This window comes from Acipenser ruthenus, chromosome 26 (assembly GCF_902713425.1).
Source record: "Acipenser ruthenus chromosome 26, fAciRut3.2 maternal haplotype, whole genome shotgun sequence".
Classification (NCBI taxonomy): Eukaryota; Metazoa; Chordata; class Actinopteri; order Acipenseriformes; family Acipenseridae; genus Acipenser; species Acipenser ruthenus.
Genome location: NC_081214.1, coordinates 12,371,455 through 12,443,543, shown reverse-complemented (window position 1 = coordinate 12,443,543; position 72,089 = coordinate 12,371,455). Strand labels below are relative to the sequence as shown.

The 72,089-nt window shown below is 40.5% G+C and overlaps 1 protein-coding gene across 1 annotated transcript; it reads right to left on the bottom strand.

Annotated features, from left to right (window-relative positions):
- Positions 1-18,721: 18,721 nt before the first annotated feature.
- Positions 18,722-71,306, bottom strand: LOC117430473 (interleukin-13 receptor subunit alpha-2-like). The gene is made up of 10 exons (XM_034903716.2): positions 71,143-71,306; positions 54,788-54,904; positions 51,825-51,976; positions 38,734-38,887; positions 37,455-37,563; positions 33,674-33,858; positions 32,847-32,992; positions 24,633-24,780; positions 23,680-23,779; positions 18,722-23,266 (listed from the first exon to the last, which is right to left on the bottom strand). The coding sequence occupies exons 2-10, from the start codon at positions 54,867-54,869 to the stop codon at positions 23,227-23,229; spliced, it is 1,116 nt and encodes a 371-aa protein (XP_034759607.2). The 5' UTR covers positions 54,870-54,904; positions 71,143-71,306; the 3' UTR covers positions 18,722-23,226.
- Positions 71,307-72,089: the final 783 nt, after the last annotated feature.

The following is a 72,089-nucleotide window of genomic DNA, read 5'->3' as shown; positions in this document are numbered from 1 at the left end:
ATTGATTTGGGGGTCATCTTCGAATTGAAAGGGAACGATAGGTTAGGTATGTAACCCCTGTTCCCTGAAAGAGAAGATGACCGCCAACCTTGTGAGATTGCATCACTCGCTTTCGTGGGATCAATGCGCGTTATGACTATTTATTACCTCGGTGAGGCGGGACCGAGGACGTCACTCCCGCGGAGGGGCCTATCGGCAGCTTTAATATAAAATGTTCAGCAAATTCCCGACAAGCATATCCCAAAAGTATTGATTTGGCGGTCATCTTCTCTTTCAGGGAACCGGGGTTACATCGTTTCCCGCTTTATGAAAGATACTAATAATGTATGTGTTTAAAATATAATAATAATACTGGTATTATGCGTTCACTCAGGGTCGGTCATATAAACTGCAGCGTGGCATCAGAAAAATGCTAGTAGCAAATTAAGAGTTTGGGTTGCAAAATGCTACCAAATATACGCTAACTTCGAGCCTTGGTGCCTGTCAAGTTTTCTACCAGGTCTTGACTGAGGGGACGGCACCTTTAGCTGAATAAGAGCAATACACATGTGGTTAGCTGGCTGGTGTGAGCAAGAAGGTATTGACTTCAGAAACAACTGGGACTGTTTTTTGGGAAAACCAGGATTCTTTTCAAAAGACGGCCTAAATAAGCTGGGGGCAAGTAGGTTTTCAGAACATATTGAAAATCCTCTGGTTAATCATTTTTAAACTTGTAGTGGGGGAGAGATAGGAAAATGAGGTCTTGACTAGCTTGTTTATGAAAAACATTTAGTTATTGAATCAAACTACCTCCAAAGCCCTCCTTGACTACCTCGATGGCCAAGAGTGGTGCCTGGGCTGTGGAGAGCTTGGGCACAATCTGGTGTGGTGCCCCCTGCAGGATGAAGAGGAGGTGCCAGTATGGTCACTGCCGGAGCGCTCTGCACCGCTACCAGCATTGTCCCTGTTAGCACTGCCGCTGCCAGCTTTGCCACTGCCGGAGTGCCCAGCACCACCGCCACTGCTGGAGTGCCCCGCACCGCTGCAAGAATTTCTGCTGGCTGCGTTGCCATTGCAAGAGGACCTCACACCACTGTCAGCGTTGAGAACTGGTGTGTTCCCCACCGCTGCTGGCATTGCCACTACTGCAGTGCCCAGCATTGCCATGGCCAGAGCAAGGGTTGTTGCAGCCAGAACTGTTAGGAAAAGAGACGCCGGCTATAGAGAGGGGGGAGGTGGTGAAGAGACCACGCCCACCACCCCTGCACACCAATCCGGCGCCGGTAGGTCAGGTCCCTTGCCCCGTGCTCCTAGACACCCTGTCGTGGTGTCTGGACCCGTTGCTGAGTCCCAGGACGATGGTCCACTAGGCACAGTTATTCGCCTGGTCTCCTACTGTGCCCCCCCTGAAACCCCAGGCGTCACTGCACTGTCGGCAGACGTCACTGGGGTTCCCCCTGCCTCCTGCTTGGTCCATCCTGGTGGTTCAGATGTCACTTCGCTGGCCCCAGGAATCTCACCTCTGCCTGCTGGTGCAACAGCCTGGTCACCGACCCATGCTCCAGTCGCCCCTGCCACCCCATTTTTGTCCCCTGTCGCTGGTTCACGGTCCCTTTTCAGAGGCGCCGGAAGGTGAAGTGAGCCTCCCTCCACCCGCCCACAGAAATCTTTATGTGGAAAGATGGACATGGAGGGGGGGGGGGCATGGCAGATTGTTTTTTTTGTAAATAAAGTGCAGCTTCTGTTTCTGAGTCTCTCTTCCTGACAGGAAACAGCCTTGCCTGTGACGTTACCCTACCACAGGCTCATATTAAAAAAAATACAACAGTGTCATTTTATCATCTACGAAACATTGCTAAAATTAGGTGTTTTCTTTCTTTGTCTGATGCTGAGAAGTTAATTCATGCTTTTGTTTCATCTAGACCTGACTACTGCAATGCTTTATTTGTTGGGCTTCCACGTCATTATCATGTTTGCAGCTTGATCAATATGTAGCTGCTCAGGTTCTCACAAGAACAAAAAAATAAGATAATATAGCTTCTGTGTTGGCCTTGCTGCACTGGCTTGGCACCGGATTACCTAAAATAGGCACTCAGATTGTGGGACTGTCACAAAGATGGCCGGAGTGGGTGGCGTCAGAACAGAGCCAGGAAATAAATAAACAGAGAGATGTGGTTTGGTGAAGCTGGGCGCGTGATCGCGCTCAGCATTTAATAAACAGCACAGAAAATAAAAGGTTTTAAACACAAAAACACGGGACACGGCACTACACGCCAAAATAAAAAGACAAACAAAACGGACTACACAGACAAAACACGGTGAGCAGATTTAACAACTATTATTATTATTATTATTATTATTATTATTATTATTATTATTATTATTATTATTATTATTATCTTTACCTCCGTCTCCAATCCCGTTCTCCACTCACCGAACACCTAACAACCCTGAGTGAATGAAAATGTGTCTATATATACTGTTGTGCTGGGATTCAATTACTAATTAATTATTCACTTGAATCCCAGCACGTGAATGAATTACGTGCAACCCCATGCTCACATATTACATTTAACCAGCACGTGAAGTGATTTGTGCCCTCCTCGTGCCTAAATACAAATCTACATTTTTAAATACACGTGAAACACAGACCCGTTTATATCCCGTGTACGAATGACTATACACCAACATTAACACACGCAACATACAACACTTAACACACACATGTACACAGGGGCGGGGCACATTGCCACAGGGACTCATTGAGCTTTTCTATTACAGATGCTGCTTCAGTCAATATTTTTAAGTCAAGATTAAAGACTGACTTTATAGTTTATCCTTTTAACCTATCTATTTTACTTGCTTATTTTTGTTATGTGGGGCAGCAGTGTGGAGTAGTGGTTAGGGCTCTGGACTCTTGACCGGAGGGTCGTGGGTTCGATCCCAGGTGGGGGACACTGCTGCTGTACCCTTAAGCAAGGTACTTTACCTAGATTGCTCCAGTAAAAACCCAACTGTATAAATGGGGAATTGTATGTAAAAATAACATGTAAAAATAATGTGATATCTTGTAACAATTGTAAGTCGCCTTGGATAAGGGCGTCTGCTAAGAAATAAATAATAATAATAATATCCTGTTTCCTTCAACAGTTTCTATTATTATTTTTAAAATATTTTCTATTATTATTTATTGATATTGTTATTATTATAATGATGTTATTTTTATTTTGTAATTCACTATTTCTTGATACTGCACTGTAACCGAGAGAGAAGGTAGAAAGGGCGTGATGTAGATGGGCCGATTCGAAGGATAGGCGGAAACCGGAAGCTGGCCATCTTGGAGGAAGCGCGTAGCTGCAAGTGCTCTGAACAATCCATTGTGATCAGCTGCGGGGCAGGCAGTGATTGGATAGACCAGGGGGGTGCTGATCGCAGGGAGGAATTTGGGGTTACAGTCACAGTCTTCCACGGCTGAGCTGGGAGACACTGTGCTTACAGCAACAATAGCCGGGGTGCTTCACAAAACTGGCCTTTGGGAGAGTGGCAAAAAGCCATTTTTGAAAAAAACTCAGTGGCAAAAACTCCTAATTAAATCAATTTTGATTCCATGTTGTAACACAATAAAATGTGGAAAATTCCAAGGAGGGTGAATACTTTTGAGAGCCACTGTAATCTATTGTCTTGTGTCTCTGAAGCAGCATGTAGAGTTTCTAGTCTTTTCATTTCTTTTTCCAGTTGTTTTTCCATTTTTAGTTTTTCTTTTATTTTCCCTGCAGCGTACCAAATAATTCTGCCTCTTATAAAAGCCTTAAGAGAATCCCATAAAGTAATATAACTATCAACTGATTTTTCATTTATTTCCATATATTCCTTAATTTCTTTGTCAATAAGTGTTTTAAAATCCAAATCATTCAAAAGCATTAGATCAAACCTTCACCTAAGATTCCTGTGTGTGGTTACATTTATATTTCTTTCGAGTTTTACTGAGGCATGGTCTGAAATAATAATATTATCTATTTCACAGCTTATTATGTTAGGAACAAGGGTTTTAGACAGTAAAAAGTAGTCCAGTCTAGAGTATGTGTTATGCACAGGAGAATAGAAAGTATACTCTCTATCCCTTGGATGTAATGTTCTCCATATGTCAGTTAATGCTAAATCTTCCATCAAACTCAAAAGAGCTGTCTGTGCTTTGGTACAGTGAATGTGCTTTGTACTAGAGCGATCCAGAATAGGATCTATTGTTTGGTTTAGGTCCCCGCCCCGAGTACCAATGATAGGTGTGAAAATGTAGCAATAGTTTCATGTATTTTGTAAAGAATTCAGGGCAATCAACATTTGGACCATATATAGTGCACAGTAAAAATTCTGTCTCACCAAATTTAATATGCAAAATTATAACACGGCCTTCTGGATCAGAATAAAAGCTAATAACATTATGCTGTATATCTGTCTTATTCAAAATTGCTTTGGAAGAGAAACAAGAAGAGTACCTCTCCCACCCAAGACTGTTTAAGTGTGTTTGCCTCCCTCTCAACCAAGTGGGCTTCTTGCAACATTGCAATGTCACAATCCAGCTTTCTGAGACAGTTTAATATCCTCTTTCTTTTAATTTGGTTATGTATGCCTTTAACATTCCAGGAAACTTCTGAACTACCTGTTTGTATATATTAATAACTAATAGATTTGAGCAGTTAGTATACAGTAAGTTATTTTTACCATATCTTAACATAACAAAATATTTTTGGGGAGTCTTTCATGCCAATCATAAAAGCAGAAAACAAAAATAGCTGTAAAGGCAGCTCGCTTAAAAAAGACAGTCTTCCTATTTCCCCAAACACATTTGACTGTTTACTTTGTGAACCACAGAAATTGTCTGCTAGAGCCCAGGATGAACAAAACGCTGTAAATATCAAGAACAATAACCCCCGTAATTCCCCGTCCCGTCCGTCACTCCCTCCTCCCCCCCTCCCCCCTCTATTGTCAGGTCCATGTGTAGCTGCAGCGTCAAAAAAATGTGACCTCTTATGATGTTAAAACTTCATGCTGATTTGAACTCGGCTCACGCCAAGATAAGCGCCAACTAAGGCGTAGCTGTACAGTAAACTAATGTGATCCATCTGCATCTCCATCCATTTGTGTTTCTTTCCATCTGATGATGCAGATATCCTTTTGCCTGGTGTTGATGGCTGAAGTGTAATGCTGGCTCCAGGAATCAGCTTATTTTGCCTCCTCAGCGCATCAGCACACACAACGGCTGCGATGCTGGCTCCGGGGATCAACCACAGTGTGGTCTCCTCAGCATATCAGCATGACAACCATCTGGATTGAGCTAAGTAGGGTATATCTCTGGGGTCTTCAATTGGGCAACTTCCGTCCTTGGTGTTTCGTCGACTAGCCCACGACACCTCAAGAGGGCTCGACTGTGATTCTGGCGTCCGAGCATCTCCCCCCCCCCCCCCCCCAACCTCTGTCCCCCACTCAACTCAGCCCAGCTTACTTACCCGTACATCAGCGTTGCTTTCTATTGTGCTTGAGATCCCCAGCCAGAATCTTTCTGTCTCAACCACAGCCAGTTGTTGCTCCTCTCTGCTGCTTCAGATAAGTTCTGCACTGAGTGACGCAACTCTTGGCCACTGCCACTGCCAATTCCTTTATACAGCCTCATTGTACAGCAGGGTTAGTTTGTATTATTATTATTATTATTTATTTCTTAGCCGACGCCCTTATCCAGGGCGACTTACAATTGTTACAAGATATCACATTATTTTTTACATACAATTACCCATTTATACAGTTGGGTTTTTACTGGAGCAATCTAGGCAAAGTACCTTGCTCAAGGGTACAGCAGCAGTGTCCCCTACCAGGGATTGAACCCACAACCCTCCGGTCAAGAGCCCAAAGCCCTAACCACTACTCCACACTGCTCCACACTTGTATTGTCATGTACCTTGACAATATAATTAAATGATAACAATGATCATTATAAACAATTCTGTGTTCAATTAATAGCAATAGCATCAGGTCATGGATGCTTGCCATGTCGTGTTTTTCGATGCTGCAATAATCTCCATCCTTGCTGTTCCACTTCAGCGGCTAGTTGAGCATACTGAAGTTTCTTCCTCTCATATGCCTCATCCACAGCATCCTCCCATGGCACTGTTAACTCTACCAGACGAACAAGGCGTGCTGATCCAGACCACAAGACAATGTCTTGCCAGACAATGTTTGATCGAAAGTTAGTGGTGGCAATCTCAGGTGGAAAAGTAAGCCATTGACCAACATCTGCCAGCATTTTCCAGTCTCTAGCAGCTTCCAGTTGTCCTGGGTGAGGCTTCATTTTAGTACCTTTTCTTGTTGGTTGCTCTCCTGGATGGAGGAATATTGTCTTTTGTGTGTAATGCTTTGATGGAACTGGTGGCAACTTATTGGTCATGTTACACTTGTCTTCCAATGCTAAGGCCAAACATCGCAACACCTGGTCATGGCGCCAAGTTAACCGTCCTTGGCTAAGACCCACCTTACATCCTGTCAAAATATGCCTTAATGTTGCAGGTGATGAACGCAAAGGACATGAAGGATCCTCACCCACCCAGAGGTTTAGGTTCTGTGGTGATGGGAGAACATCATATGTTGATCTGATGAGGAAACTGATCCTGCTCTGTTTCATTGTCCGTAGGTCTTGCCAGCCAATCTTGTGTTGTTCCACACTCTCCCATCTCATCCATTCTCCCTGCTTGGTCTGGGAAACGGCCTTTACACACCTCATCCTCTCCTCCTGCTTTTGCACCTCGTTGACTACCAGCTTCCTCCGTTGAGCTGGGGCTGCCTTGTGCCATGTAGGAGGAGCTGAACTGAGACCAAGACCCCCTCTTCTTGCCCCATAATATCACAGATTCGAAGGGCAGCCTTTGTGTCTTCCACGGCTTTCTTTGCCACCCATTTTCAATAAATAAATAAAAACACTGAAAGCATATTGTACAGATTTCATACATGGGATCAGAAACCAGAGCACCTCAAGTTTAGCTTTCTTTTTTTGTTTTTTTAATAGACATTCACTCTTACCCAACCAATTCAAAATAGGACTCTAGACCGTAAGGTTTGTTCATTCCTTAGTAATGAAATAAGCTGTGCCAAACAAATCTGCAAAGCAGCAATGTGTTATAATCAGTTTTGTTTTCGTTGAGTGGTTCCACACCTTATTGTTATCGATTCCTAAGAAACTGTATTCAAACATGATGGTATATTAACACATCTAGACAGGAAATGACTGCAGTTCCAAGAACACATAAATGAATCAATTGTGAAGAGATGATCTCCATAGACAATCATTACTGTTGCCAATTCCTTTTTACATACCCATTGTACCGCAGGGTTAGTCTGACACTTTCCATCCAATTCATGTACCTTGACAATACCATTAAATAACAGATCTACCATAGTGACATCATTATAAACAATTCCGTGTTTAATTAATAGTGATAGCATCAGGTCATGGATGCTTGCCATGTCGTGTTTTAGATGTTGCAATAACTTGGAACACACCTACATTTTTACTGGCAAAGGTGCACACTCATTTAATAGGAAATTTCAATCTACACCTACTGTACAAAGTTGTGTCAAAGTAAAAGACTAGTTCTAACAATAACGAAAAAGATGCAACACAGAAAACAACATCAAAACAGTTTCTGACAGCGTATGAAATCTATACAGTAATACCTTTAAGAAGTATTTGTCCGCAGGTATTATACAAATCCATTCATTAATGTGTTGATTTCAAAACAAGAAAAGCTGTCCTTCAATCGCCTTTACAATTGATTACTAATCAATGTCAATTAACTTCCTCACTGAGGCCCAAATTTATAAAGGGGAAAAACCAACCGCAAAAAGCCACGTAATGTGCATGTTCAGTACGGCCGCACTCATCATCAAAATAACTACTTATTTTATAAGACTAATGAGGTGAAGCAGGTGATTCCGCAATCAACCAATTTAAATGCCCCTCACCGCAATTAGCGGAGGAGAATTACACACCTCTCACAATAAATAGCGGGTTTGGGTCAACCCTTTGTGTGTAGGCTACACATTCCAAAAGAAAATGAATGGCACACAAAGACCTCAGCCTGGTACTAGCCATGGGTGCTGCATTCCAAACTGTATGCTTAGTCAAATGCATAATGGAGCAATACCAACAATAATCTACAATGGCAGGTGTGTTGTCGACGAGCCCAAGACACCTCAAGAGGGCTCGACGGTGATTCTGGCATCCCAGCATCACTCCCCTGCGTCCGCCACTCAACTCAGCCCAGCTTACTTACCCGTACATCAGCATTGCTTTCTTTCTATTGTGCTTGAGATCCCCAGCCAGAATCTTTCCGTCTCAACCACAGTCAGTTGTTGCTCCTCTCTGCTGCTTCATATAAGTTCTTCACTGTGTGGCGCAACTCTTGGTCACTGAACCCGACATCTCTGAGAAACCGGGTTGTAGAGTGTGCCACAAATCCTCGACAACCCACCTCCACTGGGTTAACCCGGACTCTCCATCCTCGCTGTTCCGCTTCAGCAGCTAGTTGAGCATACTGAAGTTTCTTCCTCTTATACGCCTCATCCACAGCATCTTCCCATGGCACTATTAACTCTACCAGATGAACAAGGCGTGCTGATTCAGACCACAAGACAATGTTTTGCCAGCCAATCTTGCGTTGTTCCACACTCTCCCATCTTATCCATTCTCCCTGCTTGGCCTGAGAAACGGCCTTTACGCACCTCAGCCTGGTACTAGCCATGCTGATGAGGATGCTCAGAAGCGAAAACTGAAATTTACCAATATGGAACTTGAGATTTTGGTACAAGCAGTACTTGTAACACATGAATATGTGTTACAAGCTCGAATGTGTAATATACAGTGGCTCTCAAAAGTATTCACCCCCCTTGGACTTTTCCACATTTTATTGTGTTACAACATGGAATCAAAATGGATTTAATTAGGAGTTTCTGCCACTGATCAACACACAAGAAGTCCATAATGTCAAAGTGAAAAATAAAATCTACAAATTGTTCTAAATTAATTACAAATATAAAACAGAACATAATTGATTGCATAAGTATTCACCCCCTTTGCTAAGCTCTGGTGCAACCAATTGTCTTTAGAGGTCACATAACACTATGTAACATAATTTTTGTTCCTGGGTAGTAAGTGTTATTTCCTAATTGCTTATGCCTCAGAAGTATAGAAAATGGCTATTATTCCCCACAAACTTTGCTTTTGTGACCAGGACAGTGATATTTTGAAATTTACCTATTTTCCAGAACATTCCAGATAGATTCAGTGCTGAGTAAACTTGGAGTAATTTCTAGAACTTTCCAGTAATATAAATAGTAGTATAATAGGAACCACTGGTGGACCCCCGGAAGGTGCTGATGCCACCACTGCACATCAAATTGGGCCTTATGAAACAATTTGTCAGAGCTCTAGATAAGGAGTCAGCAGCCTTCAAGTACCTTCAAGACTTCTTCCCTAAGCTGTCTGAGGCAAAGGTCAAAGCCGGTGTCTTCGTCGGACCACAGATAAAGAAGATCCTGGAGTGCAATGAATTCCCCAAAAAGCTCACTAGTAAGGAGAAAGCGGCTTGGAACAGCTTTGTCGCAGTGGTTCGGGGCTTCCTGGGCAATCACAAGGCCGAAAACTATGTGGAGCTGGTTGAGACTCTGGTGAAGAACTACGGCACAATGGGCTGTAGGATGTCCCTCAAAGTCCATATCCTTGATGCTCATCTTGATAAATTCAAGGAGAACATGGGAGCGTACTCGGAGGAGCAAGGCGAGTGCTTCCACCAGGATATACTGGACTTTGAACGCCGCTACCAAGGACAGTATAACGAGAACGTGATGGGAGACTACATTTGGGGGCTGATTCGTGAAAGTGATTTACAGTATAATCGTAAATCTCGAAAAACTACTCACTTCTAAATCTTTTGTAGACATTTTTGTATTACTTTAGTATAAATACATGTTAATTTGGATTCATATGTTGTTTTTTTCTGACTTTATGTGAACGAAAAGACACAAATTCGCCCGTTTTCTCATTGGAAATAGGTAAATTTCAAAATATCACTGTCCTGGTCACAAAAGCAAAGTTTGTGGGGAATAATAGCCATTTTCTATACTTTTGAGGCATAAGCAATTAGGAAATAACACTTACTACCCAGGAACAAAAATTGTGTTACATAGTGAAATCAATAAACTGTAGGCAGGGCTAGAAGCTCACTTTTTAAGGCAGTAGTGAGAATTTGCTACCTGCCTGGAAAATGGTCTTATTTGGTAGCGGTTTATTTGACTTATAATTCTATATAAAAATTAAAAAAATAAATGCCTACCTACTGTTTTAAATAGACAGAATATCCCAAACTATCACATAGTAGGCCTATATTTTAAATCAGAAAGTATTAATTGAAACCACCTTGTGCTCAACTAAGTAATAGAACTAATGCAATTCCTTGTTGAAATGTATTTTGTTTTATCCTTAAGTTCTACAAGAATGCAACCATATCTGCCATCTAAGCATTTGATATGCCATCAGTACGGTTAACCAGGCTATGATTCATCGGTGCAAATTAAGTGGCACGAAATTATCCTCTTGACTGAGATTTTGGTAACTAACAAACACCTATAAAGACAGCGATTTAAAAAAAAAAGAGCTGTTTTGAAAATGAAAGCTAATTCCAGCATGGTACCCCTACATTTAAAAGATTGTTCTACTAACTGGTTTGCTCATAAATATGTCGGCTCACACCCTGCCTTTTCACTGCATTTTATGCTGTACAATTTTGAAGAAATTAACTAAGAAAAAATAACAGAATAAGGGATATCAACCTAGAAAAAAAACAAGCTGGGTTTGTTTTATTAAACAGTAACATTAGTTAGCTATGTATGTAAGTTGTAGGTTGTATAACATTGTTAAATCCCACGTTTCACTAGTTAAACGGGAGAAGTATGCAGGTAGTGATAATCTATTATAAAAAGAAAACAGATAAATGAATGCACCTCAAGACTATATTTCATCTATTATTCATATTGATAAAACAAGGAAGCTGTTACTTGGATCATGGTAACGTTATAGCTTGCTTTTTTTTTTTTAGTAATCAGAATTTTGATAAACTAATAAATTTGTTTTCTGCGTCAGTCTGACCAGCTCTTTGTTTGCCATGGTGAATGGACCCGAGGTCAAGCCCTCTCTAAGCAGCGACTGTCTCATTGGATTGTGGACACGGTTTCGACTGAGTATACTAATGCTGGCCTACCCCCACCTGGGAGGGTGGCAGCGCACTCAACCAGAGGTGTGGCTACGTCATGGACCCTCTTCAGATGTGCCTCGTTGACCGATATATGTACTGCGGCTAGTTGGACTACCCTGCATACATTTACCAGGTTCTACCAACTTAATGTCATAGATCCCTCTATGCCTTTAATAGACACAAGGGTCCTTGAGGTTGCACGCTCACACAACCAATACTAGATGGCGGTAGCGAGATGTTCCTCAGATGCTGTCCACTCATTCTCCCTCATGACGGCTCTTGTATACTTTCCCAAAAGTATTGATTTGGGGGTCATCTTCGAATTGAAAGGGAACGATAGGTTCAATGCGCGTTATGACTATTTATTACCTCGGTGAGGCGGGACCGAGGACGTCACTCCCGCGGAGGGGCCTATCGGCAGCTTTAATATAAAATGTTCAGCAAATTCCCGACAAGCATATCCCAAAAGTATTGATTTGGCGGTCATCTTCTCTTTCAGGGAACCGGGGTTACATCGTTTCCCGCTTTATGAAAGATACTAATAATGTATGTGTTTAAAATATAATAATAATACTGGTATTATGCGTTCACTCAGGGTCGGTCATATAAACTGCAGCGTGGCATCAGAAAAATGCTAGTAGCAAATTAAGAGTTTGGGGTAGCAAAATGCTACCAAATATACGCTAACTTCGAGCCTTGGTGCCTGTCAAGTTTTCTACCAGGTCTTGACTGAGGGGACGGCACCTTTAGCTGAATAAGAGCAATACACATGTGGTTAGCTGGCTGGTGTGAGCAAGAAGGTATTGACTTCAGAAACAACTGGGACTGTTTTTTGGGAAAACCAGGATTCTTTTCAAAAGACGGCCTAAATAAGCTGGGGGCAAGTAGGTTTTCAGAACATATTGAAAATCCTCTGGTTAATCATTTTTAAACTTGTAGTGGGGGAGAGATAGGAAAATGAGGTCTTGACTAGCTTGTTTATGAAAAACATTTAGTTATTGAATCAAACTACCTCCAAAGCCCTCCTTGACTACCTCGATGGCAAAGAGTGGTGCCTGGGCTGTGGAGAGCTTGGGCACTATCTGGTGTGGTGCCCCCTGCAGGATGAAGAGGAGGTGCCAGTATGGTCACTGCCGGAGCGCTCTGCACCGCTACCAGCATTGTCCCTGTTAGCACTGCCGCTGCCAGCTTTGCCACTGCCGGAGTGCCCAGCACCACCGCCACTGCTGGAGTGCCCCGCACCGCTGCAAGAATTTCTGCTGGCTGCGTTGCCATTGCAAGAGGACCTCACACCACTGTCAGCGTTGAGAACTGGTGTGTTCCCCACCGCTGCTGGCATTGCCACTACTGCAGTGCCCAGCATTGCCATGGCCAGAGCAAGGGTTGTTGCAGCCAGAACTGTTAGGAAAAGAGACGCCGGCTATAGAGAGGGGGGAGGTGGTGAAGAGACCACGCCCACCAGCCCTGCACACCAATCCGGCGCCGGTAGGTCAGGTCCCTTGCCCCGTGCTCCTAGACACCCTGTCGTGGTGTCTGGACCCGTTGCTGGGTCCCAGGACGATGGTCCACTAGGCACAGTTATTCGCCTGGTCTCCTACTGTGCCCCCCCTGAAACCCCAGGCGTCACTGCACTGTCGGCAGACGTCACTGGGGTTCCCCCTGCCTCCTGCTTGGTGGTTCAGATGACACTTCGCTGGCCCCAGGAATCTCACCTCTGCCTGCTGGTGCAACAGCCTGGTCACCGACCCATGCTCCAGTCGCCCCTGCCACCCCATTTTTGTCCCCTGTCGCTGGTTCACGGTCCCTTTTCAGAGGCGCCGGAAGGTGAAGTGAGCCTCCCTCCACCCGCCCACAGAAATCTTTATGTGGAAAGATGGACATGGAGGGGGGGGGGCATGGCAGATTGTTTTTTTTGTAAATAAAGTGCAGCTTCTGTTTCTGAGTCTCTCTTCCTGACAGGAAACAGCCTTGCCTGTGACGTTACCCTACCACAGGCTCATATTAAAAAAAATACAACAGTGTCATTTTATCATCTACGAAACATTGCTAAAATTAGGTGTTTTCTTTCTTTGTCTGATGCTGAGAAGTTAATTCATGCTTTTGTTTCATCTAGACCTGACTACTGCAATGCTTTATTTGTTGGGCTTCCACGTCATTATCATGTTTGCAGCTTGATCAAAATGTAGCTGCTCAGGTTCTCACAAGAACAAAAAAATAAGATAATATAGCTTCTGTGTTGGCCTTGCTGCACTGGCTTGGCACCGGATTACCTAAGATAGGCACTCAGATTGTGGGACTGTCACAAAGACGGCCGGAGTGGGTGGCGTCAGACCAGAGCCAGGAAATAAATAAACAGAGAGATGTGGTTTGGTGAAGCTGGGCGCGTGATCGCGCTCAGCATTTAATAAACAGCACAGAAAATAAAAGGTTTTAAACACAAAAACACGGGACACGGCACTACACGCCAAAATAAAAAGACAAACAAAACGGACTACACAGACAAAACACGGTGAGCAGATTTAACAACTATTATTATTATTATTATTATTATTATTATTATTATTATTATTATTATTATTATCTTTACCTCCGTCTCCAATCCCGTTCTCCACTCACCGAACACCTAACAACCCTGAGTGAATGAAAATGTGTCTATATATACTGTTGTGCTGGGATTCAATTACTAATTAATTATTCACTTGAATCCCAGCACGTGAATGAATTACGTGCAACCCCATGCTCACATATTACATTTTACCAGCACGTGAAGTGATTTGTGCCCTCCTCGTGCCTAAATACAAATCTACATTTTTAAATACACGTGAAACACAGACCCGTTTATATCCCGTGTACGAATGACTATACACCAACATTAACACACGCAACATACAACACTTAACACACACATGTACACAGGGGCGGGGCACATTGCCACAGGGACTCATTGAGCTTTTCTATTACAGATGCTGCTTCAGTCAATATTTTTAAGTCAAGATTAAAGACTGACTTTATAGTTTATCCTTTTAACCTATCTATTTTACTTGCTTATTTTTGTTATGTGGGGCAGCAGTGTGGAGTAGTGTTTAGGGCTCTGGACTCTTGACCGGAGGGTCGTGGGTTCGATCCCAGGTGGGGGACACTGCTGCTGTACCCTTAAGCAAGGTACTTTACCTAGATTGCTCCAGTAAAAACCCAACTGTATAAATGGGGAATTGTATGTAAAAATAACATGTAAAAATAATGTGATATCTTGTAACAATTGTAAGTCGCCTTGGATAAGGGCGTCTGCTAAGAAATAAATAATAATAATAATATCCTGTTTCCTTCAACAGTTTCTATTATTATTTTTAAAATGTTTTCTATTGTTATTATTTATTGATATTGTTATTATTATAATGATGTTATTTTTATTTTGTAATTCACTATTTCTTGATACTGCACTGTAACCGAGAGAGAAGGTAGAAAGGGCGTGATGTAGATGGGCCGATTCGAAGGATAGGCGGAAACCGGAAGCTGGCCATCTTGGAGGAAGCGCGTAGCTGCAAGTGCTCTGAACAATCCATTGTGATCAGCTGCGGGGCAGGCAGTGATTGGATAGACCAGGGGGGTGCTGATCGCAGGGAGGAATTTGGGGTAGTGATTGGATACACCAGGGTTCCGGGCTGATCGCAGGGAGGAGTTTGGGGTAGTGATTGGATACACCAGGGTTCCGGGCTGATCGCAGGGAGGAGTTTGGGGTAGTGATTGGATACACCATTGTTCCGGGCTGATCGCAGGGAGGAGTTTGGGGCAGTGATTGGATACACCAGGGTTCCGGGCTGATCACAGGGAGGAGTTTGGGACAGTGATTGGATACACCGGGGTTCCGGGCTGATCGCAGGGAGGAGTTTGGGGCAGTGATTGGATACACCAGGGTTCCGGGCTGATCGCAGGGAGGAGTTTAGGCCAGTGATTGGATACACCATTGTTCCGGGCTGATCGCAGGGAGGAGTTTGGGGCAGTGATGGCTTCCGACTGACCCTAGAATGAACTGCCAAACCATCCAGTACGGGGCACTCTGTTCCTGTTAAAAAGCACCCTCACAGATCGGGAGGGAGATTGTTGACTAGGATTCATTCGATCTCTGTCACAAATAGTTATCTGGCAATATTCACAAGCCCTGCGAGAGATCCACTGGTTAGGTAATGACTGGGTAATACTTTGAACAACAATGACAATACATTTATTTGCATTATCTGAGAACATTTAAAAAAAAAATTATAATTATTATAAGTTGCTAACTTCCTAGTATAATTTTTTCAAAGAGGCCCCAGGTATTTAAAAAAATAGCCTTTTGCCTTTGCTAAGACTTTTTCACATTTGGCAGTAGTCATTGTCATTTGTAACCATTCTGCAACTGTAGGAACTGTTTTCCCCTTCCAGTGCCTCAAAATCAGTTGTTTATGTAAGGGATAAACCACGGTAAGTGTTGAATCGGTAAAATAATCCACCTTTTCGAGTGCCGTTACTTGCTAGTAATTTTGAAATAATCTTGAAGTCCACATTGAGTAGTGTGATAGGACGATAATTGGAGCATAGTGTTGCATCTTTGCCCTGTTTTGGAATCAGCATTATCAATGTTTCAGACATAGTTCTGCTCAAACATCCCTTCTCAAAGAACTCATTATATACCTTTAATAGGAAAGGGGGGAGTGTAGTTTTGAACACCTTATACATTTCGGCAGGGAAACCATGATTTCCAGGCGATTTGTGATTAGGTAACTCAGAAATGGCCTCCCCCATTTCCACTATGGTTATTGGTTCATCTAATAGCTGTCTATTTTCCAGTGACAGTTTTGGTAGTGTTAGCTTTTCAAAAAAACTATTAAGATTTTGTATCGTAGGAGATGTTTCCGAAGCATATAACTGTCGGTAATAGTTTCCAAATTCTTGATTAATTTCTTTCAGATCTGTTTTTATAGTACCCTTGGTGTTTTTAATACCTGATATGTATGAACCAAGTGCTTTTTTTTAAAATCAGTCTAGCCAATAGTTTCCCTACCTTGTCCCCTTCCTCATAATAGGTCAGTTTAGAGTTAGCTAACGCTGATTCCAAAACCTTTGTCTGTACATGTTATACTCATATTTTCTTTGAACTAAGGTGTAATATACAGTGGATCTCAAAAGTATTCACCCCCCTTGGACTTTTCCACATTTTATTGTGTTACAACATGGAATCAAAATGGATTTAATTAGGAGTTTCTGCCACTGATCAACACAAAACAAGTCCATAATGTCAAAGTGAAAAATAAAATCTACAAAAAATTAACTACAAATATAAAACAGAACATAATTGATGGCATAAGTATTCACCCCCTTTGCTAAGACACACCTAAATAAGCTCTGGTGCAACCAATTGTCTTTAGAGGTCACATAACACTATGTAACACAATTTTTGTTCCTGGGTAGTAAGTGTTATTTCCTAATTGCTTATGCCTCAGAAGTATAGAAAATGACTATTATTCCCCAAAAACTTTGCTTTTGTGACCAGGACAGTGATATTTTGAAATGTACCTATTTCCAATGAGAAAACGGGCGAATTTGTGTCTTTTCGTTCACATAAAGTCAGAAAAAAACAACATATGAATCCAAATTAACATGTATTTATACTAAAGTAATACAAAAATGTCTACAAAAGATTTAGAAGTGAGTAGTTTTTCGAGATTTACAATTATACTGTAAATCACTTTCACGAATCAGCCCCTAAATGTAGTCTCCCATCATGTTCTCGTTATACTGTCCTTGATAGCGGCGTTCAAAGTCCAGTATATCCTGGTGGAAGCGCTCACCTTGCTCCTCCGAGTACGCTCCCATGTTCTCCTTGAATTTATCAAGATGAGCATCAAGGATATGGACTTTGAGGGACATCCTACAGCCCATTGTGCCGTAGTTCTTCACCAGAGTCTCAACCAGCTCCACATAGTTTTCGGCCTTGTGATTGCCCAGGAAGCCCCGAACCACTGCGACAAAGCTGTTCCAAGCCGCTTTCTCCTTACTAGTGAGCTTCTTGGGGAATTCATTGCACTCCAGGATCTTCTTTATCTGTGGTCCGACGAAGACATTGGCTTTGACCTTTGTCTCAGACAGCTTAGGGAAGAAGTCTTGAAGGTACTTGAAGGCTGCCAGCTCCTTATCTAGAGCTCTGGCAAATTGTTTCATAAGGCCCAATTTGATGTGCAGTGGTGGCATCAGCACCTTCCGGGGGTCCACCAGTGACTCCCACTTGACGTTGTTCCTCCCCACAGAGAACTCGGTCCGCTGTGGCCAGTCCCGCCTGTGGTAGTGCGCCTTGGTGTCCCTGCTGTCCCAAAGGCAAAGATAGCAGGGAAACTTGGTAAAACCGCCTTGGAGACCCATCAGGAATGCCACCATTTTGAAGTCTCCAATGACCTCCCAGCCGTACTCATCATACTTCAAGGCGTCCAGCAAGGTCTTGATGCTGTTGTAATCCTCTTTGAGGTGCACCGAGTGAGCCAGGGGAAGAGACGGGTACATGTTTCCATTATGGAGCAGCACGGCTTTGAGGCTCCTGGATGAGCTGTCAATGAAGAGGCGCCACTCATTCTGGTTACAGGTGATTCCGATTGCCTCGAACAGACTGGTCACATTGTGGCAGAAGCAGAGCCCATCTTGACGGGTGAAGAAGCTGGAAAAAGGTTGGTGACGCTTCCTCTGATCTGTGACTTGCACACTTTCATCCAACAAGTTCCGCTGCTTGATAATTACTGAAATCAGGTGATTTCTTTAGTGTCTAAACTACTGAAATGAAGGGATGTACCAGGGCAGAGGAGAGCCCTGCACATAATTATAGGGGGCAGGGCAAAGCCTTGCTTGTAAGTAAATGTATTGTGGGGTGTGTTTAATATGGTTTGTTGATTTAAATGTATTGTGAGTTTAGTTAAAAACACAATGTATTATGATTTAAAAGTAATGGTTTATTGTTATTATTGTTGTATTATTATGATTTCAAATGTATTGTTCTGTGTTTATTAAAACGCAATGTTTTTGTTTGTTATTGTTTGGCAGTGTGGATGTGGTTAACGCCCAGCCACTAAACTCGTGTGGAATGTGACCATCTCTGGATTCATTCATTTATTGTTAATTCGGAGACGGTCACAGTTTGTGCTGAGCAGGGTGGGTGTTTAAGGAGAAGGAACGAGAGCGAGCGATGAACTGAGACATGACCAGTGAAACCTTACAGAAACTCCCTTCCATCATACACCTATGTACAAATAAATATCTTAAATCTATAATTGATTTTGTTATTGCTTTGGCAATACTTCTGTTGTAGTCATGCCAATAAAGCATATTTGAATTGGATTGAATTGAGAGAGAGAGAGAGAGAGAGAGAGAGAGAGAGAGAGAGAGAGAGAGAGAGAGAGAGAGAGAGAGAGAGAGAGAGAGAGAGAGAGAGAACACTGAAAGAACAAAACAAGTACTACGTGCGCTGGAAGGACCCACGCGATATTGTTTTAGGGTCAGTGAAGGCAATTGCCCAGCCTGACCTAAGTATTGTTTGTTTTATGTGTTTGAGACTTTGTTTTGTTTAATCCTTTTATTTTGCTCTGTGAGCGTTGTTTATTTGTTTATTTTTGTATAGCCCCACAAGTACCTGTCTGTGTCTGTCAGACCACTCAAGCCAACCTGTCACAAGGGAGAATTGATGTTTAAATACAGTACACCCTTGCTATAACTCCCTTCACTAAAACAAACCTTCTGCTATAACGAACCTGGCCCCTGGACCCCAAATAAACTAAAATAAAAAATAAATAATAATATAAACACACACACTGTCAACATCCTGGTCTGTACACATGGGATGCCACCTCCGCAGTGAAGTCAAGTGTTTTGTCTTAATAAAAAGAGTGCACTGTTTAACTATGCCTCAGAAACAAAAAGCATTTCATGTTACAACAAATCTGGAAACTATATTGATCGTTTGAAAAAAGCAGTAAAGCAGGCGTATCTCTTGTGAATATAGGTGGTCAAAAAGCACTCTGTTTTTTGGCTTGTTCAGTAACCATGCGGCAAAGCAAAATTGATCAAAGAATAAACAACAACAACAAAAAAAACTTTAGGATCTGATGAACTTTTCATGTCGGGTTGACTTGGAATTAAATCTCATTTTGGGATTCTCGCATGTTGGATTAAGATTTGCTGCACTTTAAAACGATTCATGTCAGATTGATTTTGAATACAAAGTTCAGCTTCAATTCGGGATTTTTGCTTTTTGTACTGTGTTTTAATTCTTTAACGAATCAGATAAAGCAAAGACAGGATACTGCATACATGAGATAAACAAGTACATGTAATTCCACTTGTATTCACAATCTCATCTCATTCATTAACTCCAACAGTTTATCGTTTATTGTAATAGTCCTTTCACTATAACGAACCCCTCGACATAACAAACAAAAGGCTTGAACCCCAACAGGTTTGTTCTAGCGAGGGTGTACTGTACCCAATTAAAGATAATTAATGAATACCTGGAATGGTTTATTTTGATTAGCACTCTTAGTTATACATCGCTCCCGGACGAATTCAAGACCGCAGAGACAACGAGTGACAATAAAACACACAACACTCTCTTATGAATTTTAAATAATGTGTAAAATAATATGGTACAAAATAGAAAAGAAGATTAGCATCAATATAACACAAGTCAGTACATTAATCTCAGCAAGCCATAATAGTCAGATAATATCTCAGCTTCAGTGTAACTATCAATTGCATGTAAAGGCAAGCATTCATCAATTGTCTATAATTTGTCTTTTCTATATGAACTAATACAACTCAAATCAGTAAACAAATAATATGAATAATGCACAAAAGAAATGCAACATTCAGGTCTAATGGATTTCATGAAATATTTTAAAGATAGATATCAAACAAAATCACAGAAAATTTGAACAAAAATACAGATCAAAGAATCATGACAAGTTTCAGTATGAAACGTGACACACTGTCAAAATGAAAACATTACAAAGTTAGTATCGGGTATGGCCTCCCTGAGCATTAACACAATCCTGGCAGAATTGATGCATAGACCTGAGCAGCCTCTGGATAGTTCCGCCACTCTTCCTGTGCAGCTGCAGCCAGCTGGCGAAGGTTGCCTGGTCACTGTTGTCTCATGTGGATGGCACTGATGATTTGGTCCCAGAAATTTGGTTCTGTTGGACTCAGGTCAGGAGAAAAAGCTGGCCACGGCAAGACCTCGACATTGTTTTCTTGAAGTCGTACAATTGTAATCCTAGCACTGTGTGGTCTTGCATTGTCCTTCTGGAAAATCGAAACTTCCAGATTGGCTTTCAGTTACCTCAAGGACTGTCAATGTATTGCTGAGAAGTAAGGTTGCCCTCAATCTGTATCAAAGGTGTTCTTGTGTTAAAGGAGATTCTTCCCCACATCATCTCACTTCCACCACCCCACCAGTTGGCTTGAACAATGCAATAGTCAGCATAACGCTCACCACGACGTCTCCACACATGTCTTCTGTCAGGTCTGTCAAGGGCAAAACAGCATCCATCAGTGAATAAAACACTCCACCACTCTCTCTGCAGCCACCTCAGATGTTCTCTAGCCCACAGAAAACGGTGATTTCGTCTCTCAGCTGTCAATATGTTACCCCTGAACGGCCTCCGAGCATTCAAATCATTTTCATGCAGATGGCGAGCTGCAGTCATTCTCCTGATGCACAGGTTATTTCTTCCTGGAATTTCTTGTGCTGTAGCCACAGCAGTCTGAAAATGATTTCACAGATGGATCAGTCGTATGTGATGGTCCTGGGCCGGTGTGGTGACCCTCTGCCTTCCAGGACATGGCCTGTCCCTCACTGTTCTTGTGTTAAATAAAATCATGTCTTTTTGAATGGCTGTTTATACAGATTCTTAATCAACTCATTTTGGCAATTTTAACTCAACTCAAAACACCAAACACTGAGCACCTGGCATTTTCATGAAATCACATGACTTGAGCTCAGTATTTTGTTATCCCAAGGAACAATACTACTCAAACAATCAACAAACCTATCTGCTCACTTTTTAAAATGATAAAAAAAAAAAAACGTACGTGCCCAATGAGCTATTAATGTAAAACGCAGACTGTTGCATTTCATTGTGCATCAGTATATATAAAAACAAGCAACATTCATTTTTTGAGCGAAAGGCTAAGGAACTGCTTGGTACTAAAGCTGTAATGAAATCTCCTACTACCATGGATGAAAAGCTTGTAGTGTCATCGTACATAGTGGCGCAGAAAATTGCTAAAGTAAAAAAATCGCCACTGAAATTGTGAAGGAAATGTTTGGAGAGCAGAAGGCCAAGGAACTGGCAAAAATACCAACATCAAATGACACTGTCAGACGACGGATCATTTTTATGTCAGAAGACATAGTTTCGCAGTGCATTGATGGGCTGCATGACAATGATTTTGCCATACAACTTAATGAATCCACAGACATTTGACCATGACATGCGAGTGTGCTTGGTGAAGACACCTCCACGTCTTGACAGAATGTTGCATATGCAGTAAGTAAAACAAAACATTTATTTACACTGCAATGCTTAAATCTTCACAAAGGTGCAGACCAATATAAGGTAATGTCTATAAAGAAAGTGATTGTTTCTCTCAATTTATGCCAACCAGCCGGGAATGTTCCAACAAACCTTCGTTCTTATGATTCAGGACTGCAGAGAGAACTTGGTCGCACATCTTGTGGTATAAACAGGGTGTGCTCTAATTGATAATATTCACCACCTGATGAAAACAAAGTTGAAACGTGTTGTGGACGTAGATCAGAAATGTTTTTTATATATATATACATTTTTTGAAGTTTGTTCAATGAAACAAATAAAATGAATTGACTCTTGGAAAACGTGAGTAGTATGGATTATTGAGAAAAACCGCAAGATGTGCGACCAAGTTCTCTCTGCATTCCTGAATTACAAGGATAAAGGTTTGTTAAAACATTCTCAGCTGGTTGGCAATCACTTTCTTTTATTTATTTATATATATACAGTATATATAAATAATGTATGTATATATATGTATATATATCAGGGATAGAAATAAGACTCCCATTGCAAAGCAGTTGGATCCATTCTTGATTTTAGTAGTATAAGTTTAATAAGATAAACCTGAACTTGTTTACACTGGGGCTAATCAAGCTCATTGTAAAACCTGGAATGGGTGACACTGCAATATGAGTCTTATTTCCATCCCTGATGTGTGTGTGTGTGTGTGTGTGTGGGTGGGTGTAGGAACAAAAAGGTTGAGAAGCCCTGCTTTAATTGATCCAGATTCCAGTAATACATAACTGATTACCCTGTTTCAATTGGGGATTTAGCAACTTAATCATTAAACATGAAGATAATGAATTAAACAATGAGGAACGTATTAACTAAAATCTGTCAATATTAGCATAAACAATACAAATCATTCTCTGCCCTAAAAAGATAATCCAACTGCAAACACAAAATACAAACTGTGGCAGTGAAACGACAACTGGAACAGCAACTTAACAGAACAGGGGGCAGGTCTGGTGATTCAATCCTATTTAGCAGCATCTTCTTATGATGCAAATGTTCACTCAGCAGCAGAACTTTTTGACAATCTATTCCAGGATGTTCTGTTCAATCACCTCCAAGGTTAATTTGCTAGTAAGCTGTTTCAATAATGATCAGTGCAGTGACAAAGCAATGGCAAGATAATGGCAATAGTACAATACTATGTTAACACAAGGACAGCTAAGGATATGAAGCAGACTTTATACCAAACTATTACTTTCATTACATGGATCTCCACAGACACAATGTTATTCCACTCCACGGTGAACTTGATTGTGAAAACAACCAAGACAATCATCTTATTGGATATCTCAGCACATATTTGAGAACAAATATAGCAGTTCCATACATCAGAGCAATATACCATCTTCTCCTCCTTTGATCTTTAATCTGAAAAAAACAACAAAAATCAGATGAAAAATGTGAACACAATGATTTCATTATAAATACAGGGTTCTTCCACAATATGCATGCTGGTCTACATACTATTTTTAAAAATGTCAGTTTCTTAAATAACATGGAATTACTGTGGGTCATTAAGGACAGGAGAACAATAAATAAATACACTTGAAATGTCAAGATCACAAGATAAATGAACTCAGGATCTTGACATTTCAAACCGTTATGTAAAGATCTCAAGATAAATTATCTCAGGGTCTCATTTCAAACTCTGACTGCAAGTCTAGATTTGTGATCTTGAGAACTTTTTTAAAAATGCCAGGATCCCAGATCATTTATCTTGTAATGTATTTGTCCCCGCCATATATCAAACAGATATGTTGGTGAAAACGAATCCCACTCACCCTCTTCGTCTGATCCATAAGGAAAGTGCAATAGCAAACAAGATAATCAGAGAAGTGCCCAGAGCTATAAACATGGATGCTTCAGATAGTTCATATTCCTCTGCAAAACAAGAAATCAACTAAATAAATCACTCTGTCATTCTCTAAAGGGCCCGTTTTACACATTTACCAGTGGTTTCCCAGTCCACAGTGACCACTATTCTCAGACTACCTTACCTCAAGTAACACTAGCTAGATCTCAGACCCTTACCTAAAGTAACACTAGCTAGATCTCAGACCCTTACCTAAAGTAACACAAGCTAGATCTCAGACTACCTTGCCTAAAGTAACACTAGCTAGATCTCAGACTACCTTGCCTAAAGTAACACTAGCTAGATCTCAGACTACCTTACCTAAAGTAACACTAGCTAGATCTCAGACTACCTTACCTAAAGTAACACTAGCTAGTCCAGGATCAGCGCTAGCCAGGGACTGTGGAACTAGCCATTATTGTTTTTATTGTTTAATTTTCAAAGTGGACCACAGTAGTCACTGAGACCAAGATCTCAAAGTGAGTTCCCAGATGATACACAGTACATAGATTGCAAAAAACAAGAGGCAAGAGGTCAGGGGTCAGGGCAGCTTACTGGTAGTTAGAGACCACTGTTGATGAACTGTTCAGCTTTTGATAACTGATTGATATGAATATCAGGCATATTGTCATGGACAGTTTAGTTTATATGCATCTATAAATGTGTTATAAAGGATGTTATAAACAATACAACGCATTTACTATATAATGTTACAAAAACATAACAACGGCACAATAAACCCATATACTGTATGAAGAGCTACAATTACCTGTATATACTGTGATACATGCAATGTGACATATAGTTTTAGTGTGTGTACCCTGCCTCCAGAGTGAAGTAACACATTCATAACTTGAATGTTAATACATTATAGCCCTTTACCAGTAAAGCACAGGTTTGCGGTCCAGTCGCTCCACAGCTCATTATCAGCGCAGTACATGTTTAGCTTGCTTCTTACTCGGAAACAATGCCTGTGTTGGGTCGGGTCAAATCGGGAGCTGGTAAATGTGGTTCCTTTTTTGAAGTTAGACTAAAGTAAAAACAAAATAGTTTGAATCTTGAAGTACTTTTTTTTTTAGGAAAAAAAAATGCATTTCAAATATTAAATATTTGTTTAAAAGTAAAAAGTGGAATAGCGTACAAACACATTTCCTCTCTGGATGCGATCCTAAAATGGATTTCCATTGGGTACTCTAACATTAATATGTATGGCCTCAGCCTGAGTTGGCATTTAAATATTCTGATCATTGAGGAAAACAAGGCTGTAGATCTGTATGTATGTAAGTATTTACTAATGATGCAGTGTGTCTGTGTAAGACACACCCAGTGTGTTTTGTATGATAGCCCTGAACTGCAAAACACAAATACAAATCAAAAACACAAATACAAATCAAAAACACAAATACAAATCAAAAAACACAAATACAAATAAAAAAACAAACAAATACAAATAAAAAAACAACACAACGGAAGTCATTTCATAACAGAAATACGTCACGATGAAGGCCACTCCCCCAGATACCCCAGCACAGTCTCCACCTGTTTCTGGAGAAGTTGACGGTGTTTAAAAAGCTCAAGTTCAGTCTTTTGTAACTTAGTTGGCCGTCGTATTTCTGTCAGTGTTATAATTGGTATTGCTACGGTAAGTATCATGTTTAGCATAAATGAGTTTGTGAACAGTAATAGCTGTTATAAACTACTATTTTAGTTAGGCAACATTTTTTTTTTTAACTTTTACTTGTTTTTTTTGTAGCTCCAGTTTGGCTTCGATGCCTGTGAATTTGTAGTTGTTTTCATAAGCATCATAAAAGTGTTTTACAGGGGATCACGTGACCTGGGAGAGCGATGGCAGCTTAGGATTTTTTCTCCTCGCCTCCCCTTGCATATTTTGCTCTTTGAGAAGGGTTTTATCCCTTGCTATATCTTTCTTTTATATACGTATTGATGTCTGAACTATCCAAGAATGTCTACTTTTTGTCGAAGATTCTCTGAATCTTCTCCCTCTAAGGGAGGGGAAAATAAGATTGATCCGGACCTATCGGCCATTAGCGAGGCCTGCATTTCGCACACTCACCAATATTTGAAACACGTGTTATCTTGGATTGAAAAGACGACGTCTGAGACTGCTGTTGCGATGGCCGCTTTGTTACTGATTTCTCAGCTTTTTCTCAGGAATTTACATCCCTTAAATCCCATTTTGCTACTCTTCGCAACCAAATAGATAGCAACAAGAGGGCTATAGTGATTCATGAGACCAAGGTTGACCAGTTTCAAGTTAAGATGGTGGATCTGGAAGATAGAAATCGACGCAATAACCTTCGCCTGATTGGTTTGAAAGAGGGAGCTGGGCGCTGACACCGTAGACTTTTTGACCAGATCATTTCCATTGTGATTCCCAACCCTGACTGGGATGGACATTCAAATAATGTGGGCTCACCGTATTTACCTTGACACTTATTTTCAATCTTTTAAGATACTCAGACCACCAGGTTATCCTTCACTTCAAGCAGCCAGGAAGGACACCTCTCGTTCCACGGGTAAGGAACTCAAGCTCTTCCCGGACTATAGTAACTTCACGGTTCAGAGCTGCAATGCTTTCTCGTTCCGCGGGTAAGGCACTCAAGCTCTTCCCGGACTATAGTAACTTCACGGTTCAGAGCTGCAAGGCTTTCTCGTTCCGCGGGTAAGGAACTCAAGCTCTTCCCGGACTGTAGTAACTTCACGGTTCAGAGCTGCAAGGCTTTCTTGTTCCGCGGGTAAGGAACTCAAGCTCTTCCCGGACTGTAGTAACTTCACGGTTCAGAGCTGCAAGGCTTTCTCTTGGTCTGTCACTTTTGCCCATTCCCGTGGCCTACAGACATTTCTAATTTATCCGGCTCCTCCTGAATTATTTCTAACCTTTTGGACTCAATTGGCTCAACTTATGCTTAACATGATGCAAACTACTGTGGATAAAGGCTCTTTTCCACAGCATGTTATTTCCCTCTTACTAAAAAAAGATAAAGATCCCACGAGTTGTCATCCCTTATCTCTGAGTAATTTGGACGGTAAATGATAAGATAAGGTTCTCTTATGCTGTCTCGAGACCTGCATGACTAAATTAATTCATCAGGACCAAACCGGGTTCATCAAGACCCGTCTAGCATCCGATAACGTCCACCGTTTACTTCATATTTTATATGCTGCTATGGATATTGCTGCTCCCTGTGCTGTACTCTCACTGGATGCAGAGAAGGCGTTCGATCGCTTGGAGTAGGATTATCTTTGGTCAGTCCTAGATTATATGGGCTTGGGCTCAGAGTTTATTGACATGGTTAAAGTTCTGAACGCTAACGCCTTGGCGTCGGTGTTAATAAATGCTCTTCCCAATTCTCCATTTCCAAGGGTACTCGGGTAACCCTGCCTCCTAACATACCGCTGGTTAAACATTTAAAATATTTGGGTATTGATGTCCATCCATCCTTAGAGTCTACTGTAGCAACTGATTTTAACAAAATCTTTGCTCAGGTGAAGTCAGATTAAGATAGATGGGCACAACTTCCTAACCCATTTCAAGCCTGCATCTCAATTATTAAAATGAATATACTCCCGCTTATCAATTTTTTCAGCTTGATGCTTCCTCTCTCTCCCCCTCCCAGATACTGGGACAAATTGCACACTTTGATATCTAAATTTATATGGAAAGGCAGACACCCACGTATTACATTTTCTGCTCTACAGCATTAAAAGATTTCGGGAGGTTTATTACTGCCAAACTTTAAACTATATTTTTGCTCATTTATATTACGTCCACTTACAGTCTGGCTTGACCCTGGTGCTCCTGTCTCGTGGCGATTTACTAGAAGAAAAAATGGTTTCTCCACATAGATTACAAGACTTGATTCACTCACACATTCCTCTCAAGCACTGTAGATTACGCTTCGGCCCTATAGTCACATCAGTGCTTAATTTGTAAATCGGGAGGTCCCGGAACACATAGTGAGCGCGAGAGGGGGGGTGTTCCGGAGGGCTCTGAGGTACCGGAACACATGAGAAAAAAAAGTGACAAACACAATGTAGCCAGACAATGTAACTATAACCTGTGTTAAGGTGTCATCTTTAGCCTTGGCTACAATGCTTGCTGCCGCTAAATGGGCCTTGGTTCGGGCATGTTCAAAAACCTTTTTTTCTGAGGGCTCTTTGTTGTTTTTTTTACGTCGGAGGCAGAGGACGTTACTGTACATTCCACCCACTCTTTTGCTAGTTTCATCCCTCCCTATGATTAACACTTCTAAGTCATCTTGAGTAAAGTCAGCCAAATTACTAAATAATATTAATAATAATAATAATAATAATAGAGATATACACCTCATTTCCAAAATAAATAAATAAATACAAACATCTACTGGTATTGTAACGTTATTGTACTCAAGGCTTAATTATATAACTTGTGATTACATATTTGATCGTGAGGAATGAATGTATTTTATACATGACAATTTACAACTACGGTTAAATATTTTATAATTTAATAATGATGGCGATTCCCCTTAGTCCACAAGGTGAAACGTAGTATCAGCTACGATACAACAACCTTTTAGGAGTATATTGCACATTCTAATGGATGACGTTCTTAAACATCTATTATATTTTACACGCACATTAAATATACATTTTCTAAATGTTATTTTACTGTGTTAAACACAAAAAAATACTAAATATATACACGTTTAAACTTTGTTTTTATAAAATATACATGTTGCGGTTATGGGTGTGCTTCAACGTGTGATTGATTACATGACTAATCCCAAAGGTTTACTGGATAGAAGAGGAATTGGGCAAACAGCGTTTTGCTATGTGCTGAATAAATACCACGGATTAGTTCCACAAGTACCACTCGTTCGAGCCTCTGTTTTTTGTTGTTGTAAAAAACAATGGGTGACTCCAAATGTATAGAAAAAAAAAACACATTAGAAATGCAATTGACTTTTTTTTTTAAAAGATTAAATTAAATTAAATTAGATTAGATTGATACTGATGGCTAAACAATGCTAATGGTTCAAACTGTTATGTTATCTCCAGTATTCCAAATATATATATATATATATATATATATATATATATATATATATATATATATATATATATATATTGTAACAGGGCGAGCAGCCCTGTACATTGTTTGGTTTATTTATTTTTAGAACAGGGTCCCCCTCCGCCCGTGTGTTATTTTGTATTTGATTATTATGATTTATTTATTGTAATTTATATGACGACGAAGAGCCGTATGTTTGTTATTGTTTTGTTTAGTGACGGTGTAGCCGTTTGTTTATTTTATACTGTTTAGTAACGTGGATGGGAAGCCCCATCCACATGGTATTTTAAAACTCGTGCAGAAGGTGGCCATCTCCCAAATTAATTAGGTGATTTAATTTGTTGCTAATCGGGAGATGGTCACCTGTTATAAAAAGCCTGCAGCTCTCCAGCTCGGGGGTTGGGTGTTAAAGAGGAGAGAGCGAGTAGAGAGACGGAGAGTGAGAGAAATTTATTTAAAAAACAAAACTAACCAAGGATAGCGTCAGTGAAGGCGAATGCCCAGCCTGACGGGTTGTAGTGTTCGTGATTTGTTTTTGTTTGAAACCTTTCATTTCTCTCTTTGAGCAAAGTGTTTTCTGTTCAAATATTTTATTTATTTTTGTTTGCTTAATAAAAACGGCAAACGCCACTTGAACTGCAATACTTGCCCTGGTGTCAGTTTTTGTTCCTGCTTCTGCCGTGACGTCACCACTCGTCATCCCTGTCACATATATATATATATATATATATTGTGAACTATATTTAATTTAATGTTTATGAACCAAGTCAACCAAATATAGATTCTCCCTAGCTTTTGTGATGTGCAGTTTGTGAACGACTCGTTCTTTCCGGTTCAAGTAAACCTACGTAAACAATCTTAATGAGGTCTACATTGATTGGTTTGGTGTCATTGAATCAGTGAATCAAATGAACGAAATGAATCGAGTCACCAAACTGAACTGAATCAAATAAATCGAGTCACTAAAAAGAATCGAACTGCCCATCACTAGTCCTCCCCGACCTCGCCCCCCTCTCCCGCCGAGTCTGACTCACTAGTGGCCTTTTAGCTAGTGTTGCACGTGCCGGTGGTGATGCTGAACTGGCGGGATTAGCAGCGCAGACAGCGCTGCTAGCTAAGGCATCGCCATCAGGAGCAGTTTCCCCTCATTTTTGATTTGGCTTTCCTTTCCCACGACATGTTTCAAATTCAGTAGCGAAGATTAAGCTACGAGACGTGATTACGTAGGGACCTCTCGCTACCTGACCACCGCTGTTTCAAGATCAGTTACTTACCTCGCTGGCCCGCCCCATAACCTCTATGTACAAATAAGAGAGCAGGTCTGGAATCGGTGTGGCAGGATAGGATGCGCATTTACGGGGGGCGGGAGAAATAACGAGGAGGCAGAGGCAACTTTAACTCTGATCGCTTTTATTAGAATATTTACAGTGCAAACAGTGAAAAAAATAATAAATCATGCCGCGAGAGGTACCGGATCCAGACAAATTAGATGCCGGAACAAAAAAAGTAAAATCTGAGAGGTGCCGGATCCTGTTCCGGCAGGATCCGGCTCAAATTAAGCACCGAGTCACACAGTTATTTGGCGTTCTGTTGAAAGACACACAAAACTTGAACTAAAATGTCATTCCCACACACCTTTCTTTCTTAACTATGCATTCCTGTCAGAGTCTTCCCTTTTCTTTCCCACCTTCGAGAGATAGAGGTGTACATACTATTACTGATATTTCTGATACTGGCTGTCTTTGCACATTCCAGGATTTACAGTTATTATACAATTTACCAGGCTCTTCTTTTTTTTCTATGTTCGACTCTGATCAGCAATGTTTGCCTATGGGGTTCCCTGGGGGACTGCATTACCACTCCATGACATATTGGACACGGGGGAAAACAAAAGGGCTGGTTTCCTCGTTATATGTTTATCTTTTAAAAGCCTTGTACAAACCTTTAGCAGCTTACACTATCTGGAATAACGACTTAGCTTCCTTCAATATGGAGATTAGCTGGGAAACTATCTGGAATAATTTAGGCTCAACTTCTAAGAACCCTAACCATCAGCTGATTCGTTTTCATTTTCTTCATAGGACATACTTAACCCCTTCATAGACGCTTTCAAATGATCTGTTCGCTTTGCCCCCAGGGTGCCCTTGCCACCTTTTTGCATGTTTTGGGAGTGCCCAGTCGTATCTTCATTTAGGAGCAGGTACTTTTTCTGCTATATTTGGAAAGATAATCCCTTGCTCCGCTCTGGTTTTCCTATTGAACGACGATACATCCCTTGACTTAACACCACAATAGGTGCATTTGTTTAGCTGGCCTTACTGCAGCAAAAAAGATGGTGGCTCTGCGTTGGCAGCCTCCACACTCTTCCCTGGCACCAATGGATCCTAATGTTTCTTGATATTATTTACTTAGAACGTTCTACCGCTCAGATCCATGGTGCCAGAGAGAAGACGATCCAAGCCTGGGAAAGCATAGCAGATCTTATTAAGCCTTTGTTAAATCCAAATTAATTTAGGTCCCTGAGGTCCTGGTGGGGGGTTGTGGGAGGGAGGGGGTAGCAGCCCGGGAGAGGGAGGGGAGGGGAGGGAGGGAGAGGGTAAAAAAGGAAAATGAGGAGTTCGTTTGTTCATATTTTTGTACTATCCCCAATAAAAATATTTGATCACAAAAAAATAAGTGTTTTACGATGATGTTGAGGTTAGTGCAATTTCAAACACGTGAAGATCAAAGTTTACTTCTGGGTCACAGCGTACTGATTATTTAAATATAAGTGAATTTCTCAGTTGTTATTTATATACCAACATATTGTACATTGTGTAAATGTACAATACTATAAAATTCATCTTTCGTACGGCCATCATTGTTGACAGGCATCGAAGCCAAACTTGAGCTACAAAAAGTCAAACTTAAAAAATGTTGTCTAACTAAAATAGTAGTTTCTAACTGCTATTACTGTTCACAAACTAATTTATGGTAAACATGATACTTACCGTTGTGATATCAATTATAACACAGAAATATGACTGCCAACTAAGTAACAAAAGACTGAACTTGAGCTTTGACTGCGCTGGGGTATCTGGGGGAGTATTTTCGTTGTGAAATGACTTCCGTCATTTTGTGGGCTTTTTGTGTTTTCTGATTTGTATTTGTCTTTTTTAATTTGCATTTGTGTTTTCTGATTTGTATCTGTGTTAAATTTGTATTTGTGTTTTGCACTTGAGGACCATCGTCGTTTTGAGTACTAACAATGCAGTGTGTTTGTGTAAGACACACCCAGTGTAAGTACTAATGATGCAGTGTGTTTGTGAAAGCTTTTCATTGGCTAAAATACATTTGCCATTTATTTGATCATCACTCTAGTTTTAGAGAGGTAAGCTAATACAGCTACTGTATTTATGGTTAATCTGTGAATATTGGCCTCTTATGTATTGTTCTCAGTGAGTACAATTACTAATAGGGGCCGACCCTAACCCAGACTCAGGGTTCTTTATTTTTTGTGTGTTTTTTTCATGACCCACAATATTCCATAATAAATGGAGTAATGGATTTGCTTGAGCTGACTCTGGTTCTTCATTTTAAAATGTCAGGATTCGCCACCTAAAGCAATAACAAGCAGTTCTATCCAGGTAAATAATAGGAAAGTGATTGAATTGGATGAAAAACATACCATGTGAGGCTGGTCAGAAACTGAATGTTATTACGGGGAGCAGCAAAGCAGCTTTCACACTGCACAACTGATCTGTTTCTATGGAGGACCCGGCTCAGAGGAAATAGTGTACGATGCTCTAAGAGGTGCAAACTGTACAATGCAGCTGCCAAGCCACCCACTCATATTTACTAGACGGTTATTTAACTTTGCAAAATTAACGCAGGTTTGATTTATTATCCCAACAACAGGGAGAGTTGAAATTACAAGGAGGGTTACATAACCACACCTCAGTGAGCACAGCCTGTGCTTTCCTGGGAGTCTATCTACATAGTCATCTTTGTAACGTCTAGTCTCGGAGTGAAATATCACATACCGTCCATTCGTTTTCATCTTCTCTGCACTGAATCTCATACTCCAGGCAGTGGGATTTGATTTTACCCACAGGAGGCTTCCATTCCAGATGCAGTCTTTCATTTCCCACTTTTGTTACATTTATTTTCTTAATAACAGCTGGTTTCACTAGAAGCAATACAAAGTATTTGTGAGTTTCCCTTATAAAAGTTCGCCCCAGTATATTTGCACAGTCATTGTGTTTTCCCCCATGCTTTTCCCAAGGTTATACTATGCATTTACCTTGGTTTGCCATGTTTTTTGTTTTACCGTGTCTTTCTGGGCGATACAATGCTTACCTAAGCTTTACCAAGCGTTCACTGTGCTTTATTAAACCTTGCTTTGTTTTTACAATGGAAAGCTTGTATAAGGGTTGAAATGTATAGTTGCAGTCATGGCTGATCTGTTTCTGTGTCAGGGTGTTAAAGTGCTTGCTTCTTTCAAACTGAGTAGAACTTTTAATTGCAGCTCACATACTGTCCTAATTAATGAGTAACTGCATAATTATAGGGTTGTCTTACTGTAATCAATAGGGAATTATTGTTGTCTTGGTAATAGCACCTGCTATTTACAGTATAATGTATTAATTATGTTTTATAAAATCTATTCTATCTTTTAAAAGTACCACACCAATTCCATTTCAACAGTGTCCTTTGTGTACTAGCATGCCAGGGTAGTGCTTATTTTCTCAAGTTAACGATCAAGTCTACAATGCTGTCAGTAACAGAGACGATGAAGCGTGAAAGATTTTGTTTGTACACCACTTTTGTCTAGAAATAGCCCAGATTGAAATCTCACTCTTTTCCTTACCTAGATTTTGAAGTTCAAATCTGAAGTACACTGGAATCAGAGGTCCTGCTGCAGAAGAGCCATTAACACATATGTTAAAGTCGGTGTAGTCCTCCAAATCAGCACTGGAAAAATTGCAGCCAATGTTGACCCCATTGGACTGGATATAGTCAGCACATTCCATTGCATGGTCCAGCTTTGAGTGCCTATTAAAACAGAGGTTCACAGGCAAGATGCATCTCTGAATGTTCAGAAAGGTACCTGCGATTATTAAGTTGTTTTATTATTTCTTAATCTATATTTTGCCTTGCAAAAGTATTCAGACCCTGTGGCGGAGTGTCCCGCCCCTTTGTATTATTATTTGTATTTTTGTTTGCTGCGCGGGTAAAAGCGCTGCGTCTTTTATTATTATATTTAAAAACCCTGTGAGGATGCATGGCTGATCAGCTACTGATTATTTAACTAGCTGACAGTCATGCATCCTTACCAAACGCGTGCAGACTCTGGCCGTGGGGTAATAAGATAATTAACAACTAGTTAATCACTCGGCCAGAGTAAATAAACCTGCAGCTCTCTGCACTCGTGGTTGAGTGTAGAGAGGAGAGTACGGGGAGCGGAGAGAAAGAAGCATTTAAAAACAATTGCTAAAACGTGCTGGAGTATCCAGCACGACACTTACTTGTTTGTTTATTCGTTTGGCCCTCGTGCAGTTTGGTTTCTGTTTTGTTGTTTTTGTTTAAATCTTTTGTTTTGTTTATTAAACACGCTGAATGCCGTTGCATTCAGCTTCACCCGCCCATCCACTGTTTTGACTCAGTTACTTCCTGGTCCATGACGTCATCACACATCACCACTGCGAGCCAGACTGCCACATATGGTGGCAGATGTGGGATAAAACAAACGCCTCCAACAGTCGGACCAGGAAGGATAAGGATGTTTTTTTTTTTTTTTTTCAAAAAGTATTTTTTGTGTGGGGTTTTTTTGGAAAAAAAAAATAAATAAAAAAAATGGGGAAAAGTAGCTGGAGGAGAAAGCAGCAGCAGCAGCAACAACAGCAGCAGGAGGTGCAGCAACAGCAGCCTTACCTTACCACGCTGGACGTCTGCCTCACCTGCCTGAAGGGTGAGGAGTGGTGCTTCCCGGTTGGTGAGGTCGGGCACGTGGCACCGGACCAACCCCCTCCATGGCAGGAGAGGAAGGAGCCTGAGCATCCAGCAAGGGTGAGAGAGGACCCACATCCTCCGAGGTGGAAGAATCATGTCTCCTCTGAGGGGATCTGGGACTGGCTGGCGGATCCTGAGAGGGATATAATGGTGGCCCTCCCTGCTGTGATCAACCTCCTGTGGGCAAGAGATGGGGAGCGCTGGGAGGCCTGGGAACAGACACACCACCCAGCATCCCTCCCAGACATCGCAGCCATGGTGCTCAACTACCTGGCTGCAGATATGGGAGGGGTCCCGCTGCTGTTTCCAGCACCACAGGGAGAGGAGCCATCACTGCCGTCTCCAGTGCCAGAGGGAGAGGAGTCATTGCTGCCTTCTCCAGCGCCAGAGGGAGAGGAGTCATTGCTGCCTTCTCCAGCGCCAGAGGGAGAGGAGTCATTGCTGCCTTCTCCAGCGCCAGAGGGAGAGGAGTCATCGCTGCCTTCTCCAGCGTTTGGCCCTCGTGCAGTTTGGTTTCTGTTTTGTTGTTTTTGTTTAAATCTTTTGTTTCTGTTTATTTACTTATTAAACACGCTGAATGCCGTTGCATTCAACTTCACCTGCCCATCCACTGTTTTTCCTCAGTTACTTCCTGGTCCGTGACATCATCACACATCACCACTGCGAGCCAGACTGCCACAGACCCTCTCACAGTTTTCACATTTTGTTGCTTTAAAGCTTGCAGTCATGACACTTTGAAATAGGAATTAATATGTGTTATATACACAACCTACTCCACACATTCAAAGCAAAAACAACAAGAAAAAAGTAAATAGATCATTAATATGAAATAAAAATGGAAAAGTCATGATTGCATAAGTATTCAAACCCTTTGCTGTGGCAAACCTAAATTAATTCAGGTGCACAAATGACCCTAATGAGCCACACAATTAGTTGAATGGCCACTGTCTGTGTGCAGTATTAGTGGTTCTCATGATTTCAGAATAAAAATACCTGTCTCTGTCAGGTTCCTTGGTCAGGTAGTGAATTTCAAGCAAAGACTCAACCATGAAGACCAAGGAGCTTTCAAAGCAAGTCAGGGATAAAGTCATTGAAAAGCACAGATCAGGTGAAGGGTACAAAAAAATATCGAAGTCTCTGAATATCCCTGTCAGCACAGTCTACTCAATCATCAAGAAATGGAAGGTGCATTGTACCACCCAGACACTGCCTAGATCAGGCCGTCCCTCCAAACTGAGCAGCTGGGCAAGGAGGAAACTGGTGAGGGATGCCACTGTGAGACCAACGACAACTGAAAGAGCTACAGAGTTCAATGGCTGAGATGGGAGAAAATGTGCATCAGTCAACAATATCTAGAACACTTCACAAAAGTAGCCTGTATGGCAGGGTGGCAAGAAGGAAACCATTACTAAACATAAGCCATCTCAAAGGCCGCATGGAGTTTGCAACAAAGCACTTGAGTGATCCTGCAAAAATGTGGCAAAAGGTGTTGTGCCCAGACGAGACCAAATTAGAACTTTTTGGGTCTAATTGCCAAGTGTTACGATTGGCGCAGACCCAACACAGGACATCTCCCAGTCAACACCATCCCTACAGTTACATGGTGGTGGCAGCATCATGCTATGGGGATGCTTCTCCTCAGAAGGGACTGGAAAGCTTGTTAGGATTGAAGAAAAAATGGATGGAGCAAAGTACAGGCAAATACTAGAGGAAAACCTGTTTCAGTCTGCTAAAGACTTAAAACTGAGGCAGGACAATGATCCAAAGCACAAGGCCAAAGCTACCCTGGACTGGCTTAAGAATAAGAAAGGGAATGTCCTTGAGTGGCCCAGTAAAAATCCTGACTTGAATAATAAAATTAAGAATCTGTGGAAAGACTTGAAAACTACTGTCCATAAGCGATCCCCAAGCAACTTGAGAGAGCTTGAGCAAATCTGCCAAGAAGAATGGGCAAAAATTGCACCAAGCTGGTGTGCAAAGTTGGTAGAGACTTACCCAAAAAGACTTGCGGCTGTAATTGCTGCCAAAGGTGGTTCCACCAAATATTGAGTTGATGGGTCTGAATACTTATGCAGTCAACATATTTCTGTTTTTTCTCTTTAGTTTTTGCTGACATTTACTATAACTTATCTTACCCTTAGAAGTCTTCAGTTTGAGTATTCAAATTTCGAATAAAATTTTACATTTAAAAAAATGTCTCTGCATCATTTTGTAATTTCACAAAATGGGACACAATAGAACGGGTCTGAATACTTTTGCAAGGCACTGTGTACGCTTAATATTAGTGAAAAACATATATTAATGTCAATTACAGTACCTGAATTTAAAAATGACAGTACCTGAAATGATTAGCTGAAAATAGACATGCTAAAGGCATGGGATTTACCTTCATGCTGGTGCTAATCAAACATTGGGCAAGTTGTTTTGTGGAAATGACCAGTGCTTGATATAAATAGCATCTGTATGGACTTTTTCACAAGAAGAAAACATATTTGTGTGAGTAAATGGGCTTAAACAATGAAAGAAAATCAGCTGATGGGTGTGGGGAAGACGCAATGGAAGATGTTTTGATGTGTGCACCATTGCTGCAGGGCAGGCTGCATTGCTGTGTGTCATGAATTTCAATTAAAAACACATACCAGTAGAACAGGTTGTAGTTTAAATATGGAGGCCTCTGCCAGGTACATTCCATGTATTCCCAGTTATAGAAAACACAGGCGAGGTTTTTGATCCTGGACTCTGGAATCCCTGCAGGTTAGCAATGGAAAATAGATGAGTGAAAAGTTTAAGAAATTACAGAAACAAACAAATACATGGCAGCCCGACTATTACAAAAACAGTGTGCATTGGATACACAAATGTGGGACAAAAAATGTTCTTTTTTCTGAGCAATAGATAAACTGAATGTCCACATGTGTAAAATGCAAGTAAACTCCCTCCCTTGTAGATAATGTTTTTGTGTGTGTGTGTGTGTGTGTGTCCAGCGGATAGTCCAGCAGAGAACACCCAGACTGGGCTGAGGAATGAGCTACAGAGGTTTTGAGGGAACTGAATGTACAGGTAGTGGACATAAAAATGGAAACACCAATGTAAAGTCACTTAATAGGGCGTTGGGCCACTATGGTATCTGTGGAGTTCTCAGCGGACCGTTTTTGATGAAACTGGCTGCTCGCGCCCCAGGTTGAAATTTGCAGTCAATTGATCTGCAGTTGATCGCCTGTTTTGCCTTGCACTTCGAATTAATGCACGGATATCACAATCCTGGAGTATGCGCTTCCGCCCACTGTTGCCCTGATGATGTCTTTCCCTTGGAGTTCCATGCCGACATCACCTTAGACACCGTTGCTCGTGAAACATCAGCAAGTTGAGCTGTCTTGGTCACTGAAGTTCCTGCCAAACACACCCCAACAATCACCCCTCTTTCAAAATCACTGAGGTCTCCTCTTGCAACCATGCTAGCCATAATTATAGGCAACCAGGCCTGTCCAGCATTTTTATACATGACCGTAAGCATGCTGGGATGTTATTTGCTAAATTAACACATGAGCCCCTGCTTTCAATATACAGTACTTGGTGTCCCTCATTTACCCAGGTGTTTCTATTTTTTTTCCATTACCTGTATTAACCCTAGAGTAAAAACCAAACCAAAGTTCACCCTATAGTGGTGTGGGTATTACTATGTTGTTGATGCTGAATCACTGGGTCCTTTAAGACCTAACTTGAGCGATTGTGTTGTGAGATATATAGTGAAACTGCTCTGGGTCTGGAGGTGAAGGATTGGTCATGTTGATCTGGGCTGTTTACAGCTGGAAGAATCAATCTGCCAGGTGGTAAAAGAATGAATACTAAATCAAATCCAAACCAAGTTATTTATTCATTTTATTAATGATTACATGATTTTCTCCCAAAATCACTTACCTTCCTGTGATGGCTGCAATGTCCTTTCAGCCCACACGCTTTGCAGTTCAGAACCATTTGTACACTGACCCTTCAGCAGGCTCTGTACTTTTACTTTGGCTTCCTTCCCAAGGTCAAATCTGGCACTGTGTTTTAAGTGTGTAGTTCTCACAGTCTGCATTAAAAAAAACTATATCCAGTTAATTGCCAGACCAAATCTAAATAAAACAGTATATTGCTATTTCTGAAAGGAAACTAAATCATCTTACATCCAAAAGGGAAATGACACATGATATTTATTCTTACCCACTTTGGAACCACCATACATTTTAATGGTTTGTTATTTTAATCTTTCACTCACAATTATGAGAAATTAGTTTGAACTTTTTACCTGCCTCCACCCCATTACAGCCCTGTCTTGTCATTTTCACTTTGAAGTGTACAATATACTTTAAGAGCATAAGAAAAGTTTGAGAATGAGAACAAAGGGCAGCAGTGTGGAGTAGTGGTTAGGGCTCTGGACTCTTGACCGGAGGGTCGTGGATTCAATCCCAGGTGGGGGACACTGCTGCTGTACCCTTGAGCAAGGTACTTAGATTGCTCCAGTAAAAACCCAACTGTATAAATGGGTAATTGTGTGTAAAAAATAATGTAATTGTATGTAAAAATAATATGATATCTTGTAACAAATGTAAGTCGCCCTGGGTAAGGGTGTCTGCTAAGAAATAAATAATATAATAATAATAATATAATTTATAAGCACATTTTTTAAAATGTTCCCAGTGTTTTAGATCCTACTACTTCACCTGGTAGGCTATTCCATGCATTCATAACTCTCTGTGTAAAAAAGGGGCTTCATATCTTCTGTTCTAAAACATACTTTTACTTCCACTTATGCCCTCTTCTCTCTCTGCTAAATTTGAAGTAGTGTCTTGGGTTAACATTGTCTATACCATTTATCATTTCGAAGCTTCAATCAAGTCCCCAATGTCCCTTCTTTTTTCTAGGCTGAAGAGATTAAATTATTTTAACCTTTATAAACACAATGTATTCTGTATACATAGGAATGCTCAAGGTACATAGAAAAAATGAAAGATTGTTTATCAGATTTTTGTTGAGACCCAGCCTTCAGATCATTCAACACTCTTTTCCATACAGTGCCTGGGGGTAGATATGTGGTAGAGCTGCAGCACAGTACGTGTTTTTTGCCCCCTTAAAATGGATTTAAGATTATTTAGTTCTATTGTATGTATAATCTACTCCATTACGTTCTTTAAAAAGGTTTGATTTACATTCTTGTTTTGCGGGGTATTTTACTACATTAACAGGGTGTTTCAATGGATTCAATGTATTTTGAAAAACAGAGAATAATATATGGGTCAGAATATATTACCACTAGGGCTGTGTGAATGAATCCGAGTCAACAATCTCCTTTAGCTTTCATTAACTGTGGAACTGTGTTGGGTCGTTATTTTACTGCACTGCATCAGCACTACACTTGTGCACTGCAAACCACTTTGCCACACATGGTGTCAGAACACAGATCATGGACGTCACTGCACTATCCACGCTGCTGGAAGCGCTGGACCAGAGACAGGTGGCTGCGGCGAGAAAGAAAGCACGTGCTGGCTACCGGTGCGTCAGGGCCTTGGGAATACTGGGCTCTTCAAACAGAAGAGCCTCAACAAAAGAGCCGGTAGTCTAGCTGTGGGAGTCCAGCAAGGGGAGGCCTGCGCTGAGACGCTGTTCGAATGTCCAACCACTCTCTGCTTGACCCTCTCCAATCTGGCTTCCGCTCTGCTCACTCTACTGAAACCGCCCTCCTGTCTGTCACCAACTCACTTAAGTGTGCCCGAGCTGCCTCTCTCTCCTCTGTCCTAATTCTCCTCGACCTCTCTGCTGCCTTTGACACTGTTGATCACTCTATTCTACTATCATCTCTTGCTGACCTGGGGATCTCTGGCACTGCTCTGGCCTGGTTCTCCTCCTACCTCTCCAACCGCACTTACCAGGTAACCTGGCGTGGAGCAACCTCCACACCTCATCCACTCTTAACTGGAGTCCCCCAAGGGTCAGTCTTAGGTCCTCTCCTGTTCTCTCTCTACACCCGCTCCCTGGGCCCCCTCATCGCATCCTATGGTTTCTCATACCATTTCTATGCTGATGATGCTCAGATTTTCCTCTCCTTCCCCACCTCTGACTCCACCATCTCCTCCCGTATCTCTACCTGTTTGTCTGCTATTTCCTCCTGGATGCACTCGCATCACCTCAAACTCAACCTCTCTAAACCTGACCTCCTTTTCTTTCCCTCCTCCTCCCCCTCCTCTGATCTCTCTATCTCTGTTCCTCTGGAATCTACCACACTCTCTCCCTCTTCTTCTACTAAGAACCTTGGAGTCACCCTGGACCCCTGCCTCTCTTATTCCCAGCACATCTCCACTCTGGCACGCACTTGCCGATTCTTCCTGAGCAACATCCGAAGAATCCGACCCTTCCTCACCAACTATGCTACCCAGCTCCTGGTCCAGGCCCTGGTACTCTCCCGCCTAGACTACTGCAACTCCCTCCTGGCTGGCCTCCCTGCGTCCGCCACCCGTCCGCTCCAGCTCATCCAGAACTCTGCTGCCCGCCTGGTGTTCTCTCTGCCTCGCTTCGCCCACGCTACTCCACTACTCCGCTCACTCCACTGGCTCCCGATCACCGCTCGCATCCAGTTCAAGACTCTTGTACTAGCCTACAGACTGCACCCAGCTACCTCCAGACCCTCATCTCTCCCTACACCCCCACTCGACCTCTCCGCTCCGCCTGCACTAGGAGACTGGCTCTACCTCCGCTACGCTCCCCTGCCTCCCGAGCCCGCTCCTTCTCCACCCTTGCTCCGCAGTGGTGGAACGACCTTCCTACAGATGTCAGGACTGCCCAGTCCCTGACCACATTCCGGCGCCTCCTTAAGACTCACCTCTTCAAACAGCACCTGTAGAACTCCTCTGTTTGTATCCTGGGACACTATCACCCTTCATTTAAATGTGCTTTATTTTGCTCTTATCTGCCCCCTATTTTACTGCATTTAATCCTGTACTTCAGAATACTGTAATCTGCCAAGTGTTTAACCTGTAGTACTTTGTATTTAATCATATCCTGATGTAACTATCACTATTCATTCATATCCTGATGTAACTATCACGATTATCTGCTGTATTATTGAATTGTGGTTTGTCACACTTGAACAAAAATTATTGTATTTCTTGCTCTTATTGTATTACTTGTATTGTAACACTTGAATGTATTTGTATTTGCTTGCGATTGTAAGTCGCCCTGGATAAGGGCGTCTGCTAATAAATAAATAATAATAATAATAATAGCCCACTGGGCTCCTGCTTAAGCAGTCTACCAGGCCATGACTGAGGAAGAGGCCAGCCAGTACGACCTGGTCAAGCAGGCCATCCTCCAGCATCTGAACATCAAGGGGGAAACGCATTGGGTGCACTTCAGGGAGTACCTGCAGACACCGGATACCTGCCCCAGGGTGGTTGCCCAGAGGTTATGCGACCACATGGTGCATTGGCTTTGCCCCCGCGAGAAAACAGGGGTACAAATGGGTGAAGCCATCGGTCTGGAGCAATTCTGCAATGTGGTCTGCACCGAGACCCAAGCGTGGATACGGCACCACAATCCAGCCACCCTGGAAGCCGCAATCCGACTGGCGGAGGACTTCAAGGACTCCCTGCTCTCCTCTCTGACCAGCCTACTGACCCCTCCCTCCACACCGAGCAGCATGGGACTGGCTCCACCTCTACAATCTCCCCTCATCGCTCTAGGATCCAGACCTCCCAGATCACAGACCCCAATGGGCAGCTCAACCTCCCTATCATGGCTGACGCCCCAGCTGGGGTAGATTCAATGCCCCTGACCCATTGCCTTATCAGCAGCAGGACAGATATGTAACCCCAGTGCCTTCTGACCCTCCTGTCTATTCCAGGTGCCATCCCACAGGACATACCGCCCGGCTGTGCTCCCCAGTAATAAAGTGCAATCTGGCATTGGAAGAGGGTCAGAGACGGGGAAATGGTCAGGAGGAGCCTTGTATCGTTGATGTGGCTGTCGGTAAAGTGAGTACCCATGCATTAGTGGACTCAGGGTGTGGGCTGCCCTTAATTTAGACAGCTCTTGGGCGGTGTGTCATGGCAGCCACAAGGTCAGTTGGCGATCTCCTGTATCCATGGAGATACGGCGGCATAGCCCACACTAAAAATATATATCTATCGACAGGACCAATGCAGCGTCACCTCATAGTGGGGGTGGTGGAAAGGCTACCACACCCAGTAATTCTGGGCCAGAGTATAAACAATTGCTTAAAAATGATGAGATTTTTCTCTTTCAAGCTGACTTGTTTTCTTCCCTTTTTCATAATAGAAAAACAAAGAAAGAGAGACAGATTGAAAAATGGGAGGGAGCATCAATGAGATGAGGTTGGGGTCTGGAGGGAGAAAGCTCGGATGGTATCAAACGGCACTCAAAGGGAGTCGGTATGCAGTGTGGCTGAGAGGCCCCTCTCAATATACCGGACGTGTGGGACCAACACAGAGACCCCACACTGGTGCACGCTTGGGGACAGGTCCAGTCTATTCAAGGTAAGGATGTTGAAGGTGCTGGGGCGCTAGTATTTCTACACTTCATTATCAAGGGGAAATTATTATACAGGGTGAACCCTGCCACGGGCACAGGACAGCCTGTAACACAATTGATGGTTCTTATCAGGCCGAGGTCATGAGGCTAGCGCATGATATCCCTTTTGCAGGACACCTGGGAGCTGATAAAACTAGGGAATGCATATTGGCTTGATCTTATTGGGTAGGACTTCATAAGGAAGTGTCGAAATATGTAGCCATATGCCCAGACTGTCAGTGAGTAGCGTCAGGTCTAGTGTGCCCCGCCCCTTTGGTCCCACTGCCAATAATTTCCAGTCCCTTTGAACACATTGCAATGGACATAGTGGGCCCTTTGCTACCTTCTGACTCTGGTGGTAGATTATGCAACGTGATACCCGGAGGCAGTTCCATTGATGTCTACTAGTGCAGATGTAATTACCAAAACTGATGTTTTTCATTACCATTTAAATAATAATAATAATTTAAAATTATTTTGTATTAATAACTTGAAATTGCCTAAATAAAATAAAGCATTCAGTGAGTAATGGTTATATCCTCCATAATTGAAAATAACATTGTTTAAAATAAATGTGGTTATTGAAATAAAATAAAGCTACAATGTTAACAGGTCTGCAGTCGGTAGCTATCAACTTTGCAACAGCACTGGTTATAGTTATTATTTGTTATTATTATTTGTTTATTTAGCAGACGCCTTTATCCAAGGCGACTTACAAAGACTAAGGTGTGTGAACTTGCATCAGCTGCTGAGTCACTTACAACAACGTCTCACCCAAAAGACGGAGCACAAGGAGGTTAAGTGACTTGCTTAGGGTCACACAGTAAGTCAGTGAGTGAGCCGGGATTTGAACCTCCTAGTTACAAGCCCTTTTCTTTAAGCACTGGACCACACAGCTTCCTATAGTATCATACTTAGCTTGATTCACAGGTCTGCAGCGATCCTGAATTTCTAAAAGAGTACTCTAGAAACTGACAGGTTTCATTTGTTGTTGTCTGTAGCAAAAGAACTACTAGAAAGTATATTTTGAGAAGTAAAAGCATGTTTAGCAGCATGCAGGTGGTACAGCAGACTATATGTGATACTGGACATTACTTTGGCAGCAGACACAAGTAACCCTCTTTCTATCAACTGAACCGTTACAAAGTTTAAAATTAACTTGCCATTCACAAGTCCTTCAGTTTCTGTACTTTGCTACATAATCTGTTCCGTGACTAATTTTATATTCAAACGATGACTGCACTCATTCAATTCTGGCATGCACTCAAGTGTATTAAAATGGTGCCGCAGGAAATGAATTAAGGTATGCTAAGAGGGACAAGACAAAAGAGTGAGATTAATGTAATAATGTAATTAATTATTAATTAATGCTTAAGGGAGTGTTTGTGGCAATCAGATACCCGTGATTATGATTTATGTGAGCTTGAGTATTGGTCGCGCAATATTAACCACATCAAAAGTTTAGGCATTGGCATGTATTGTTTCTTTTATATTTTGTATTTAGGGGTTTGTGAATGGGAATACTGTTCTTTCCTTTTCAAGGTGGGACTGTAACATTTTTATATACTTTTAATAATCTTTAATAATCTTGCTGAGAACTGAACTTTTCTGTGCATGCAATGTTCTTTTCCAACAAACCCATGAGTTTAGTAAGGAGTTGACTGCCTGCCAAGTCAAGATGGGCAGCAGTGTGGAGTAGTGGTTAGGGCTCTGGACTCTTGACTGGAGGGTTGTGGGTTCAATCCCCAGTGGGGGACACTGCTGTTGTACCCTTGAGCAAGGTACTTTACCTAGATTGCTCCAGTAAAAACCCAGCTGTATAAATGGGTAATTGTATGTGAAATAATGTATAATGTGATATCTTGTAACAATTGTAAGTCGCCCTGGATAAGGGCGTCTGCTAAGAAATAAAATAATAATAATAATAATAAAAGATAGGCCAGAACATATTCAAGGTCTATATTGGAGACAGAAGAGATAATAGATATAAATATAAATGATTGTGCTGAAATAACACTAATGTGTTTTGGGTAGGCTACACATTACATTATGTAAAAATATAAATCTGTACAGTAAGCCTATACAGTATAAAGTACAGTAGTAAAATTAAATAAATTCCAGCACACTTTTGTTTTTTACTTTAGCCTACTGGGTGTGTTGCAAGTCACGAGGCAAAGCCTTTCTGCGCTTAGAAAATGGGGTTAACTTACTAAACTGAAAAAAATAAATAAAGTAAAAACATTTTTTAATTAACAAAAAAGTCATTTTTATTAAATAGATGTTTAAAGTGTATTTTTTCTTTAGTTGGTTCGTTATACTTCTGGTAATTCTTGGTTTGTTCATTACATTTTAAATGTAAAATATTACTGGCCATATTCATTATGACACAATACAAATGAGTCTGCCTTTAAACCACACCGACCCTTCCTCACAAGAACTGCAACAGTATCAGGTGACAGTGCTGTTTTTTGTTTTTTTTGTTATGCAGGGCAAGGAGGTAAGGGGATTTGTGCTACTGCTGCACAGTGACGAGCAAGACGTCATTTGCATCATGGAATACCCACTTATCAAACTGACTGCAGTGTAGGGCTGGACAATGTGGAGAACTACTGGGCCCGTGTTAAGAAACAATTTAAAACAGTGCAGTGCACAGCAGAAGAAATGATACCATCCTACCTGGACACATTTAATCAGAGAGAAAGGTACGGCAGGATTGTCGAGATGCATTTCTAAATCAGATGCACAGCTGTGCAGGGGGAAGGACCGGTGACAGCAGGCAGCAGGAGATGCAACCAACCAGAGAGGAACATACATAGACCACAGGCAGTGGCAACAACACATCCATTTAACCACCAAATCTCTGAAGAGCAAACCAAATCTTTTATAAAAAGTTGACAGATACATTAAGATATATTTTTTAAACTATTTATTTTCAGAATGGGATAGGGAAACGCTGTAGTTCAGGAAGAAGGATCAGAGATTCCGACCAGAAAGGCGAGAAATTATTTGAATACTTTTTCACTACTTTAATTAATCATTGGTGTCCAATTCAGACTCATTCAATATCTCACATACACTTCGGTTTCCCAAAAGGTCAACATTTACATAAATATAGTCAGTCTTGTTTATTGCGTGAAATTCCAATATATTTCTTAAATTCTAGTGGCGTATGGATAGCCACCAGATTTGCCCCATTTTGAAAAGAAGTGCCGACCCATGGTGATATGCTGTAACAGCAACACCCCCATGTGACCTGTTTTGACCAATCAGGATAGAGTATTTAAAATACCTATTTTATATATATATATACACACATATATATATATATATATATATATATATATATATATATATATATATATATATATATATATATATATATATATATACATATATATATATAGGGTTTAACAATCCAATGTTAAAATCTAATTTCTGCCCTTTAACACTAGAACCACAGCAGTTATACTCCTACCTAGAACCACCGCCAGCGGTCATTATGATGGTTACATTTTAAACAACCTCAATATTAAAATGAAAGACAAACTATCGAATACAACTCAAAAGTGCTATTCAAGCACATCATATCAAACATCTGCACAGCCGAAACGCCATATGTAAATTAACAATTAAACATAAAAGGGTTTATTTTCTAACTTACCACATATAAAGCACTATTTCAAAAAATGAAAAACTATAAGAAAAAAAACATTTCAAAAGAAACTAGTGTGTAAACAGGTATATGTAAGTATATGTATTTAAGCATAATACAGTGGCTCTCAAAAGTATTCACCCCCCCTTGGACTTTTCCACATTTTATTGTGTTACAACATGGAATCTAAATGGATTGAATTAGGAGTTTTTGTCACTGATCAACACAAAAAAAGTCCATAATGTCAAAGTGAAAAATAAAATCTACAAATTGTTCTAAATTAATTACAAATACAAAACAGAAAATAATTGATTGCATAAGTATTCACCCCCTTGAGTCAATATTTGGTAGAGGCACCTTTGGCAGCAATTACAGCCATGAATCTATTTAGATAAGTCTCTACCAGCTTTGCACATCTGGACACTGCAATTTTTGCCCATTCTTCTTTGCAAAATTGCTCAAGGTCCGTCAAGTTGGATGGGGACCTTTGGTGAACAGCAATTTTCAACTCTTTCCACATATTCTCAATTGGATTGAGGTCCAGGCTTTGACTGGGCCACTCCAGGACATTGACCTTTTTGTTTTTAAGCCTCTCCAGTGTGGCTTTGGCTGTATGTTTGGGGTCATTGTCCTGCTGGCAGATGAATCTTCTCCCAAGTCCCAGGTCTCTTGCAGACTTCAGTAGGTTTTCCTCCAGGATTTCTCAGTACTTTGCTACATCCATTTTGCCCTCTATCTTCACGAGCTTTCCAGGCCCTGACGCAGAGAAGCATCCCCATAGCATGATGCTGCCACCACCATGCTTCACGGTAGGGATGGTGTTCTCAGGATGATGTGCGGTGTTAGGCATGTGCCAAACATAGCGCTTAGCGTTGAGGCCAAAAAGCTCTATTTTGGTCTCATCAGACCATAGAATCTTCTTCCACTTGGTCTCAGAGTCTCCCACATGCCTTCTGGCAAACTCTAGCCGAGATTTGATGTGAGTTTTTTTCAACAATGGCTTTTTTTTTGCCACTCTCCCATAAAGGCCAGTTTTGTGAAGCACCCAGGCTATTGTTGCCGTATGCACAGTGTCTCCCAGCTCAGCCGTGGAAGACTGTGACTCCTTTAGAGTTGCCATAGGCCTCTTGGTGGCCTCTCTGACTAGTGCCCTTTTTGCCCGGATACTCAGTTTTTGAGGACGGCCTGTTCTAGACAGATTCACAGTTGTGCCATATTCTCTCCATTTCTTAATAATGGACTTTACTGTGCTCTGGGGGATATTCAATGCCTCGGAAATGTTCTTATATCCTACCCCTGATTGGTGCTTTTGATGAACCTTGTTCTGGATTTGCTTTGAATGTTCCTTCGTCTTCATGATGTAGTTTTTGTTAGGAAATGTACTAATCAACAGTGGGACCTCCCAGAGACAGGTGTATTTAACCTGAAATCATGTGAAACATCTTAATTGCACACAGGTGGACTCCATTCAACTAATTATGTGACTTCTAAAGACAAATGGTTGCACCAGAGCTTATTTAGGTGTGTCATAGCAAAAGGGGTGAATACTTATGCAATCAATTATTTTCTGTTTTATATTTGTAATTAATTTAGAACAATTTGTAGATTTTATTTTTCACTTTGACATTATGGACTTTTTTTGTGTTGATCAGTGGCAAAAACTCCCAATTAAATCCATTTTGATTCCATGTTGTAACACAATAAAATGTGGAAAAGTCCAAGGGGGGTGAATACTTTTGAGAGCCACTGTACATACTAAAAAATACTTAACTTTTATATAAAAAAATAAAAATAAACGAAATATTGTGTTGAAAAAAAAAGTGAAATGTTAGTATGGTTTCTGAAATACTTTATAATGTTCCCCAGAGTGTTCTGACAAAAGGGACATCATTTCCAAGATGCTACTGTGAAAAATCTTTTTTGTGAATTTTTATAGCAAAAGAGTAAAAAATAGCCAAAAAACACCTGGTCCTGGGGGAGCATCCCAGTGAAAAATGCTTGGGCCTGAAAGGGTTAAACTCTATCCAGAGAACTATTTACAGTGTAAAAAATTAAGAACTAAACATAAAATGAAATGCCTACAGGCAGCAGATAATAAACACGTCTTGATGTTTCTTTTCTATAGTGATTATAAAATGTAAACACGCTGACATGATAGTGGTATGACAGTGGCAATTTCTGTCTGCACTTTGGCGATAAAGAGCTCTTGTCAGGCCAGGTGAAAACATCGATCATAGAAATAATAACACATATGTGTTAAGGAGGGGTGTCTCTAAATACATTTAGGTGAATCGTGTTTAAAAATGCAATCGTTTTAAAAAGAGAAGGCTTGGAATAGGAAATGAGGCAGATTTTACATTACATAGTTAGGGGAAAACTCGCTACCAGAACTCTTTGGATCCCATGATGCACCGCTCAGCACGGACGGAAGTTCCCATGTTAAAGCAGCGGAGTAGTTCTTGTCTATATGAAAGATCTTTGATGTCATCTCCACACACACACCCAAGTCCCTCCCCCTTCCTCACTCATTGGTCCAACACTGCCTATCTCTGGTGTCAGACCTGCTCCCACCCCCCTCAGTGACGCAGCTCTAAGTCACACAAGCACCAAAACACACAAAGAACACTAACAGATCTGAACAAGAATAACACAGTTTACAAGCACACATTGTTTACAGAGTACTCCCATCTCCTTCCCAGTCCATAATCAGGTCCAACACGGTTTGCCTAAAATATTTTCAAAACAAGGCAGGAGAAAGGCAGACAAAAATCAAGCACATCCTATCAAATTAATTTGCTAAACTTTAATAAATGGCACATCCTATAGAATTAATTTGCTAAACTTTAATAAATGGCACATCCTATAGAATTAATTTGCTAAACTTTAATAAATGACCAACAAAATTTTTATATTCCGTTCTGTACCAGTGGCAGCTGGTGACTTCTAAAGTCCGAAGAGGCACACAAACCTGTTGTTTCATCAATCTGCCACGCAAAAAAAGAAGCCATACTTTGTCCACGTGAGCCAGCAAGATGGTTATTCGCTGCACCCCTGGTAAGCCAATCCTCTCTCTCATACCAGCCACTCTGAAATGACCTGTTCTTGTTCATTTTAAATTTTTTGCAGATTAAATAGAATGTGAATAAATGCAAAGTCTTGCAGATAGGGCGCAGAAACATTAGAGGCAAGAGCAACATGAACAGTGATGAAATAGAGGAAGCTATGTACAAAAAGGACTTCAGGTAGTAGTGGATGAATCTCTTAAGCCAACTAGAAGGAGCTATAAAAAAGGCAAATAGAATGTTAGGTTATATAGCCAAGACAGTCAAATTCAAATCAAGAGTTATATTAAAATGCACTGGTACAACCACACTTAGAATATTGTGTCCAGTTCCGGTCCCCATATCATAAGAAAGACATTGAGGCATTGGAGAGAGTACAAAGGAGAGCAACACGATTAATTCCAGGATTGAAGGGCATGTCATATGAAGATAGACTGAAAAAGCTGAATCTGTATAGCCTAGAAAGAAGGAGAGCCAGAGGCGACAACATAGGTATTTAATAAATGTCAAGGGGTTAAACAAAGTAACTGCTGAGAATTATTTTTCACAGGTCACAGAGAACAGAACCAGGGGCCACGAGTGGAAACTGAAGAATGTCATATTCAGAACCGAGGGCAGAAGGAGCTTTTTCAAAGAAAGGGTGGTGAACCATTGGAACAGGCTGTCGGACAGAGTTGTTGAAGCAGAGACTATCAGATATAACCCTCTCTGTGACCATAATAAGACCTTTAGCTAGCTGCCTGGAGGAAGGACGGTCCGTGTGGTCCGTATATTCCCAGAGGTTTCATTTCCCCTACTAACCTGGTTAGGGGGTTTTGTTTTTCCTCTCCTGTGTGCTAACAGACCACGCTGGCATCAAAGTCAGCCAGCATAGGTGGGCCGAATGGCCATTGCTTGTTCTTTGTTTGTTATGTTCAAAACAACCTTCACATTCCAAACAATCAGGCACACATCCCCAGTTTTGCTTTTAAAAGCACTATACACTGTTGAACCCATCCTCAGCACCATTGGTTAAAAAGAAAAACCCCTCCATTTTTAGTTATGCCTCCTTCCCCCACTCAAATTTAAGAGCCAGATGCGAGCTTCCCAACCTATAAAATACCACAAGCAGCAATTCAAAATCATGTTTATGTTTTAAATGACTCACTTTGACCAAGTTCCAATTACATAAGAAAATATTATATTAAACATTGGCTGGCATTATAGAATTTGCAGTAAATAGGAATACATTCATACTTTATATCACTTGTAATTGTCTTTCAATACAATTCCATATTACAATCAATCAATCACGTAGAATGGATGATTACTCAACCAATAGAAAATGTCAAGATTAAAACACCTAATTATTATTATTATTATTTATTTCTTAGCAGACGCCCTTATCCAGGGCGACTTACAATTGTTACAAGATATCACATTATACATTATTTCACATACAACTACCCATTTATACAGTTGGGTTTTTACTGGAGCAATCTAGGTAAAGTACCTTGCTCAAGGGTACAACAGCAGTGTCCCCCCACCAGGCATTGAACCCACAACCCTCCGGTCAAGAGTCCAGCGTCCTAACCCCTACTCCACACTCTAATATATATATACAACAGAATATATAACACAAGTGAGGGAAGTATTGCCATCAACTCTGCACTGTACAGGGTAACATAACGAAGGACACTTTCATTAGGATTGCGCTGGGTTATATCCATAAATTCATTTCATATATATATTACCTTCCATCTGCCTTCATCAGTGCTGTAGTATTGTAGCTGGTAGCGCAGCACACAGTTTGAGATGCTTCTCAAGCTAGCTGGAGCTTGCCACTCAATGTGGAGTTCACCCAGGTATCCAGGGTCTAGTATCTGTAGGTTGGTTGGAGGGTCAACTAGAAACAACAAAAAGAAATATGAACAGTAAATACAATGGGTTTAAAAATAAAGTAGTACTCCAGTAGCAATTTAAAACTATTAAAAACAGTTATTTAAACCTTTTATTTTCAAAATATTTTTATATTTTCTTTTTGTGAAGTGGTAGTGCACCTTTTTTGTTAAATTATTTGATTTTATTTGTTTATTTGTCTTTTATAAAACACTTTCATTTTTCTCTTGTTCCCTCGCCACTTGCATTGATTGCACCTGCAGGAAGGTGGCCATTTGCGTTTGCTTTGCTTTGTTTTAATGTGTTTGTTTCCATTTCTATTTTTTTCTTTATCTAAACGCTTTTAATTTCTTTACTTTTTAATTTTAATTAAAAAGCACTTACTTTTGTTTCTTTTAATTTTAGTTTTAACCACACAACTGTTCTCCCCTGTTTTTCTTTTAGTTGAAAGTTTTTAATTAATATTAACAACTTTTAACTCTGTTTGTTTTTTGTTTTATGTCTTGTGTTTGTTTCTGTGTGCCCCTGCACTGGTGATTTTTGCAGTGCAGGTGGTGTGTCTTGTCTTGGTATTGTGTTGAAAAATATAAATAAATAAATAAATAAATTAATAAATAAATACATACATACAATGAGTGGGCAAGCTCCACAGGCCCCAAGGAGGTGGGCTCAGGTGGCTACAGATACTGCAGCCCCCTTTAAAAATATAACGAGGAGGCACAGGGTCAAGGCCATGGCCAAGGTGGAGCCTCCTTCGAGCACTCTCTCAATCGTGGGCTTTGTCAAGGCCGTGGCCAAGTTGGTGCCTCCTCCGAGACATTCTCAAGGCCGTTTTCTTCCTAAAGTCGGACGCCGCCATGAACACCGTGATCTAGAGGGTACTCTCGGTGGCGGGGATGTTTATCCCTGTTGGACCATCAGAACAGCCCACAGGTGAGAATCCCCAGTGGGAGGCCCTGCATTCCCCACTGATCCCTAGAGGGAGAGATCCTGCTTCATTTCACCAACTCGGACGCCGCGTGCCCTTTCTGCAGACAGTCACATTTATTTTCTGTGCGTCAGGCTGCAGCTGTTCTTCCTCCTCCTGAAGAACCTCCTGCTGCAGTTCTGACTGCGGAGCCATGTTCGGGGCCCTGGTCCGCTCCCGGGTTGTTTTAGAGCACGCCAACGCGGAGTCCGCACTGTTTCTTTTTCTTTTAAATGTTTAATTTACAGTCCTTTGTAAAAACTGGTCTTTTTTGTTAAATTGTGTTAGTTGCCAGTTTTTATTAGCACCCCCCTTTGTTTAGTTCTAAACTGAATTTTTTCACCGGCTGCCACTGGGCAGTTAGTGTAGTCCCCCTACTGGCACTAAATAGGACTACTACTACTACTACTACTAATAATAATAATAATAATAATAATATGTACAATACATTAATTGAATTTATATGTAGAATACAATACATTTGATTTAAAAATAAATAATAATAATAATAATCTCAAAGTGTATTTTGGATGGTTTGTAGAATCCTAGGAACCCAGATGCGTTGTGGGCGCAGGGTTTTCTGTTGCAGAGGTGGGACAGACAGAGACAGATGATCCTATTAATGACTGCCATGAGCTCAGGTACCTTGTGCTTGCCAGCCCAGCTCTTTACCACAGTACTAAAGTTTGTGTGAGCGATGGATTGCTTTCTCATCCACTACCTCTTTTACTACATAGGGCTCAGAATCGTAGCAACTCCTTTTTCTTACATCTCTTATTCTGCACAAGCAAAACAGCATGTAAAGGCAAATAATGGATTAATCTGTGTGTGTTTGTTCGTTTATAGAGCCTTCAAATATGACCACAAGACATACTGTATACAAAAGGAAGGTGTTGCATACTTGAGCATTTCTTATTTGTGTTTGTAACCAGTACCAGACCTTATTCTCATGGAAATAGGCCAAAATTCTTCCACCCAAGTTATAATAAACTGCCAAACTTATAGTACCGATTTAAGTATTCACTGTTTATTACATGTTTACTCCTGCTTAAAAGTTATTGGAGTAGTCTTCCAGATAAGCTCTCCTTCTCAAGCAGCTTACAGACTAGAGCAGCAGAGCAGAGGGTGTTCCTGGTCCAGGCTGGGCTCCAGACCCATAACCCCTCTCCAGAGCTGTCCTTCAGCCATCCTCTGCTAGAAGCAGCTAAAGTGAATGTAAATCGGATAACCAGTTTATACAGTAAGCAGAACCTAGTGGACGTGTTGAGAAACTACAGTGATTGTGCTTACAATGTTTCTCACCAACATTGTTGTTTGTGTGTTGAAAATGTGTGTATTATAAGCATAACGCATCTATTTAACTAAATTAGTTGGGGATGATGGTTTCATAGCCAATAGTGGCATCACATTATTCATATTAAGATAATCTCTGAAGATCTCTACAATTGAGACCCCGCATAAACATAAAGTTAAGAATGATATTCAGCAAATGTTGCTGCTGCACTTCATAATGCATTAATACATTTGACATTATGGAAAGCAGTGTTCAGTTGTGGTCACAGTGTGAATGCAGTACTTGGCACATCTTTCATCCTGTGCTATGTAGCGTAACCCTGCCTCTGTGGTATAGAGTTGTAAGACATTGATTTTACCCTGTGCTATGAAGGGTAACCCTGCCTCTGTGGTATAGAGTTGTAAGACGTTGATTTCATCCTGTGCTATGAAGGGCAACCCTGACTCTGTTGTATAGAATTGTAAGACGATGTTGAATACATACTGCACAGAATGTGAAACTGCTTTGGTTCCATTTTGAGACAAAATCTGGAAATAGGAATTTTACAAGGAGCTTACCTGTGGTTAAATTAGTTGCTTTACATATTTTCCAATATATCAAAACCAGCATTGACAGTCTCAAAATCTTTAGGTGCCCCATATCTTGAATGTTGCGATCTCCTGTAGTTTAACAATCTAAAGCAAAAAAAAAGAACATTAGAAAATAGAACACTGATATTGGACAGAATAATCAGCCACCAGTATATACTTTCATGGAAATCCCAAGTGTCGATGATTGTCCATTTATCTTTATACCACTCATGTGGCTACATTTCCGTAAGCTCTTCACTACTCTTTGTTTTCATTTTCATTGCGATCGAACATTAAGAACATAAGAACAGTTTGGGAAGGAGGAAAGTCTGTCCCTTGTTAGCACACCATTTGCCTGTACTAGGGGGATTGAATTTAAAAGCACCGAATCGAGTTGCTTTTTAAATATTCCCAGGGTTTTAGATCCTACTACATTATCTGGTAGGCTATTCCATGCATTTATAACGGAAATATGCACCCTACCTTATGTTATAATGTACTTTTATTTAGCTTCCATGTATACCCTTTTGTTCTACTCTCTGTGCTAATTCTGAAGTACAGTGCTCCCTCGCTATAACGTGGGTCTTGGGGGACACACAATATGAGCATTATAACCGAAGAGCGATGTAAACGGGGGAAGGGGTGGGGGGCGCCGCGGGACATAGAACAACCCACATCTGACTAAAATACAAAATAAAATAACGCCCTCCCTATAATGCACATATAGTGAAGCAAAAATGTAACTTTCCATGAATTAACCATGCATAAAGCACCGTGTAATGAACGCTATATTTTTTACAAAAAAATTAATGAAAAAAAAATAACATTCCCCACTCCTGGATCATTTTAATTAGCGGTTTTTAAACTAAATAGCCTGGCTAAACGGCGGTCGGGAGCTCAGTTCAAAACGACAGACAAGCAAACCAACTGCGAGAAGGAGAGCGGGTCAGGTGAGGGGAAGAGGGAATGGGCTCGCACCAGGTTCAGCTGCCAGAGTGGGGCTGAAGTGAAGCTGAAGCATCTTGTCTCCTGGAAAAAGCCGCAGCTCCTCTCACAGCATGTGAGATGTAAATTGATGTAAAATTTCAAGCTACTTGGACAACATATTCACACATAATCAAAAGCAATGTTTGAAAAAGTCATATTTTCTGTAAACTATGCAGGACTGATTTTAACGGTGGGATACAAGAGCAAAAATGATGTTTGTGATGAGCAAAAGAGATCACAAAAACACAAAAAAACTGTGAAAAGCGGAGATCAAGAAATGTACATATGCAGCGACCTTTACATGTTGTGACTACAGCAAATCTGTAGATATGTTCCCAGACTCACAAATTGCAAAGTATTCTGCAGAAAAGTCACACAACTAGTAAAAGGTGTTGACATATTGAGCATCAACATTGCTTTAGAAATTCAGATTGATTGATAATATGCATTTTATATACAGTACTAGTGTACTCATTTAAAATAGAAGACAGTTGGCAATACAATGTTATGTATTATTGATCCGCCACATATGTGCGTATGATGGACTTATAATGATGGACTTATTGCATTTAGAGGGGTTTTGTCTTTTATAAAGTAGGTGCAATAGCTCATCCTTTAGTTTTGTTGTGTGATGAAAGTAATGTCAACTGTGTATTCTTTGCAAAATAAACTACAGTGGGCCTGTTTACAAAGTACTGGCTGCTGCCAAAATCAGCCACCTACAACTACAGCACAATAAGAACCACAGGCGAACAGAGAGAATTGTAGTCTGAAGCATGTCATGTCATGTTTTTCTGTTTGATATTTTTCCTTTTTAAATGCAATTAGAAAGAGCACCATATCACAGTCTATCATTCGACCATGTAATAAAATGGAATAGTTGTATGCATTTGTGTTATGTAGGTACTCACTTCAAGTCAGGACACTAAGATGTCAGTTTACAAAAGCTCCCTTATTTTGAAAACTCACTGTACAAGTTTTTTGTTATTATTATCATTTATTAAGCCTACACAATCACTAGTAATTAAAAATATTGGTAGCGGTAATTGTAAATCCCCATCAGGTTCCTCTGCTCTGTACTGAGAAGCAAGAGACTGTCTTCAGCGGAGTGATGTTATAAGCCGCATTAAAATACAGTTTATTTTAATAGTCCTTCACAACTATTTAAACCATTCAAAAAGCCTTTTAAAATGCGCAAAAATCAGATCACGATTTCACCGGAAGCACTTCTTGGATTTACTGTGCACATTGAATTAACTTAACTGTAATAAAACGCACAGGAGTCATTTAAAAGGGTAATGTTTTATTTGCAGTATATCAAAATATGATTATTACATGTATGAGTGCCCCGATGATCCAAACTGCCCCATCAAGTCACTGGAGAACCAGGGGTGCAAATTGGTTTGGAAATTGGTGCTAAACTGTTTTGAAAGTTTAGCACCAGAGAGCCTACAGGTCAGTGACACACCGAGGGGGGGGGGGGGGGGGTTGGGGGTGAGCAGGCTTCTTTTCAATAGCTGACTTATCTAGTTTAAAAAATACCCCCATTCCTGATCCAACAACTGCAGTCTAACTCCAATCACATTTGAAACACGTTTAAAATAACAATCCATAATATGAATCACACCACTTACTAATTTAACAATTAACACATGTCTCTGTTTTAATTGAGAAACCAAAACAAAGGAGAAAAAATCAGAACAAAGGAGAAAAAGCAGGAGGCAAGGGGTGGTAGCGTTTTAAAGAGCGTCATTTTTTCTCTCTTTAGCTTGGGCAATTAAGTCATCAGAAATAAATACTGACGGTGGACTGCTCTAAAAACATCATTATTATTAACACCTGACTAAGGTGATGATCATAAGATCAATTCATCCAATGAAAGACAGCACGGTTTTATGAGCAAATGAGGCATCGCAGTCACGCCCCCAAATTTCATTTTCAGATTGATTGTTCAAACAGGCTAATATGGATAAAAAAAGACTGGCAAAAGTAAACCAAAATGATGAAAGTTGTCAAACTTTTTTGTCAGGCAAGTCAAGCCAACCTTGACCTCTGCTCCATCAACCTGTGCTAGCCAGGATTCAGAGTCTTCCTCTGTAACTCTCGGAGCGTTATCTTCAATCGCGGTGCCGAGTGTCAAAACTCGCTTCAAAAAGACTGAAACTTCATCAACACAGACTCAGTCACAGCTGCGAAACTCTGACCGATACAATATTGGCAGATTTCTGAATTTGCCCTCAAAAGGTCAATCAAGTATCCCTGATGATGTTCGCTACAAGCTTATTCATTCTTGTTGGGTGCCACCAGAATCGTATGATTTTCCTCCTGTACAACAAGGGAAACAAGCATGTCGTTTTCAGTTTAGCTGGTTGAAAAGATACACTGCTTACAGTTCAGAACTTGAGGGTGCCCTTTGTAAGACTTGTGTTGTGTTTGCAAATACACATCACCATGCAGGAAAGCTTGTTACAGATCCTCGAATTCAATGGAAAGAAGCTCTTGATGAGTTTCTAAGTATCACCAACACAATATGAGTGCAGCAGCAGATTATTCAGCATATTATATATTATTTGCAGGCGTTGCTCTTGAAATACCTTGTCTAGCGGGAAGGCAAACAAAAACGGGCAAAGTATCCAACATCAGATCCAGAAACGTTCTACAGACTTTCCCTTTTCCTTCCTCTTAAATGAACTAGCTGAATTTCAACATCCATGTCGATTTGCCTTCTTCCCCCTCTAGTGACCAACTTTGTCACGTTCCTGTACTGTCTTGGACTCTCTCAATCTGTCAACGTTCCCACTCACACCCGTGAACACACCCTGGATCTGCTCATCACCAGGGGTCTTGATATCTCCAATCTCTCAGTCAGATATCTCTCTATCTGATCATTTCTTAATCACTGCCAATATTAATCTTCCCGCACCTTCAGCCACTACTGATACTTTTATTTCCTTCCGTCCCAAAAATCTGCTGAATCCTATAATACTCTCAGAATGTGTCTCTTCTTTCCCTCTGACTGGTACTCGTCCGTCTTCGGTCGATGATGCAGTGTCCCTCTACAATGTCACCCTTACTCAGATCATTGACACAGTTGCCCTGCTTACAACCAGAACAGTGAAGAAACATTGCAACTGTCCATGGTATACCCTTGAACTTCGACTGCTTAAGTCTGAGCTCAAATGGAGGTCGTCTCGACTAACAGTTCACCGAGAGATTTGAACCGATCACCTCAGCAGCTACAGGCGCGCTCACTGCTGCCAAGGTGAAGTACTTCTCTGAAATCATATCCATGGGACACAGTAAACCAAATATTCTCTTCAAAACCATTGATCAAATCCTGCATCCAGCCATTGATAAATCCATCTCCCATTCATCCTCCTCTCTTACCTGCCATGATTTCTCCTCTTTCTTTCAGAACAAAATCTACACCATTTATTCTATGCTCTCCTGCCACAAACCCAGTATAGTATTTGACCACCTTGACTCCCCTCCGATTGCCCCTCCTGCTCTCTCTTCCGTCTCTCCTCTCTCCATTACTGATGTCTCCAGCCTACTGTTGAAATCAACTACTGCCACATGCCTCTTGGACCCCCGACCAACAAATCTCGTCCATCTCTTTGCTTCTGACCTTGCTCCTTCCATTATGCACAATCTCAACCTTTCTCTGGTTCCTGCTGCACTCAAGACCACCTGGCTGTCTTACCTAACTTCTGTCCCATGTTCAATCTTCCTTTTCTCTCCAAAACTCTTGAAAGGGCTGTAGCCAGCCAGCTGATGAAACATCTCACAGATAACAATCTGCTTGAATCTCTGCAGTCTGGCTTCCGGCCACATTACAGTACCGAAACTGCTCTGCTCCGGATTGTAAATGATCTTCTGCTTAATGCTGATGCTGCTGCTGCTCTCTATGTCCTTGTCCTCCTTGACCTAACTGCTGATTTTGATACCATAGATGATACCATTCTTCTTGACCCCCTTCAGAAGTATGCTAGGATCTCTGGAACCTGTCTCTCCTGGATGTCCTCTTGCCTATCTGGATGCATGCTGTTTTCTATGCTGGATGCAGTGGTGTTGCAAACCCAGTCACTTGTGGTGTCCCTCAAGGGTTTGTTCTTGTGCCTCTTCAACATCTACATGCTTCCCTTGGGTCACCTCATCCACCAACATAATCTAATTAGGGAAACAGTTGTTTGGGCACTGGGTATGCAGTGATTTCAGCTGTTAAATTGCAAGTTTGAATAAAAGCAATGAAGAAAATCACAGAAAAAACAATATACCATGTCTGTCAAGAGAGCTGCACCTTCGTACAATCGACATGTTGGAGGCTGGACTAGGGAGCGTACTGTGGCTCGTTGTCTTGGGTGTTGAAATCCAGCAATTTCAAACCTGGCGAGACGGTATAACCAGACACACTCCGTCAATGACAGGACACGAACTGGGAGACCAAGAATGTGTTCCAGTTGACCCTTTCCAGCCCAGCAATGCCAATTTGAATACCTGCTTTCAAGGCTATATTTTTAGATCTTCTCATTGAATGAATTTGGCATCTTTTTGATGTAATACAGGCACTCAAAGACTAGACTTTTGACCAGTAGCAAAGGATTTTGGAAGACTATAATCTTACCTGGTCATAGCAAATAGGTAGTGTTTTTTTTCTGGTACAGTAGTATAAATGTATTCCATTTTAACAGTATTTGAGAATTTGACACCTGCTTAACTCTTAAAAGGCCACATAGTTGTTATGTATAAGAAAACATGTTTTTCAATTGTATTTATTGTACATACAGGTAACAAATGAATATATTTCAGTTTTTTTTAACATGTTAATTTTTGCAAAACTTATTGTGCACATATGTACCCTAACCTATTTCCAAATTATGCACAAATATTTTTGGAAAAAAACGGATCTTTCAATAAGAAATCTAGAATAAACATTACTTTTCGAATGAACAGCATATTTATCTTTTAAATAACACATTTTTTAAACAAATTGAGAAAAGCCTATTAGCGACCAACTTCTGTGCACAAAAAAATAACATATCGTTTATAATGTGGTTTAGAAAAGTTGGATTTTGACACAGCAATCTTGGCTAGATTCAGATCCAGTGTTGTCTTAAAAATGTATATTTTGTGGCAAAAGTTTGAAATGTTTCAAAGACATTACATCTGCAACTTTTGGATACCTGGTGCTTAGGGCCCAGTAATCATTCACTACAGGCATGCTGACAACACCCATTATAAATTTCAAATCAATGAAAGACTTGAATTCATATATATTTGTGTTTATGCTAGTACCATTTATTTATTCATTGCATTTATATAGCTCTTTTTATATACAGCAGAAAAAAAGAACAAACCACAATACATTTGTATAGCATATCACACATACAACTGCCACAATCAGACCATTTAAATAACAGATTTAAATAAAAGTATACACATAGTACAAAAGCAGCACATTTAAAGTTACATTAAAACCCACTAAGATAAGAAAGCCATTTTATAAAAGTGCGATTTTAGTCTTGCCTTGAAAAGTGTAACAGTCCCAGCTTCCCAGACAGACGAAGGCAGAGCATTCCATAATTTAGGAGCTCTACAAGAAAAAGCCCTTCCTCCCGTGTTGCTTTTGTTGACCCTAGGAATAACCAGCAGCCCCGCATCTTGTAATCTCAGAGTGCGGTTTGGAAGATACGTACGGTGGCCCGGAAGTGCAAAACACAAGCAAATTAAAAAATACAGACAAACAAAAAAATGTGTACCTGCAATTAAAAAAACAACTGCAAATACAAAAACAAACCATGCATCTTAAAATTTGTGTACAAAGACAAAAAACTGCTTACATCTTAATATTTGTGTACAAACACAAAAAAACGCCTGCATCTTAAAATGTGTGTGCAAACACAAAAAAACGCCTGCATCTTAAAAAAAAAAAAACACCACCAAACAAATCAAATCCTATAACGGAAATGACATGGATAAGTGGGCGGGTGTTGATTGTGGAAAGACATAAATCAGATCTCCGATTGGATGAACATTTACTCAGTTACTGTGATCCTAGACCGTGGAAGCTGTCGTCTTTGTACACTTTTGGGTCTCTCTCTCTCTCTCCAATTTCAACTCAATTCAAAGTGCTTTATTGGCATGACTTATTTTCCACAGTGTTGCCAAAGCAATTACATACATATTATGAACAGATGCATATATATATATACAAACAAGGAACCATGGTAACAAAATAATAATAAATAAAATAGAAGATAAATAATAATAATACAGAATTTGAAATAAATATTGAAATAATAATATTGAAACTATTAAATTGTTAAATTGTGCCGTGTCACTGCGTACCCCTCAGGTTGTGGCAGGTGGCTACATATTTGGCAGCCAGTGGAGCTGTGTGTCCCTCCCCTAGGAGGACAGCAAGTTTCTCTGAGTCTGCCATTTGTCTGAAAACAGGATATTTTTGTTGTATTTTAATGAAGAATGACTCTCTGATATGGCGGTATTTTACACAGTGTAGGAGAAAGTGCATCTCAGTTTCCACCTCTCCTGTCTCGCAGTGACCACAGAGCCGATCTTCTTTGGGCAGCCAAGTCTGCCTGTGTCTGCCTGTCTCTATGGCCAGGCTGTGGTCACTGAGCCTGTACTTGGTCAGGATCTGTCTCTGCTTCGTATCTCTGACAGTGGAGAGATACTCTGCTAGGCTGTAGTTTCTTTTTAGGGCCCGATAGCAATCAAGTTTATTTTGGGATTTTATTTCTGTGTCCCAGTGTTCCAGATAGGAGTTTTTGGTTTTTTTATAATTTGGTTTACTCTGATTGGGGACTGGTAAGCAGTGCTGACCTGAATCTGGTTGGAGTTAGTATTGGAGGGGGTCAGTGTGATGAGCTTCAAAGCCAGCTGGCATAGGGGACTCCTTTCAGGGCTGAGCTCTTGGATCTGGAGGGCCTTGTACTGGAGTGAGCCAGGTTCACTTTTTTCAAGGTGCAACCAGAATTTGAGTGCTCTTTTCTTTATATTAATAAGAGCTGGGTATCGGCCTAATTCTGTCCTGCATGCGTGGTTTGGTGTATTTCTTTGCACCTGCAGTGTATTCTTGTATAGTTCAGCATGCAGGGTCTCGATTGGGTGTTTGTCCCATTTAGTGTAGTCTTGTTGACTGAGTGGACCCCATACCTCACTACCATACAGTGCAATGGGCTGGATAACACTGTCATTTAATTTTAGCCAGATTTCGACAGGTATATTGATTTTATAGAATCTTCTTTTGAGGCCAGGGGCAGCAGACCGTTCCAACATCATTGCTAACTCATTGATGTAAATATTGAACAGTGTTGGACTCAGACTGCAGCCCTGCCTCACCCCCCGCCCCTGAGTGAAGAAATCTGTCCTTTTGTTGCCAATTTTTACTGCACATTTGTTTTCTGTGTACATTGATTTTATTATATCATAGACTTTACCCCCTACACCACTTTGAAGAATTCTATAATATAGACCTTCATGCCAAATTGAATCAAAGGTTTTTTTAAAGTCAATGAAGCAGGCAAAAATTTTGCCTTTACTTTTTTGGTGTACATGTTTATCTATTAGGGTGTGCAGGGTGTAAATATGGTCAGTTGTGCGATGGTTTGGTAGGAATCCAATCTGACTCTTACTCAGGACATTGTGTTCGGTAAGGAAGGCCAGTATCCGGGCGTTAATGATACTGCAGAATACCTTCCCCAGATTACTGCTCACACAGATGCCCCGGTAGTTGTTGGGGTCGAATTTGTCTCCACTCTTGTGAATTGGGGATATAAGCCCTTGGTTCCAGATGTCAGGGAAGTAACAAGTACTTAGTACTATGTTGAACAATTTAAGCATTGCCTCCTGTAATTTAGGGTTGCTGTGTTTTAGCATCTCAGTACAGATGCTGTCAGGGCCGCAGGCTTTTCCAGGTTTAAGTGCCTGGAGCTTCTTTGTTAATTCTTGTGGGGTGATTGGAGCATCAGTTGGATTTTGGTTATCTTTAATTGATTTTTCTAGTAAGTTAAGTTTTTCTCTAATTTCATTTTGTGTATCTGTTAGATTTTTTTGAGGGATATCTTTATAAAGGTTTTCAAAATAATTTTTCCAGGTTGTTCCATTTTGTATTGTCAGTTCTTGTTTTTTTTGTTGAGTTTAAATTGTTCCACATTTCCCAGAACTGGTTTTTGTCGACAGCTTGTTCTATGTCAGTGAGGGTTTTGTTTGTGTGTTTTTGTTTTTTCTGTGTCAGAGTGTGTTTGTATTATTTGAGGGTCTCACAGTACCTCTGTCGTAAATCTGGGTTTTGTGGTTGATGGTGTTTTTGATTGGATAATTTTCTTAGGTTTGTTCGAATAGATTTACACTCATCATCAAACCAGCTTGCTTTGTGTTTTTGTTTCTGCTGTATTTTCTTTTTAAGATTTGCCATTGTGGCTGCATTCTCAAATATCTTATTGATGTCTTTAACTGCCAGATTTAGTTCTGACACATTTGGTTGGTACTGTGTGTTGAGGAAAGTGTTCATGAGGTTAGTTATTTTAGTAGAACTGATTGTCTTGTTAAATTCCTCTGTACTATTTGAAGCCCATCTGTATGTTTGATTCTCTCTCTCTCTCTCTCTACATACATATTTTATTTCTATAAAAACAATACAGAATCACATATTTTTTTAAAACATATTATTACCGTAGTAAAGGTGGGACTGAAAAATGGAGCATACAAAATAGTAGCCTGCATTATAAAATTGTAAAAAGCACTGAGCTTCCACACCACGACTACAGTCTATGTACAGCAGCTATTTTATAGATATGAGTGATTACATAATGGTGTAACTTTATGAGGGATTCTGTCTTCCTTTTAAGAACTTAAATATTCCTATGTGTAAACTTTTGGACAAACAGCGTATACGAAGAGTGTAGGTTGAACTTGGGCAAAGCAGAGAGGAGTTGCCCTTCGATTCCTCCTAATTATGAAAAGCTGTTTTAATAACGCAGTTAAATTTATTTTTTAACATGAATACAACTGTCCAGGTAGGTACGTTTACACATAGGAATATTTAAATAACATTTTATATTTTAACACGTGCATTTTAAGTGAAGCAGAATTGCTGTACCGTTAATTCAGCAGTCTGCTGTTTTTCAACCTCTGGTTTTTCAACCTCTGGAAAATTTAAAATTGGTTTTGTCGAGTTCCTGAGAATATATCTTATGATCTTGTAAACAATTACATGTCATAAACCCACAGATAACAGAACTTGAAGACTCTAATACAAGAAAACAAAGCCTTGAATCCCTGAAAAAACACAATACTGCACTCACACAGAATCCCTAAAAACACACAATACTGCACTCACTCAGAATCCCGAAAAACACACAATATTGCACTCCCAGAATCCCGAAAAACACACAATATTGCACTCCCAGAATCCCTAAAAACACAAAATACTGCACTCACACAGAATCCCTAAAAACACACAATACTGCACTCACTCAGAATCCCGAAAAACACACAATATTGCACTCCCAGAATCCCTAAAAACAACACTGCACTGATTCCTGCGACAGCGTGGGAGAAGTACAAGTGGACAAGTACAGAGCAGTTAGAAGCAGTTTGAAAGCAGGTTGACAGCTGCAGAAGCTAAACTAAACTTCCAAAAAAATGGATAACACCTATCACATCGTAGTTACTTGTTAGTGCAGTAGCTTCAAGTTCTAACATTTTGTTTATGAGACTTCTAGCATTAAGATAAATACATTTAATACCTGTCTTACCTGAGTTGTTGCCTTTGTTTTGATGTGGTCTCCCTTCTGTTTTTTTTGTTTTCTCCCCCCTTCCTTTCTATTTTAAATGCTTCTGGACCTCCTCAAGGATCTTTCGTCCAAGTAGATTGGTTCCCTTTTTGTTTAAGTGCAGTCCGTCCCACCTGTATAGATAGTCCTTGTTGTAGAATGTCCTCCAATGTTCAAGATAGGTGAAGCCTTCCTGTGTGCACCACGATTTCAGCCATGCATTTTGATTTTGTATTTCCAGCTGTCCATATGGTCCTTTGCAAGGTGCCGGCAGTATCCCAGAAAATACCACAGTTTTGGTCTTGTCTTTTAATTTCCTTCCCAGCTCTCTGAATTTGTTTTGTAGGGATCTTGGCCTGTCTCTTCCAATGTTGTTTGTACCGATGTGGACGACTACTACTGGGTCGTCTCCTGTTCGTTCTAGGAGCCTGTCCACGTTCTCAGTGATGTGCTTGACAGAGGCTCCTGGAAGGCAGCACACTGTTGTAGTAAGGGGGTCCAAACTGCGACCTGAACTTGCTGTGTTTCTCAATGTGGAGTCCCCAACAAGCATGACCTCCCTTCTTTTTGCTGCCGGCCAGCACTTTTTATAGGGTCCTGGATGTTGTTCCTTTTGTTCTCTTGATGTTGGTTTTGATCATCTAAATTTTGAAGTGGGTCAAATTTGTTGGATGTTTGGATTTCTGGTGGTTGTGTTTGACGAAGTTTCTTTTTTTTCCCTGCTTCTGCCTATCTGAACCCAGCTGTTTTGACCCTCTGTCTCCCTGGTGGCTTTCAGTCTGCTAGGGGTGTAGACGTCCATGAATTGTGAGTGTGCCAGCTCCTCAACCTCCTGTTTCTGTCTCATTTCCTGCATCTCCATTTCTAGCACACTTACTAGTTTAAGCAAGTCCTGGATTTTGCGGCACTTTGCACACACTTGGTTGAGCTCTGTTGGGTTTTCTCGGACAATGGATAATTGCAAAGCATACGACATGGTTTATTTAGATTTCAAGGAAGCTTTTGACAAAGTCCTGCATAAAAGATTAATTCTCAAACTGAACGCAGTAGGGATTCAAGGAAATGCATGCACATGGATTAGGGAGTGGTTAACATGTAGAAAACAGAAAGTACTGATTAGAGGAGAAACTTCAAAATGGAGCGAGGTAACCAGTGGTGTACCACAGGGATCAGTATTAGGTCCTCTGCTATTCCTAATTTACATTAATGATTTAGATTCTGATATAGTAAGCAAACTTGTTAAATTTGCAGACGACACAAAAATAAGAGGAGTGGCAAACACTGTTGCAGCAGCAAAGGTCATTCAAAATGATCTAGACAGCATTCAGAACTGGGCAGACACATGGCAAATGACATTTAATAGAGAAAAGTGTAAAGTACTGCATGCAGGCAATAAAAATGTGCATTATAAATATCATATGGGAGATACTGAAATTAAAGAAAGTATCTATGAAAAAGACCTAGGAGTTTATGTTGACATAGAAATGTCTTCATCTAGACAATGCGGGGAAGCTATAAAAAAGGCTAACAAGATGCTCGGATATATTGTGAGAAATGTTGAATTTAAATCAAGGGAAGTAATGTTAAAACTTTACAATGCATTAGTAAGACCTCACCTAGAATATTGTGTTCAGTTCTGGTCACCTTGTTACAAAAAGGATATTGCTGCTCTAGAAAGAGTGCAAAGAAGAGCAACCAGAATTATCCCGGGTTTAAAAGGCATGTCGTATGCAGACAGGCAAAAAGAATTTAATCTATTCAGTCTTGAACAAAGAAGACTACGCTGTGATCTGGTTCAAGCATTCAAAATCCTAAAAGGTATAGACAATGTCATCACAGTGGACTTTTATGCCCTGAAAAAAGAAACAAGGACCAGGGGTCACAAATGGAGATTAGATAAAGGTGCATACAGAACAGAAAATAGGAGGCCCTTTTTTACACAAAGAATTGTGAGGGTCTGGAACCAACTCCCCAGTAAAGTTGTTGAAGCTGACACCCTGGGATCCTTCAAGAAGCTGCTTGATGAGATTCTTGGATCAATAAGCTACTAACAACCAAACGAGCAAGATGGGCTGAATGGCCTCCTCTCGTTTGTAAACGTTCATCTTCTTATGTTCTTATGCAGAGTCAGGTACAACACAAACACCCGTACATAGCATAGCTCCATAGTTCATTCTATAACATACATGCAGTGTAGGTACAACACATGGGTCAAACTCTGAATCTCTACATCAGTGCTTCCCCACGATAGTCAAAGTATACCGAGCAGTTTCACAACAGACTTGTGAAGGAGATATGCATACCTCCAGACTGTGGCAGATATATCACAAAAATCTCAGCAACAAGCTGAGCTCTCCATTTAGGTCAACCAATACATCCTTAGCATATATATCTGTCATATCATAGCATCAAATCCCACTGTTAAAGAATGTTTTCATATAAAAATACTCATCATAATTACAGTAGTTGTAGACTTTCTTTGTAAAATGAATTTGACACAACTGGAGCAATGAGTTAAACACAATTGGAGCAATAAAAGATCGGATTGGCTGCTTGCCTACTGAGCTACCTCTGGCAGTCTTCTTGTTTTGATCTAAAGTGAAGCAAGACAAAAGAATAGCTATTGTACACACCGCGGGCACCGCCATGACTCGTGCCAAGGGGGCCGTGCCAAGGGGGACATTCCTTTATTAGAAGGAACCTACTTTCTTGGTAAACTGTATAAAAGATAGATAGACAGATAGAGTGATTAGAAAGTAAGTTTACCACATTAACACACCATATCATTAAAATGAAAAATAACATGCAAAAACTAATTTCATACTTTGACAAAAGTATTTTATGCATGTAATGTAATAATGTGTTGATTTATTATCAAGCTGAATTTAATGTATATCTTTCAATATAACAATTAGAAATGATAGAAACAACTTTTTTGTGGGTTTTTCTCATTTTTTGAACTGCCCAAATACTTTTGTCTGCGACTGTATGGATGTCTGTCTATCTATCTATCTCTCTATATATAAAAACTTAGATTTCATCCTTTTCTATGCTGGTTTACCAATGTTATTGTAACTTTTTTCAATAAATGAAGATACTTCTTTTAAAATAAACAGTATGCTGATGTGTGATATAACACAATTTGTTTTATACAGCTAATTCCAGTCCCTGCTGGATTTCCATGTATTTTCCATACAATATGCATGTAGCAGTTGAGTGAATGCTGTATATACAGTAACACATGAAGGAATATGTGATTACTGTGCAGATTTGTGATTGACCCGGTCATACCTCAGCAGCAGTATGACACAAACCGCAGGGTAAAGTCACATGCTTTCCATTTACTATAAGTAAACTACAATGTTACTACAAGTAAGAGCTACCATTGTTTTTTTTTTATCCTTGACGGCACCCTGGCACACAGTGTTTAGTTACGGTTTAAGTGCATTCTCAAAATACAACTTTCATTTATTCCTGAAAAATGTTACACCCCCTTGGCCTCGCTTTCAGAAAACGCTCTGGCGTCGTTGGTACACACACTACATACACAGTAACAAAGAGCTCATTCTATACCCATTTCAATTGCTTATTTTCCCAGCTGCCACTGATAGATTGTGCACTACTTCCAAGGAACTGCTTTTTCAAAGGACAAATTAAGCGTGACAATTAAACACACCCTACACTATTGAAGAATCTGTCTATGTTCAGCTGCCTTCACTTTACACAACATGAACCATATTTGACACAACATGAACCATATTTTACACAACATGAACCATGCACACACAGCTGCTTTCCTCAAAACAGTTTAACCTACTTCATTTTATTATACAGATTTGAAAGAACTTCACTACAGCAACACACTACAGTGGAGTAGTGGTTAGGGCTCTGGACTCTTGACCGGAGGGTCGTGGGTTCAATCCCCGTTGAGGACACTGCTGCTGTACCCTTGAGCAAGGTACTTTACCCAGATTGCTCCAGTAAAAACCCAGCTGTATAAATGGGTAATTGTATGTAAAAATAATGTGTAAAAAATAATGTAATTAAATGTAAAAAATAATGTGATATCTTGTAACAATTGTAAGTCGCCCTGGATAAGGGCGTCTGCTAAGAAATAAATAATAATAATAATAATACTATAATCTGGTCCTGGCTATTCCGGATTTACCTGTAATCTGGATTTTGCTATTGCAGATTGACCTGTAATCTGGATTTTGCTATTCCAGATTGACCTGTAATCTTGATCCGGCTATTCCAGATTGTGATCTGTAATCTGGATTTTGCAAATTCCGGATTGACCTGTAATCTGGACCTGACTATTCCAGATTGACCTGTAATCTGGATTTTGCAAATTTCCAGATTGACCTGTAATCTGGACCTGGCTATTCTAGATTGACCTGTAATCTGGACCTGGATACTCCAGATTAACCTGTAATCTGAAATTTTAAACTATTGTACTGCAGATTGCATTGATTGCAGAATGTAAGTACTGATGCAGGTAAACATCACAGGCTTCACACGGTTTGCATTCACACAGAATACTAGCAGCTGAGCTGCTTTTCCGACCATCCCAGAATACTGTATTACTCCTGACTGTGGTATTATTTAAATAAAATAAATAAATAAATAAAAAAAAAATCAATACAATAAAGTAAAACACAAGTTCCCTTAAAAAAACACACTAACTCAAATACCAGCATGTGCTACATATTGATGAAACTGCCCTTCTACAGCTAATTGTGAAGCACCATACCCATGAACCATCAGAGCTATCACTGGGCAACTCCGCTAGCGGGAACATTCACATAGTACAGCTTTCAATCATTCAAAATGTGTCATTCAGAGTTTCATGTTTAAAACAGCAATACAGGCAACGTTTCTTAAGATACCACCAGATGAAAATCAAGTTCCAGTGTCCAGAGGAAATGTTTTAAAGCATGGAGTCAGCAATGAGCGTGCTCACATTAAAGAGTTAAACAAGCTACATGATCACAACCATGCTCTGCAGTGCCAGCAAACCACTGCTAATGATTACCAAGACTCTACACACACACACCTACACCTTGTTATAAAAATCCCTGTCTTCATATACATAATGAATAAGAAGACATTATTAAGAAGGATTTTTAAAAAATGGTACTACTGTTTCTCTAGGGGCATTGACACAAACCCATAGCAGTCTCTTTTTTATATTACTTTATACACACAGTAACAAGATATACAGTGTTAGGATATATAAACATTTAACAACAAAGACAGCATGTGTTATGTACATAAACTAAATACCAATCAAATGTTAAAAAATAAAGCATTATTAGCAAATAACCCCCAACACAATTTCAATGAAGTGTATTTAGAACAATTTCAGCAGAACAATGAAGTGTATTTAGTTTGTAAACTGCAGCTTTTTACTATCTACAATAGTAAGCAATACAACCCTTAAGAAAGGAGATAATGACACTATGCTGATCTTAAAATAAAGACCCCCTTTTTTGCTAAATGCAGTTTATTGTGTTGTTTTCTGTATAGTAGTTCAAGATCACCCAAGAATGAACTTACCTTGTACAGACTACTCAAAGAAGGCAAGTGATTCAGAGGGCACAGCTCAGGGGTATTTCAGTAACAGCAAGCTTTCCAATTCCATGGAAGTCATTATAATAACAGGACAGCATTTATACAATCATGTCGTCTCACAGCTCTACCTGCTGGTCGACTCTAGGAACTCATTTTCCAGCCATGGCATTTATTGCTTAGAAACTTTAAAAGGCACTGGCCCTTTGATTCAATTGAAATGATATTGTCACTGTCCTTTATAGCAGCTTTTAAACAAACTGCTGCAATACAGATACTATTGTTTACAGAGTTAGCAGTTGATCTGATTTTTTTGTTATTCAGTACTTTTAAAAAGCATATAATGATAGAAGTGCCATCATTAAAATAGGTGGGTCAGAGAAGGAGCTCTATACTGTGAAAAGTGGTTGTTGTCCAGGTGTATCAATAGGTAAAATACATCCAATATCATGTACAACGCATAGTTTAAACAGTAGGTAGAAATGGGTTCTTGTGTTTTCCATATGAAGTGTGGTACAACCATGATGTTTTTAAAAGTTTGTATCAGTTGGCTTGCATTAGTTTTTATCAGATGGAAATGGCCTGCCTGTATTCAAAACACATTCCGTAAGATAGTGAAAGATGGGGGCTGTATTTGACTGGATCCTCACAGCTCCATTAGTAGGGAGCTGGGGGCATTTGGGACAAATCACAAGAACTGCATTAGTATTGTACTGGGAGAAAGTGGAGCTCATGTGCTGGAGCAGATTCAGGGAACGATTCTACATTTAAAAAATGTAAAGCTAAAAAAAGCACAAAAAAAAGATTAAAAGGTGGGAGAGTTATAGTCTGTTCATGTTTTAGTGATGTATGAACTAAAAGGAAACTCTGCCAAAACGCCCACTGCCACCAATCAAAGCAAAGAAGATAAAGAATCTAATAAAATAAATGTTTAA

Excerpts from the sequence above, each read along its gene's own strand:
- LOC117430473 (XM_034903716.2), bottom strand. The coding sequence starts at position 54,869 with ATGGGGCACCTAAAGATTTTGAGACTGTCAATGCTGGTTTTGATATAT. Across the intron at positions 32,993-33,673 it reads ATTTGAACTTCAAAATCTAG|TGAAACCAGCTGTTATTAAG; the intron begins GTAAGGAAAAGA and ends TATTGCTTCTAG. Across the intron at positions 24,781-32,846 it reads AAGATGAAAACGAATGGACG|TCTAACTTCAAAAAAGGAAC; the intron begins GTATGTGATATT and ends TTTTTACTTTAG.